Below are 72089 nucleotides of genomic sequence, written 5' to 3'. Positions count from 1 at the left end.
TCTGATTTTCACCCCAAGATATATCTCACCTCCCCTGTGTTCCTCTCCCCCCTCCCCACACACACACACATAGTCACCAGTGTTCTGTCATTTGAAACAGTATGAAAATACCAATATTTGTTATAGGGTTTTGTCTTATCAGAAATAACACAAAAACAAGCATTCATGTTGTTTTTAATGTGTGCTAAGGCATTAAAAAAAAAAAACCATCAGACCCCGTGTGAAATTACTTCTGGACCCTGTCACAGTACTGGCCAACACCCATGTTTCTCCAACAACTTGGAAAAATTGAAAATAGCTGGAGGAGGAGTGGCCTAGTGGTTAGAGCACCTGTCGACATCCAGAGGTGGTGGGTTCAAATCCCAATGCTGCTCCTTGTGAGCTTGGACAAGTTACTTAACCCTCTGTTGCCTCAGGTACAAACTGAGGTGACCCTTTTACAGACAGGAGGTAAACCGGTGTTTACCTCTTGCTTTTTTGGGACTACCCCTGGCCCAATGCGTGCGCCATTTCCAGGGGAAAAAGTAGAGGAGTTTGGTAGTCGTGTTAGTCCACTGTTAAGGTTATCAATAGAAATCAAACATGTTTTATTTTGTTTGATTTCTATTGATAACCAGGGGAAAAAGAAAACCCCAAGAAATGGCTTACGCGGCAGTAATTGGGCATCGCCGCACACTGCTGGGTTAGCTCAGGAGCCCTTATCACCACCTCAAATGGATGGCGGTAAGGGCTCCTTGAATGGCCATGCGGTAAGAGTTCTCTTAGCACATGGCCATGTGTGCTGGGGTCCTTTTTTACCCGCTGCGGTAAAAAGGGCCCTGGCGCTCGGAAAAACAGCCCCTGCCACCAGCGCAGGCCCTTTTTCCCGCAGCTTGGCAAAAGGGTCCCTTAGATTGTGAGCCCTCCTGGGACAGGGAAATACCCAGTGTACCTAAATGTAACTCACCTTGAGCTACTAGTGAAAAAGGTGTGAGCAAAATCTTAATCCACAACAACAAACCCCATCCCTTATTTAGGAGATAATTGTAGTAGCAGCACGTTAGGGGTAGGAATGGCAAAGGGCCTTCCTGGCACAATTTGAGTAATTTCCATTTTTGTGTGCTAATTTTCATTTAAGCATCGAACCCGGCATACATGTCAGACCTCATAGACGTACCATCCAGGAACACAAAAAGATCAGCACGCACATTCTTGAATCTCCACTATCCCAGTTGCAAAGGACTTAAATATAAATCAACATATGCATCCAGCTTCTTCTACATTAGCACGCAACTATGGAACGCACTACCAAATGTCATGAAAACAATGCACGACCTAACAATCTTCCAAAAACTACTAAAAACCAGCCTGTTGAAAAAGACATACCACAATGATCCATCCTAAATACCAGACTACTACTACTACTACTACTACTTAACATTTCTAAAGCGCTACTAGGGTTACGCAGTGCTGTACAGTTTAACAAAGAAGGACAGTCCCTGCTCAAAGGAGCTTACAATCTAATAGATAAGAGTGAGACAAATATAGGACAATCAAGCCATTGTGACATCACTGATGAGGTTGGCTCTTAGGCATTGGTGGAATGAGGCATTATGATATCACAATCTCAGCTCTGGTTAAATCACTGCTATATGTAATACTACTACTACTACTACTTGACATTTCTAGAGCGCTACTAGGGTTACGCAGCGCTGTACAATTTAACAAAGAGAGACAGTCCCTGCTCAAAGGAGCTTACAATCTAATGGACAACATGTGCAGACAGTCAAATTGGGGCAGTCTAGATTTCCTGAATAGAGGTATAATGGTTAGGTGCCGAAGGTGACATTGAAGAGATGGGGTTTGAGCAAGGGTTTAAAGATGGGCAGGGAGGGGGCTTGGTGTATGGGCTCAGGAAGTTTGTTCCAAGCATAGGGAGAGGGCAGGCAGAAAGGGCGGAGCCTGGAGTTGGCGATGGTGGAAAAGGGAACAGAGAGGAGGGATTTGTCCTGTGAGCGGAGGTTTCGGGGAGTGCATTTGTAGGTTAGTAGGAGAAGCTTGAACTGTATGCGGTACCTGATCGGAAGCCAGTGAAGTGACTTGAGCCACACTGAGCCCGCAAATAGGTGGGAAAATGTGGGATACAAATGCAATAAATAAATAAAAATAAATAAAATATCGGTCTAGGCGGAAGATAAGACGCGCAGCAGAGTTCTGAATGGATTGAAGGGGGGATAGATGGATAAGTGGGAGGCCAGACAACGAAACTCTTCCAGATCCAGCCAAAACTGAACTCTCTATACCAGACTGCTTCAGTCACTCCGTCACCAATGAACGTTAATGCACAGCCACCTTATTTCTCACGCCGGAAATGAACTGATTATCTAATTTTCTCTATCATTTACTCTGTCATTTATTAACTTAATGTAATACCACTTTGTATGTCTCATTCCGGAATGGCGATCGCCATTACGGCATTATGTAAGCCACATTGAGCCTGCAACAAGGTGGGAAAATGTGGGATACAAATGCAACAAATAAATAAAAATAAATAAGCCCAGGACATCAGGAAAACAAGTTAGCAAGCCATCGCCTTTGCTTATTTCATCCTGATGTTAGTTTTTAAGCACTTGACAGTCAATGGTGTTAAGCCACCTAGACTACTGTAACGCAATATACGCGGGTTGTAAAGAACAAGTCATTAAGAAGCTTCAAACAGCCCAAAATACGGCAGCAAGACTCATATTCGGGAAAGCAAAATACGAAAGCGCCAAACCGCTAAGAGAGAAACTACACTGGCTTCCACTAAAGGAATGAATTGCATTCAAAGTATGCACCATGGTCCACAAAATTATACATGGAGAAGCTCCGGCCTACATGACAGACCTCATAGACCTACCTGCTAGGAACGCTAAAAGATCAGCACGTACATTCCTCAACCTCCATTACCCCAACTGCAAAGGATTGAAATATAAGTCCATTTACGCAACCAGCTTCTCCTACATTTGCTCACAGCTATGGAACGCGCTCCCGAAGACCATAAAGACAACGCAAGATTTAACCATCTTTCGTAAACTACTGAAAACGGACCTATTCAAAAAAGCATACAACAAACAGTCATCCTAACTAAACAACAACAATGAAGAATAAGACTGAAACGACATAATCACTGCCCAACACTATTACTCTCACCATAATACCGTCACCTGAGCAACTACATAAAGCCGACACCTACACAAGACCACAATGTATTCTTCTACCATATATATACGCTCTTGATTGTAAAACCACGTGTTAACAAGTACACAAGTACACAATGCATTCTTCCACCATGTATGTACGTACTTGATTGCAAAATCATGTGCATATCTGAAGTCCGGAAATGGCAATCGCCATAACGGCAAATGTAAGCCACATTGAGCCTGCAAATAGGTGGGGAAATGTGGGATACAAATGCTACAAATAATAATTTATTAGTACTTGGTCTCAACAGATTGTGTTCCGCTAACAATCCTTTTAAAAACGAGTCCAAACACTTTTTCATTTAAATTAACCAGATCACCATGGACATAAAGCTTCTTGCTTATAAGAGACATCCAAACACTAGCAGGAGCTTTGGAATACAGAACGAGATGTAAAGGCCTGAGAACCAGCAAAAGGCTTCAAGTTAACTCGAAGACATTCATCTTCCCAGGAAGGAAGACTTGGCCCAGTAGGATTCATTTTAATAGCTGAAAAATATACAATACACTGTTAAGTTCTGAACTATTGATGAAAGGGACTTCAAAATAGCTTCCCTGTGCGTGTTGTTGGAAATTCATCTACAAACCTACTACCATCTAGCTTAATAACCATCAATCATCACAAAGCCTCTCTACTTCATGAGCTGTTTAAATAAGATGGCATCCTCTGAAGGGGGGTAGATGCTTTGCATGTCTTCCAGCTCACAAGTTCAGCTCTTGGCTCTCTGAACACGGCTTGAAGTTGGAATCCTTTGGTGGGAACTGAAAGCCGGACTAATCCAGGGGAAAATTTGCCATCAAAACTTCAGATATCCTGTGAGCACAGGCATGGAAGTCAATAGTAGCAGAGACTATCATTCCAAGACAGCCAACATCACAGAAAAGCCAACTTTGAAAAAATAAAAATAGACTATTTGGGTTATAACACCATGTTATGCTTGCAAGGTGAATCTGATATTCAAGAAGTACAAATATGAAAGAGCAACTCCACTGCTCGAAACGCTACACTGGCTGCCAATCAAGGCAAGAAGACTACTCTTTAAAGCGAGCACCCTCGTTTTCAAGATACTATTTGGAATGGCACCAGAGTATCATTGAAATACGAGAAACGCAAGCCCAGAAACCAGAGGTTGCCTACTTCTTCATCTACCCAACTGCAGAAACATGACTTATAAAACCATCTACACAACAGGATTTAGCTACCTGGGTTCCAAATGGTGGAACTCAATACCAAAAGCCACAAGAAGCATCACTATCTTCAATTCTATAACTAACACGTGGTCCTACCTCTTCAAATCTACCTCTTCAAAAATCTTCAAACTACCACAAAAACTACCATCCTACCTCTTCAAGAATTCTAGAGATAACTACCAAACTATCGATACCCTCTCTATGTTACAACTGTAAAATGCCATTGTAGTCTCGCCTAAAATGTGAATTGTAAGCTACTTTGAACCCCAAAACTTGTTTTTGGATAACAGTGGGATACAAGAATGCATACATAAATAAAATAAATACATCCGATAATGCTTCAACCCAGTCTCCCATGTAGGAGAGATCTATATACAAAACTTTCACATGAATTTTGGCATCACTGGCAGATTCTGTCAGACAAGACTATCAACTAGTGGAACTGGTAAACTGATACTGCTATGTTGGCAGAGACTGTGGAACATCCTACACCTTGACTCTTTGCTCCATTACGAATACGAGCTCATGCCAGTGGAGCCTCCCCTTCCTTATCCCTATCTTATTTACTTTCAAAATCCTATAATCTAAATTAGACACTGGTGTTTTATGACTACTGGTGGAGGAAAAGAAAACTCCTATTTTGCAACTTCCATGTCTTAACAAGGCTACTCCCAAGTTGCTTTCCAATAGACATCAACATATATTCTATGAAACACTTCTGATTTGGTGTAAGTAATTGAGCAGATGACTGTTGCATTATAGAGAAATGTAAAATACAGGGACTTCACATACCATTCTTAAAAAAAAAAAAAAAACCTCACAAATGTAGGATTTTAAAAAAAAAAATGATGATACCTTTTATGGGCTCAACAGCAGTCTTTGAGAACACGGCTGCTCCATCTTTCAATTTCATGTGTCTTTATAGAGTTAGGGATGGGGGAGCATTTGAGTTTGAACTCAGCCTACACTACACGTCTTCTTGGGTTAAACAGGATGTCTTCAACGCCTCTCAGGGAGTGGCCTAGTGGTGAGAGTGGTGGACTTAGGTCCTGAGGAACTGAGTTCGATTCCCACTTCAGGCACAGGCAGCTCCTTGTGACTCTGGGCAAGTCACTTAACCCTCCATTGCCCCATGTAAGCCGCATTGAGCCTGCCATGAGTGGGAAAGCGCAGGGTACAAATGTAACAAAAATAAAATAGATACTATTGGAGATTCTACATGGAATGTTGCTACTATTAGAGATTCTACATGGAATGTTGCTATTCCACTAGCAACATTCCATGTAGAAGGCTGCGCAGGCTTCTGTTTCTGTGAGTCTGACGTCCTGCACGTACAGACTCACAGAAGCAGAAGCCTGCACGGCCACATTGGTGATCTGCAAGGGCCGACTTCTACATGGAATGTTGCTAGTGGAATAGCAACATTCCATGTAGAATCTCAAATAGTAGCAACAGTGGAGGACTGGCCTAGTGGTTAGGATGGTGGACTTTGGTCCTGGGGAACTGAGCTCGATTCCCACTTCAGGCACAGGCAGCTCCTTGTGACTCTGGGCAAGTCACTTAACCCTCCATTGCCCCAGGTACAAATAAGTACCTGTATACAATATGTAAGCCGCATTGAGCCTGCCATGAGTGGGAAAGCACAGGGTACAAATGTAAAAAAAAAAGTTATCACATGTCATGTCAAGTTTTACAATACTTCTATTTCCTACAAAAATAAGTGTATGATAAAAATTAAGCAATGTATATTTACAGTTCCAGCCCAGAGAAAATGTATTTCTTTGAAGCTTGTAGTATTTTATTGAAGCAACATAATCATTTAAAGAGGATACTATGAATGAACTTCCGAGACACCCCCCCCCCCCCCGGAGTCTTTGTTTCAGATGGGACCATATTTCACCTTGAAGCTAGAAAGCTCATGTACACCTTAAGATGACTCTTCTGTTGATCCAATAAATAAATAAAAGGCATTACAGCGTACTAAAAATCAAATCAATTCTTGTATGCCACTAATATCCCCTTTCCAGGGTTCAGTGTGGTTTACATTCTAGGAGAGACAAAAGCAGATAATGTTAGTGTGAGGTATGAGAACAATGACAGACCACTGCACTGGTGTAATGCATGAGGTCAAAAATATAGGAAAAGATCATGCTTAGAACTCGAGGGCATCATTTGGAAGGCTAGGGTGTTAATAGCAGTTGCAATAACCAAACCCAGTGTATCTTTTCTAGCAAAAAAGGTGCCGGTACTCAAATGCTAGGCTACCCTTCAAGGGTGGGGTGATCATTGAGGGATCCACCCCACAATAGCCAGGCCCCCTGCAACCAGTCACAGAACCTATGACAAGGTAGAATTAGTGTGTAGAGCCTGAGCTCTTTTGTTAAAACTTGGGGTCCTTGGGTCAATTTTAGCAGACAATGGAAAAGGTGCCGGTACTCAGTACCCCCAAGTACCCCCACAAAAAAAAAGCCCTGACCAAACGACATACAGGTGGCTGACCACTGGCTATAACTCAACTCTGGATTACAAGATCGGCATATGACGTTTGATGTTGCTGTCGCATGCCTTGGCATTGAGACACACAAAGGGGCCCTTTCACTACGGAGCGTAAAGCTGTTACTGGAAATTAGCATGCGTTTACTGCTACAGCACAAGTGCACCTTTAGCGCAGTGTCTTGCACAAATTCATGTTAACTGCATGTTATAGGGGGTGGGAACGGGCAAGGACTGCCTATTGCAATTAGTGCGGCATTCTACGTGCCGCGCAGTGTCACTTTTCCTGTTGGCGTGGGTTTACTTAGTTTTCCGCTAAGTGTCTCCACGTTAATTGCAACTGTGTTTCCACACGCAACGTGGTGATCGCAGAGGACATGCTGGACTCCTCCTTTGTACTTAGCGCATTTTCACTTTTGCTGTTAAAGCATGCTAAATGCAAAAACAGTGCACATTAGTAAAAGACCCCCCCAAAATCATGAACAATAGTAGACAAAGCACTCAATAACATAAGGTGAATAGCAAAAAGGAGATCAACAGGGTTCCTTTGAAAAGGTAAAAGGTAAACTCTGGAATTTGTTGCCGGAGATTGTGGTGAAGGCGGTTAGCTTAGCAGAGTTTAAAAAGGGGTTAGACGGTTTCCTAAAGAACAAGTCCATAAACCACTACTAAATGGACTTGGGAAAAATCCACAATTCCAGGAATAACATGGATAGAATGTTTGTACGTTTGGGAAGCTCGCCAGGTGCCCTTGGCCTGGATTGGCCGCTGTTGTGGACAGGATGCTGGGCTCGATGGACCCTTGGTCTTTTCCCAGTGTGGCATTACTTATGTACTTATGTAAAGGAGAGCACATATAAACCTGGTTATTCTTAAATAAGGTGTCTATTCATGTTCAAGTGTACAGCGCTGCGTACGTCTAGTAGCGCTATAGAAATGATAAGTAGTAGTATTTAGGGGGAAATGATATTATTTTGTGCACGGTGTGCTCACTCCGTGGACTTTGTTGGATTTTTCAAGGCGACGAATCATCCAGAGTCAAGAAATGGCCATTACCCAAAGACTCCCTTGCCTCTCCATTACGTTACCTCTGTTCTCTTCGGAGTTGTAGTTCCTTTCTGTTTCTCTGAATTGTGTATTTTTGTACACTGCTCCGATTGTTTGTGAAGAGAGTTATATCAAGTGCTCAATAAACTAAACCCAACTCTTTAAGCTCTTCTGTGGAGAAAGTTGGAAAGAGCCAAATTTCACCTTTTTCATTAAGGATATGATGTTTTACAATGTGAGTGAGGACTTATTTCCGAAGCCTTTACTGCCTGTTCTTTTATTCTCAGTGTGCAGGAGTAGGCTAACGGCTGAGAGCCAGGGTTCTAATCCCACCACAGCTCCTTCTGATGTTCGGAAAGTTACAACCTTCCACTGCCTCTGGTACAGATAACTCACCTCGAGCTAACACTGAAAAGGCATGAAATAATTCTTAAAACAATATCTGCCTGGGGAAGTTAATACTGTGGGCTATTTTGCCTATTATAAAGCAGCAGCATCACTGGTTAATAAACACTTATACGCACACATCTCCTCATTTAATAAGTTAAATCATCCAGAACGGTTAGTAGATTTTTCTGTCATGTCAGCAAATGTGACTGTACTAACCTTTACTCATACTACCCCTCTCCTCAAGACCCTTCACTGGCTCCCTGTCCGTTTTCGCGTCCTGTTCAAACTTCTTCTACTAACCTATAAATGTACTCACTCTGCTGCTCCCCAGTATCTCTCCACACTCGTCCTTCCCTACACCCCTTCCCGTGCACTCTGCTCCATGGATAAATCCTTCTTAACTGTTCCCTTCTCCACTACTGCCAACTCCAGACTTCGCGCCTTCTGTCTCGCTGCACCCTACGCCTGGAATAAACTTCCTGAGCCCCTACGTCTTGCCCCATCCTTGGCCACCTTTAAATCTAGACTGAAAGCCCACCTCTTTAACATTGCTTTTGACTCATAACCACTTGTAACCACTCGCCTCCACCTACCCTCCTCTCTTCCTTCCCGTTCACATTAATTGATTTGATTGCTTACTTTTTTTTTTGTCTATTAGATTGTAAGCTCTTTGAGCAGGGACTGTCTTTCTTCTATGTTTGTGCAGCGCTGCGTACGCCTTGTAGCGCTATAGAAATGCTAAATAGTAGTAGTAGTAGTAACAAAATTGTAAGTTTTATGTTAAACAGTACCTACTGTACACCACCTTGGGTGAATCTCTTCATAAAGGCAGTTAATAAATCCTAAAAAATAAATATAAGCAAGACTTTTACCCTGGTGCATAAAATATTACACACAGGTATTCCACCCTATCCTTCTTCCATCACCCTTTAGGTTCCCTCTTAGAGGGCTTTGAATGACTGTTACTTCAATATTCCATCCTTGCATCACGCTAGGCTGGACTCCTCTAGAAATAAGACGTTTTGTTGCACTGCCCTTTCACTCTGGAATGCCCTGCCATCTGACCTTTGCCTTGAATTATCCTTTCAGAGGTTCAAGACAGCTTTAAAAAGCCACACACTGTTCCACGAAGCTGGCAATAGAGTCGGGAGCAGCTTGCCCTTTTCCCCGGGTTGCACCTAGCTGATTGTTATAAATAGAAATCAAACAAAATAAAACATGGAAAAGAAAATAAGATGATACCTTTTTTATTGGACATAACTTAATACATTTCTTGATTAGCTTTCGAAGGTTGCCCTTCTTCGTCAGATCGGAAATAAGCAAATATGCCAGCTGACAGTGTATATAAGTGAAAACATTCAAGCATTACTATGACAGTCTGACAGGGTGGGAGGATGGGGGTGGGTGGGAGGTATGCATGGGGACATCAAAGCATATCATTGATATTCTAACAGGATGGGTATGGATAGGTGAGGGGTGGGGGGATCAACAGAGACACAGAGACATACAGACATCCTCCCACCCTGTCAGACTATCATAGTAATGATTGAATGTTTTCACTTTATATATTATAAACCATAAAGCTGTATTTCTCTGTTGATCACCCCACCCCTCACCTATCCACACCCATCCTGTTAGAATATCAATGATATGCTTTGATGTCCCCATGCATACCTCCCACCCACCCCCATGCTCATTATTTAATTGCATGCGCAATCAGTGCCATAAACTGGCTTTTTAACAATTATTGGCACTAATTGGAATGAATTATGTTTATTTATTTTAGATTTTGCTGACACCTTTTTCAGTAGTAGATCAAGGTGAGTTACTGAGTTACATTCAGGTACTCTGGATATTTCTCTGTCCCAGGACAGCTCGCAATCTAAGATTGTACCTGAGGTAATGGAGGGTTAAGTGACTTGCCCAAGATCACAAGGAGCAGCAGTGGGATTTGAACCAGCCACCTCTGGATGTCAAGACTGTGGTGCTCTAACCACTAGGCCACTCCTCCACCCCAAAGAATCTTGTTACTCTTTGGGGTTCTACATGGAATGTTGCTACACTTTGAAATTCTGCACGAAATCTTGTTATTCTTTAGAATTCTAGAATCTTTATTTATTTAGATTTTGCCCACACCTTTTTCAGTAGTAGATCAAGGTGAGTTACTGAGTTACATTCAGGTACTCTGGATATTTCTCTGTCCCAGGACAGCTCGCAATCTAAGATTGTACCTGAGATAATGGAGGGTTAAGTGACTTGCCCAAGATCACAAGGAGCAGTAGTGGGGTTTGAACCGGCCACCCCTGGATTACAAGACTGGTGCTCTAACCACTAGGCCACTCCTCCACATTGTCAAGTGGTGTAAACTTTACAGGACTGTGGGGCAGTGAAAGACCTGCAGGGAGTGGGAAGAGATTGAACTGGAGGAGAGGGATGCTGGCCCAAGGGAGGGAGAGATGCCAAACTCACAGGGGATGGAGGGAGGGGGTGCCAGAAATGATGTGATGGGGTGATGGGGGGGGGGGGGGGGGGTACACTGCCTAAGCAAGTTGGCTGAGGGCACCACTAATCCTTGAGCCTGCTCTGGGTGCATTTATGCTGATTTTTTTGCCCAGGTATTTCTTTCATTCCCAGATTTACATAAGTCCTGTCAAATCCCAAAATCTGTAGAACAAGGATAAAAGAGATCTTGAGACACTCCACAGAAGTGGGACTCAAGCGTAGTGTCCCAGAACTTTATGGGGGGGGGGGGGGGGGGGGGGTCGGACAGGAAAAGAAATAACCTTTTACAATGAAAAATAAACACCAAAGATGCGTACGCAAATTAATTGAATGACAAGCTCAAAAATCAATAATTGGGTGCCAAGCAATCAGCAAAGTTAATTGGCGCAAATATCTGGCAACTCGCTATTTTATAAAGGTAGGGCGCCTAACTCCCAAAGCACCCATCTCATAAAGGTGTGGGGCCATGGGCATGTCTGGGGGGGGGGGGTATTCCAAAAAGTTAGGCGTGTACTGGCTCAGCGCACTCAGCTTGGGCAAACCAGCATTAACACCTGGTTTCAGCAGGCGCAAGTCTGGCGTTTAAGCAGGCTCTTTTACTAAGCAGTGGTAAGCACCAGGGGCGTAGCTATGTGGGGCCACGGGGGCATGGGCCCCCATAGATTTGGCCCTGAACCCCCCTCCTGTCGCCGTCGGGTGCCTTTGCTGGCGGGGGTCCCCAACCCCCGCCAGCTGAAGTCCTCTTCTCCAGCGCGGCCACTTTACTCATCTGCAAGAGCAGGCTTCTGTTGCTGTAAGTCTCACAGAAACAGAAGCCTGCATGGCCGCTTTGCCGAAGTCCTCTTCTCCGGCGCGGCCGCATTGTTTATCTTCTCCGGCGTGGCCGTGTTGCTGATCTGCAAGGGCAGGCTTCTGTTTCTGTGAGTCTCACAGAAACAGAAGCCTGCATGGCCGCATTGCCGAAGTCCTCTTCTCCGGCGCAGCCGCGTTGTTGATCTTCTCCGGCGTGGCCGTGTTGCTGATCTTCTCCGGCGTGGCCGTGTTGCTGATCTGTGAGTCTGATGTCCTGCACCTCGGGCTCTGGACCCCCCTCCCGCCGAAGTCTGGCTACGCCCCTGGTAAGCACACCATGGGCTTACCACGCGCCAATCCAGAACTACTGGTGCTAGTTCCCACCCCTAGCGTGCACTATTTTGTAGTGCCGGAACTTAACCGGCGGTAATTGAGTAGCGCTTACCGCCGGGTTAGCACAGAAGCCCTTACCACCATCTCAATGGGTAGCGCTAAGAGCTCCCCACCGAAAAGGCCAGACGGTCAGTGGTTCACTTACCGCGCAGCCATTTCTTTTCCCCAAAAACGGCCAGCGTTTCACCTGCTGCAGTAAAAAGGAGGCCTCAGTGCGAGTCAAAAACACATGCTGAGGCTAGCGCAGCTTAGTAAAAGGGCCATAAAGTTTGGACAAAGTAATCAGCGCTAAACACATAAGTACATAAGTATTGCCATACTGGGAAAGACCAAAGGTCCATTGAGCCCAGCATCCTGTTTCCAACAGTGGCCAATCTATATCACAAATATCCGGCAAGATCCCAAAAATGTACAAAATATTTTATACTACTTATCCCAGAAATAGTGGATTTTTCCCAAGTCCATTTAATAACAGTCTATGGACTTTTCCTTTAGGAAGCCGTCCAAACCTTTTTTTAAAACCCGCTAAGCTAACCGCCTTTACCACATTCTCTGGCAACGAATTCCACAGTTTTAATTACACGTTGAATGAAGAAAAAGTTTCTCAGATTCGTTTTAAATTTACTACATTGTAGCGTCATCGCTTGCCCCCTAGTCCTAGTATTTTTGGAAAAAGAGTGAACAGACGCTTCACATCTACCTGTTCAACTCCACTCATTATTTTATAGACCTCTATCATATCTCCCCTCAGCCACCTTTTCTCCAAGCCGAAGAGCCCTAGCCGCTTTAGCCTTTCCTCATAGGGAAGTCGTCCCATCCCCTTTATCATTTTCATCGCCCTTCTCTGCACCTTTTCTAATTCCACTATATCTTTTTTGAGATGCGGCGACCAGAATTGAACACAATATTCGAGGTGCGGTCGCACCATGGAATGATACAAAGGAATTATAAGATCCTCAGCCATTAAGACGCCCAGTCTCCCAGTCTCGTAAGGTCCGCTTGTAATGTTTCACAATCCTCCCACGAACTTATATAGGGTGTGTGCCCTTTATAGAATGTCACTTAGAGCTGATCTTTTCTGGTACCCATTGGCAAGCGTGATTAATAAAATCCGGCCCTTGTGGCACCTAGAGGCTCATTTTCAAAGTAGATGACAGCAGAGAAAGACCTGCACGGTCCATCCAGTCTGCCCAACAAGATAACTCATATGTGTTACTTTTTGTGTATACCTGACCTTGATTAGTATCTGCCATTTTCACGGCACAGACCGTAGAAGTCTGCCCAGCACTAGCCCCGCCTCCCAACCACCAGCCCTGCCCCCCCCCCCCCCCCATCACCAGCAAAGTTTATTTTTATTTATTTTATTTGTAGCATTTGTATCCCACATTTTCCCACCAATTTGCAGGCTCAACGTGGCTTACATTTGCCATAGTGGCGGTTGCCATTACCAGGCAGAGTTACAGATGGTATTGCATTAAGGTGTATACATACATCGAACATAACATATATGTGCATACACAAATGGTAAAGAAGAATAAATTGTGTGTAGGTTCCTGAGTAATAAATTGGATTGTAACATACATTAGGTCATCGACTATAGAGACCCTATTCAACATTGGGTTTAAATTGGTATTGCTCGATCATTAATATAGGTTACTATGAAACTTTGTAAGTCTAAGTGCTTTGAAAATTCCCCGTTACCCCATGCTTCTTATATTACTCCACCCGTCTGAAAGTTTCCCCCAAAACAGAGCAGACAACATATTAATTTGAAAAATATAAAATTTTAATAAAGGCTACATCTCTTAATTACAATAATTATTGTACCAAGTAATTTTCTTTAAATGAAACTCTTTATAATGTATAATTTACAGTATAAGTAGAACAAAATGCCATGGCAACAGTCATAATTACAAGACTTGTAACAAAAAGGCATAAAGAATATTTATACATAAACCCCTTAAAAAACCAAGGGAGAGCTGGAACCCTGAATATAGGGCAAGGCATGGTGGATCAGGACCATGCAGGCACAGGTACTGCACTTTAAAAAAAAATAAAAACTTAACACACTAGAGACAGTGTTTTCTTCGTCTTTCACCATATGCTTCTTACAATATATACAGACTTGCTGTACACTATAGCAAAAAGAATGCACAGAGAAACTTTAAACACAAATCCCAAATGCAGAAATTCAAGGTCTTCGGGAAGGAGGTAGGGAGAGGCAGGACACTTTTTGGAAGGAGATGCCAACACAGATGAAAAATAAAAGTGTGTAGTCTCGGCTAGCTATGCTTCAACCTGCCTTTCAGATTTCTCAGTTATATAAATATGGGAAACAGGGACTTGGTCTAGCTTATCTCACAACCTTTCTTCCTAATCTGGGATTACGCGTCGCAAATTGCACTGCACACAGCCTGGCCAGAGACAGGTATGGACACAAAACGGCAAAAAACGCTTTAAAAATAAAAAACATTAAAAAAAAAAAAGCCCCCACACACACATACATACACACTTCCCCTCTAAAAATACCCCATGTACACGACAAAAGCTCATGACAGAATGGATGCTTGCTTTACTGGTCTAAGTGGATGTTAATTTATGACAAAAAAAATCAATGACTGAATAAATACTGAACTGCTCTGGCTACGGTAACCTATTATCACGTCCCCAAAGTAAACCTCTGCCACTTCCCAATAGTTAACATCCTTTTTAGGAAGAATTATCACAAAGCCACCTCTCAAATTCTTAGGTTCAGTTCAACATACCAATAACCAATTCCACATACTGATAACCAAACAAAAGGTAACAAAGAAAAAGCGTCATTCGGGCCACAACAGTCCCCCTGATCACCTTCTATATCATTTTAAGAGAAAAGCAAAAAAAGTATTTTGCCTTCATTGTTGAGACATTTAACACAGTGGACCAGGGGCCTCTTTTACTAAGGCACGCTAGTTTTAGTGCATGCTAATTATTTAGGAAGCGCTAAATGTTGAGACATCCATATGGACGTCTGTAACGTTTAGCGCGCCCTAAATGTTAGCGTGCGCTAAAACCGCTAGCACGACTTAGTAACAGATCCCCTAAATGCAGTAAATGGTGCCCACATTTGGGCGTGTAAAAAAAAAATGAGCGCTATTCTATAAACGGTGCTCGGACTTGGCCACCATTCATAAGACTAGCACGTAGAGCTGGGATCTGCGGCCAACTCTGGGTGCGAGGATTTACACCAACAACCTCGTGTATAAAGTAGGTGTGGATTCCCTGAATTCTATCATAGTGAAAGCCCCGACCCGCCTAGGCCCCTCCAACAGACAGGCTCCCTTTCAAATAGCTTGCTAAACGATTTATACGCAACATCTTTACAGAAAAGCGCCTAGCGAGACGCACACGTAAATCCAAATGGTTACCGATTAGCCCCAATAATTGTTACCGCCCAATTATTGCCACCAATTGGCTTGTTACTCAATTACAAAATTGGGCATATGCGCAAATTCCCATGCGCAACTTTTGAGCGGCATATAATCCAGGGCCGTCCGTGCGTGACGTGGACCTGGATTCATTGACCAGTAAATAATGATATGCAAAATAAAAATACAGCAGCACAGATGGGGGGGGGGGGGGGGGGGGGAAAGCATTGGACGATTGTACAAGTAGACGGCAAAACATCTTAGAAAACAGGGCATATGGCACAAGCACCTGGCATATTCCATTATGAAACCCATTGCGACGAGGAATCGAAGAGCATAAGCTGCCCCTGCCCCACCCTCACCCTTGCACTCTTTCCTCTTAGTTGTAAAAAAGCAGCATGTCCATTAACTGGACTTTTTAGGGAACTAGATTGTTTAATAAATATAAATAAAATGATTACTGTTAGTAGGATATAGCTCTCATTTTGTTCATAGCACACACATTTCAGATTGCCAGGAAGTCCTGTCTCTCCAACATAGTCTGCTGCATCTTCAAGAGTTGACAGTGGTCACGGTTTTAATAAATTAGTTCAAGGACCTTCCTCATCTTTGTACAAAAGTTTATGAACAATGAGGAAAGGCCTTTTCCTCAAGGCTACAAGGATTCTTGGGGACTCTTCTCCGTCTTCTTCTTCATTGGTTCAGATTCCTTCAAGAGGCTTCTTGTCCTCAAATGTCTTTAGCTTCCATGTTGTCCATGTTATTATTACTTAAAAAAAAAAAATAAAATAAAATAAAACCTCTATGCTAATCTATCCTTTCCACTTTTCCCAGAATCCGTCCTTCGTACATGGGCAAGATAGCGTCATCAGCCCAGATCTCTTCAAAAACGGCACCACAGTCAAACTCATCACTGGCTTTTTTGAAGTAATACCTAGAAATGACAAAAAAAAAAACATTGAATTTGATCAGTGAAAGATATAATTCTGTCAAAAAAACAACAACAGAAAGGAAAAATTTCTTTTAGCCAACATGTTATTAACAAACGGGTAGAGAGCTGATTTCTGTGTAGGCTCTGGTAACTCACCAGGGGCGTAAGCCAGACTTCGGCGGGAGGGGGGTCTAGAGCCCGAGGTGAGGGAGCACATTTTAGCCCTCCCCCCCCCCCCCCGGCACCACCGACACCCCTCACCAACAACTTTGACCCCCCCCCAACCCTCCCCAGCTGTCGCCTACCTTTGATGGCGGGGGACCCCAACCCCCGCCAACCGAGGTCCTCTTCTTCCGGCGCAAGGCTTCATTCTGTTTCTGCGAGTCTGACGTCCTGCACGTTGTAAATACAGGACGTCAGACTCACAGAAACAGAAGGAAGCCTTTTGGAGAAGAAGAGGACCTCGGCTGGCGGAGGTTGGGGTCCCCTGCCAGCAAAGGTAGCGGATGGCGGCGGGAGGGGGGGGGGTCGAGAGGGTCGTCGGCAGGGGGGGTCCAGGGCCACATCTACGGGGACCCAGGCCCCCTGTGGCAACGCCACTGTAACTCACACATCTTATGTCAACATGGGTGTGCCAGAGAGCAAAATTTGAATTATGGCCACATATATATATATATTATATATGACTAATTCAGACTTTGCTCCCTGGCACACCCACCTCCAGTATAATAGACATAGGAGTTACAAGAGCCCAAAAAGAAACTTGTCATTGAGAAGGACCATTTTGTCCAACTCAACATGGCACGTCCTCTGTCATCTTAGGCCGCCTCAGATCTGTGCTGGGCCATTCAGAACTGCAGGATATTCTTAATGAATATGCATTAGATTAATTTGCATACACTGGAAGCCCAGCATATATTGCAATTTATGCCATCATTGCACGTGTTCAAGCGGCTACAAAAATTTTCAACGTAGTTTCAGTAGTTTTCAATCATTATACTGCACACCCCATACAATACTGCTGTTATTTTAGGGGTCCTTTTACTAAGGTGCGCCGAAAAGTGGCCTGCGCTGGTGTAGACATGTATTGGACGCATGCAGGTTCATTTTTCAGCGCACCTGCAAACAGGCCTCTTTTTTTTTTTTTTGGCCAAAAATGGACTTGCGGCAAAATGAAATTTGGTGCGCGTCCATTTTGGGCCCATCGACTTAGCGGTAAGGTCTCACACGTTACACAGGCAGTAAGCGTCAGCACACGTACAATGCCGATTACCACCTGGTTAGCGCCGCGCAGCAGAAATTTTCCAGCTGACGAATAAAATGAAATTACCGCCTGGGCCACGCAGTAGCCAAGCGGTAGCTCCGAATTGGCGCACACTGACCGCGTGTAGGCGCCTATGCGGCTTAGTAAAAGGGCCCCATAAGACCTTCAGAGGTGGGATGCCACCTACTAGGCTGCGATACTCAATGGTAGTTTTCCACCCTTTATCGTCATCGGTCCAAATTTTCTTTATTAATATCTTTCTATTTCAACCTTTGTATGGTTTCCTTTGTTTGTTTTCTTTTTAATCTTCTTAAATAATAAAAATTGTACTTATTTTTATTCACTTAACTTGAAGGTTTCAGGGGACTTGAGACCCTTTTATGGGATGGTTTCAGGGGACAATTCATGATTGGATAGTGAGGATCACATGACCGGACGTCTCTTAAAAGGAACACTGAGACACCGTGGCCACGTCGCTCGACGGGGTGAAGATTTGAGTAATTGGAAAGAGACCAAAAGGTACGTAACCATTGTGAGAACGGTGTAATCTGTATTTAACGATAGTAATTACAATTTTTGCTATAGGGGCTTGTCTTGAGACAGAAGTAAGGCGAAACACACGGGCACACAGTCCCCTGAAACCATCGCATAAAAGGGTTTAAAAGTCCCCTGAAACTTTCAAGTTAACTGAAAAGAGGTTAAGTACAATTTATTATTTAAGAAGATAAAAAGAATTGCCAGGACAGGGACTTAACGTTCTCTCTTTAATCTTTATTCATTATCAATTTGCATCGAAACAAGACTCTTGAATGGGGGGGGGAAAAAACCCAGAAATTACCATCAACCTGAGTGGAGGAGTGGCCTAGTGGTTAGAGTGGTGGACTTTGGTCCTGGGGAACTGAGTTCGATTCCCACCTCAGGCACAGGCAGCTCCTTGTGACTCTGGGCAAGTCACTTAACCCTCCATTACCCTATGCAAGCCGCATTGAGCCGAGCCTGCCATGAGTGGGAAAGCGTGGGTAACAAATGTAACAAAAATAAAATAGATACTACTGGAGATTCTATATGGAATGTTGCTGCTATTGGAGATTCTACATGGAATGTTGCTATTCCACTAGCAACATTCCATGTAGAAGGCTGCGCAGGCTTCTGTTTCTGTGAGTCTGACGTCCTGCACATACGTGCAGGACGTCAGACTCGCAGAAGCCTGCGCAGCCACATTGGTGATCTGCAAGGGCCGACTTCTACATGGAATGTTGCTAGTGGAATAGCAACATTCCATGTAGAATCTCAAATAGTAGCAACAGTGGAGGAGTGGCCTGGTGGTGGACTTTGGTCCTGAGGAACTGAGTTCGATTCCTGGCACTGGCAGCTCCTTGTGACTCTGGGCAAGTCACTTAACCCTCCATTGCCTGCCAAGAGTGGGCAAGCGCGGGGTACAAACGTAACAAAAATAAAAAATAAACCTTCAAAAGCAAATCCCAAATTTAGAATTTTGCTGCATCATTAATCCATGTTTTGTAGCAAGAGGCATCCTGTGTTTCCTGGGGTCAACGGCAACATTTTTTGATTGGTAAGTCATACTGCGTCTATAACTTCAGTTTTGATCAGTAAGACGGAAGAAGAAAAACGCATGGACCAGCTGTGACACAATTTCCTAAGCTGAAACGTTGCATGTCTCCACAATCCTAAAATCTAAATATGGAATTATATTTCTTAAGACAACCACAATGCAAAAACCTGGTAGCCCAAACTAAAAATGCAAGGTTTAATCCACAAAGATGTGGTTATATTTGCCCTTTTCATAAGGCCAGTAAGGAAGCAAGGAAAAAAAAAAAAAAAGCCAGTCTGTTTAGCATGCAACCATCCGACACTGAAAGGAATGCAAGATGCAACCACAGTCACCTCTCTTGGACTTCGGGGTCAGCAGATCAGAAGGAGACAGCACCAAGGCCCCAACCCCCACTGTGTCAAACAGCAAGGACCTCACCATTATCCTGAATTAGACCGTTCCGCTGCTTGATTAAAGGTTCCTTTCATCCCTCTCAAGCTTTCGGCCTTCTAAGGCTGCTTAATTGCATACGACCAGATGAAGGGCTTCCATTCAGAAGGTTAGCATTTAGGGTGCCTGTGCGTCTGCCTCTCCCCACACACCTCCTCCATTTCTGCTTAGGGACTTAAAAGCACTTCTACCATCCCCACTGCCAGCTCCTCAAATCCTCATCTACTAAGATTAAAAGCCCCCCTCCCCCCTCTGGTATATTTCCAGTCAAAGGGATTCCCAGGGTTAAAGATCACATAATTTGGGCAGGAAGAATTCAGATGGGGAGGGAGGACTCAGTACCCCTCCCCATCCCAAACCAAATTACCATGTGTCAAAAATGTTAGCGAATGTGGGGGTGGGGGAAGGGGGGTCTTATCAGCACATTCAGTCCTGAACAGTCAGTGACAATGACTGAACTGTCAGGGTGTGGTGAAGAAAACAGTTTACATTCTACCTTCCCTAGAAAGCAGAATAAGAATTCAGATACAAACCCAAAATTTGGTTCTTCTGTGCCTGAATTACCATTTTGAGATGGAGGGATAAGGGGGGGGGGGGGGGGGGGGGGGGAACTCTGTGTTATAGGTAATCCCCAAACATGACGTGTATAAAGAAGACCTTGGGTAGAAACTTGGGGGCAAAATTGTACATACAAGCTATAGGATTAATGCGTGGGAGGCGGGGCTAGTGCTGGGCAGACTTCTACAGTCTGTGCCCTGAAAATAACAGATGCAAATCAAGGTCAGGTATATATATATATATATAAAGTAGCGCACATGAGTTTATCTTGTTGGGCAGACTGGCTGGACCGTGCAGGTCTTTCTCTGTCATCGTGACAGGGGCGGGGCTGAATTATATTTTGTGTCCTCTTTTTTGTCACAGCAAATATGGTAACCCTAGGTGTGCCAAGCATATGCGCATGCAATTATTAAGCCCCACATTCTATAAAAGTCGCTAAAAGTTGTGCATGCAAATTTGGGCAAACGTCCCAATTTGCATGTGCAATTTAATTGGATAACAAGCTAATTCGCGCTAATTGGCTTGCTAACAAGCTATTAATGGCGCTAATTTCATCTAATTAAAATATGCACGCCTACATTTTACATGCAAGTTCAAAAAGGGGGTGCGGAAATGGGAGGGTCATGGGCGGAACTGGAGTTCCTAAAATTTACGCAGTAGTTATAGAATGAGGATGCGCACCTAATTTAGCTGTGAAGATTTGCACTACATGGAGTGAAGTGGAGGAGTGGCCTAGTGGTTAGAGCACGGGTCTTGCAATCCAGAGAGTGGCTGGTTCAAATCCCACTGCTGCTCCTTGTGATCTTGGGCAAGTCACTTAACCCTCCATTGCCTCTGTAATACCACTGTCTCAGGTACAAACTTAGATTGTGAGCCCTCCTGGGACAGAGAAATACCCAGTGTACCTGAATGTAATTCACCTTGAGCTACTACTGAAAAAGGTGTGAGCAAAATCTAAATAAATGAATATATGGAATGTTGCTACTATGGAAGATTCTACATGGAATGTTGCCACTTTTTGAGATTCTGGAATGTTGCTACTATTTGAGATTCTAGATGGACTGTTGCTAGTGGAGGAGTGGCCTAGTGGTTAGAGCACCGGTCTTGCAATCCAGAGGTGTGATCTTGGGCAAGTCACTTAACCCTCCATTGCCTCAGGTACAAACTTAGATTGTGAGCCCTCCTGGGACAGAGAAATATCCAGAGTACCTGAATATAACTCACCTTGAGCTACTACTGAAAAGGTATGAGCAAAATCTATCTAAATAAATAAATAATGTTTCAGATGCAATTCCCAGGCATGAGCACTGTTCTATAAACCACACTTAACTTTAAGTGTGGTTTATGGAATAGCACTTAGAATTCACTCCTAAGTGCATGACAGACAGGGTGGCGATAAGTGATCTGGCGAAATCTGCAGTGTTAACCGTTAAGGTGCAGTAAATTACCGTGTGTTAACTGCACGTTGCCGTGCGTTTCTCCTCTCCCCTGTTCTATTAGCGGGCTTCTGTACAGTCTTCTAAATTTGTTTGTAAACCGCTTAGATTTTCACCGATTTGAGGGATAATTTGAACCTTGACCCTACTCTCCGCTACGCAGTTAAATGCAGAAATTAACACATGCTAAAGTGGGAACCGCTTGATGCGTTTTAGAAAAAGGCCTCCTTAATTAAATATTAAAAATGAAAGATTAAACTAATAAAACCTGGAGACTTACTTAACTAGGGCAACACGAGTGTTTGGCTAATTTGTAGGCTCATATAATTACGCAGAGAGGAAAATGTTCTCCTCATTAAGGGGCTCTTAAGATGCGGAGTCTAGCGAGGTACTTTTCGCACACGCTAAGCCCAGATTTATTGCGACATTAAAGTTAGGCCTTTTCTTGTTTTGTTGTCTGCTAATGTTCCCGTTAAGTTCGCAGCACCTGTAAAAAAAATAATGCAGGGCTCTTACTGCCCGTGGCCCTGCGTTATCCAGTTAGAATGCGCTAACACGAACACGCTAGGTGGATAACGCAGAACACCCACTCTCCACGCCCCCACCTTAAAAATTATTTTTTAAAATAGTTCACGCGTGCACAGGTAAAATACGGCAAATGGCTTCAGTGCATCTCGCGGTAACCTGTTTTTCCCATGCTAAGCGTGTATTAAGGGTAGAGGGGGTCCCTAAATGAAGGAGGGGCAAAGGAAGGATAAGTTACTGAAACATAGCACTCGACACACTTCTGAAGTGGAGAGGAGGAAATTCAGGCTTGTTTCCCAGGGTAATACACCAGACATGCTAACATGAAGAGCCTTGGCTTGAACCTCAGAGAGTAATTTTGAAAAAGGTTATTTCCAACATTGTAATTCTCTGTAGTATATCCATAGGGAAATGCTTCACCTTCAGTGCTAATCTCACTTAAACAATGCTCTAAAACAGGGGTTCCCAAATTTTTCGGCTCACGGAACCCTTAGTGTCCGAGCAATTTTTCCCAGCACTCAACACCAGCCACATGGGTCTCCGCAGCCCGCCACCCCACCCCGGTCACATGGATCTCCCTTTCTCTGCAGCCCCCTCTTCCCAGAAAAATCCAGCACACCATTCCCTGCAGCCTCTCTTCTCCCATAAATCCAGCACACTTCTGCCTTCCCCAAATCCAGCATCACTAGTTACCTTCCTTCCTTCCTGTCCAGGATCACTGCCGCTTCCTTCTCCCGCTAGCAGCTTACGTTTTCGGGCCGTCCGCGATTCGCACAGGCAGGCACTCCGGGGCCTTCTCAGTCTGCCGTGTCTGGCTCTCTCTGATGCAACTTCCTGTTGCGAGGGCCGGACGCAGCAGAGGGAAGTCCCCGCGGGTGCCTGTGTGAATCGCAGACTGCCTGAAAATACACTGCAGCAGCGGCGGTGGGGGAAGAAGAAGGAAGTGGCAGATTCTGGACACGCGGGAGGGGAGGTGGGAAGTGATGCTGGATTGTGGGTGGCGGGACGGAGGTCAAGATGTGCCGCGGCACCCCCCCCCCCCCCCCCCCCCCCCCGAGAGTTCACACCGCGGCACAGTTTGGGAAATGCTGCTGTAAGCCAAGATTTAAAGTACTTTATTGATCTCACCACTCATGGTAGGAGATAAATAATCCGAAATAAATGTCTTATTAAAAAAGACATAGAGTCCTAATATCAAGCCCTCCTAATATCACTCGAACACTTCTGCATCACTCGCTCCAATACGGTTCTAACCCTTGCCATTCTGTTTTACAAAAGCTGAGGCCATCGGGCGATTTCAGTTCAGGCCTGGTTTTCCTCTGTCCCATCCTAATGTGTTCCGGGTTTACAGGCCAAGACCTACCACAACCACAGCACACTGGGATGCAAAAGAGAGACCCATAAGAGGGGAAAAACTCTCTGAACTGGTTGCAGATCCGACAGTCCCCACCCAATAGTTTACAGTCCTCCTTCACCAGCTACTTCCTTCCCGAGCGCTGTCCCTGTTGGCATCTAGAGGTTTTGTTTGAGCTTTCTACATCTTTATTTAGGGGAGAAAAAAAACCCACACACACACACAGTGACCTTTAATATAATTACCACTTTATTTTCCTCAGAAAGGAAAGAGAAGATCCTCCCCCCCCACAGCCTCTTCAATCAAACAGCTCTCTGCTTCTCTCACACAAATGGAGTTTTCCACTGAAACATGTTTTAAGTGGCAAGGAATCTTTTCAAGAGCATCTGGCACCAATATGCTTTGGCAGGCATGGTGTGTGCGTGCATGTGCCTGTGTGTATGTGTGTGTGTGTGTGTGTACGTGTGTAACCTCTACCATTTAAAAAAAAAAAAAAAAGGCAACTTACAATTTGAACAACAACTGAACGGTTGCAGGTAAGCACCCTCTAGCCTACGGGACATCTACAGATAAACTTGTCATGGCAAAAGCAACCGAAAGACGCTCAAAAGAAGCCAGGCCGTAGACTGATGCAATCAGTAAAGAATTCAAGAGTCTGCCATTTGTGCACTAAATGAAAGACAGAGGGCTTCAAAGGCCTGCTTATTGTGTGCCTTGAAAAGCAAATGAAGGCCAGATGTGACCCAAAAAACTGACTAGCTTCCTACTGCCTATGACTAGCAAGGACAGCCCCCCTCTGCCTCTGAAGATCACCTGAAGCTCTGCTCCAAAGCCCAGCTAGCAGCAGTGAAACCACAGTTGAGAAACAGAGCCCTGTGGGGGGGGGGGGGGGGGGGGGGTGGGGGGGGTGTAGCCACTTCAGTGACAAGACATTCATTTCATGCCCTTGCCCATTCAGGGTAAAGTGCAGTGTTACGTATGCTTTCTATGCAGGCATCAATGGGAAAAGGATAGACTGATTCACCGCCGGCCTTTCTCCATCACTTTAATGGATACCGACACCGAGAAAAATGTGAGGTGATCCCGGCGGACCAGTGTCCCTCATGTCTTTGACCACAGGAAATCTGCCTACGAAGATCCAGATCTTTTATGCACAGGTGAAACTAGAGTTAAGAGCACGGTCAAGGTGCATCCTCTACCCAAATCATTCATTCGAGGCAAAGTCAACAGGAAATCATGAGGTGTTCAGTTCCTGCCAGGCAATCAGTAGTCTGTTTCTATCCCCAAAATTTCATTTCAAATGTATTTGTCCTCCAAATATATACTGGCAGACCAAAGTGGGGGGGGGGGGGGGGGGGGGTAATATTCAGCCTACAGTTTTTAAACCACTGACCTCCATGTCCAGGCACAGAATTGAATATTGGGTCACATCGGCCACCTGGAAGCTAACTGTGTATCAGCTGATACTCAAGACTGGTGCACTCAGGGCTGGCTTTACCATTGGACCAGGTGAGGCTCTGGCCCAGGGTGCCGGGAATTAAGGGAACCAAAATACCCAGCTTCTGACATAACAATCTAGCTGTGCTTCTGACCTCACCTGGTCTACAGGTTAAGCACTTTCTTCCCCGCCCTCCCTGGTCCGGACTCTCCTCCTCTCTTCCGGCGGTTCCAGTGCTGCTCCCTCACCTCTTTCACTTCCCCGTGGTCCTGTATAGTTTATGTTGGTCTCCAGTGGCGGCAGCACCACCAGTACGACAGTCTGCCTTCAGCCGGCCCCTGGGTCTTCCCCCTCTGCTGTAATTTCCTGTGGGAGGGATGACCAGGCGCTGGCTGAAGGCAGCCCGCCATACTGCTGCCGTTGTCAAGTGGCGTAAACTTTACAGGACCGTGGGGCAGTGAAAGACCTGCAGGGAGGGGGAAAAGAGAGACTGAACCGGAGGAGAGAGATGCCAAACTCACAGGGGATGGAGGGAGGGGGTGCCAGAAACGATGTGATGGGGTGATTGGGGGGGGGGGGGGGGGGGACACTGCCTAAAGCAAGTTGGCTCAGGGCACCACTAATCCTTGAGCCTGCTCTGGGTGCACTTATGCTGATTTTTTTGCCCAGGTATTTCTTTCACTCCCAGATTTACATAATTCATAGGACTAATTTCTGAATATCTGGTTTAAATATGACCCGTCAGATTTGTCCAGTTTTACAGTAACACCTTTATAATGTCCTGCCAAATCCCAAAGTCTGTAGAACAAGGATAAAAGAGATCTTGGGACACTCCACAGAAGTGAGACTCCAGCGTAGTGTCCCAGAACTTTATGGGGGAGGGGGGGGGGGTCGGACAGGAAAAGAAATAACCTTTTACAATGAAAAAAAACGAGTAACCGGGTTGCTTTCTGGAGGTAGACACATTGCTAACTATGCCTTTAAGTAGCATGGCTGGTTTTAAAGCTTCTATGTGCAAAAAAATCATTTCCTTCCATCCACACGGCAAAAATATTAAACCAGGGCTGAGTCACTTCAAATGCATTTCATCAAAGCCTGCTAGAAAGTGAATGTTCCAGTAAAACTCTGCGAAGCAATTATGACCTTCTAGAAACAGCGTTGGTCAATAGGGTTACAGCACATTTCATATTTCCGCTGCTCCTAACTGATGCAACAGAAACTAAATTTCTGGCTCATTATTGAGGGAAAAGAACTAAAAATTATTAGCAAGGGATAACAAAATCTTACCTATAGTTCCCCTTTTTGCTCAGCTGCTCTTTGAAGTGTCCAAGCGTCAGACTCTGGGATTTGAGCATTCTCCTGTAGGGAATTTCTTCCCCGCAGAAAAAATAAGTGACCACTAGCTCGCCGGAGTGGGGAGTGTGAGCTGCTGCTGGCTTCTTTGGATCTTTGTGCCTAAAAAGAAGAAAATGTATTTATTTATTGGCATTTATGAACTGCCCTTATGAAGAGATTCACCCAATGTGGTGTACAGCAAGAAATAAATGTGTGAAATGAGTGGCCTAGTGGTTAGAGCACCAGTCTTGCAATCCAGGGAGTGGCTGGTTCAAATCCCACTGCTGCTCCTTGTGATCTTGGGCAAAATCCAAGTAAATTATTTGAGATTCTGTTGCTACTATTTGAGATTCTACACAGAATGTCGCTAGTGGAGGAGTGGCCTAGTGGTTAACACACCGGTCTTGCAATCCAGAGAGTGGCTGATTCAAATCCCACTGCTGCTCTTTGTGATCTTGGGTAAGTCACTTAACCCTCCATTGCCTCAGGTACAGACTTAGATTGTGAGCCCTCCTGGGACAGAGAAATATCCAGTGTACCTGAATGTAACTCACCTTGAGCCACTACTGAAAAAGGTGTGAGCAAAGCCTAAATAAATGAGATTCTACATGGAATGTTGGTACTATTTGAGATTCTGTTGCTACAGAATGTTGCTAGTGGAGGAGTGGCCTAGTGGTCAGAGAACCGGTCTTGCAATCCAGAGGTGGCCGGTTCAAATCCCACTGCTGCTCCTTGTGATCTTGGGCAAGTCACTTAACCCTCCATTGCCTCAGGTACAGACTTAGATTGTGAGCCCTCCTGGGACAGAGAAATATCCAGAGTACCTGAATGTAACTCACCTTGAGCTACTACTGAAAAGGTGTGAGCAAAATCTAAATAAATGAATATATGGAATGCTGCTACTATTGAAGATTCTACATGGAATGTTGCCACTTTTTGAGATTCTGGAATGTTGTTACTATTTGAGATTCTAGATGGAATGTTGCTAGTGGAGGAGTGGCCTAGTGGTTAGAGCACCGGTCTTGCAATCCAGAGGTGGCAGTTCAAATCCCACTGCGGCTCCTTGTGATCTTGGGCAAATCACTTAACCCTCCATTGCCTCAGGTACAAACTTAGATTGTGAGCCCTCCTGGGACAGAGAAATATCCAGAGTACCTGAATGTAACTCACCTTGAGCTACTCCTGAAAAAGGTGTGAGCAAAATCCAAATAAATATATTACTCACAACAATCCGAAAAAGGAGGATGGTAAAGAACTCCCCCCCCCCCCCCAAAGCTTATTAAACAACATTAAATGGAAGTGAAGGTTCAGGCAAGAGGGGCCACCTCCATGTTATTCACCACAACCAGATTTAACAGAGCCGTTTCATTAAAATAAGGTACTAGTAATATACTGAACAATGGCCAGTCACTTGTCTTTGAAATTCTGGTCACAGACTTTAACACAATCAAACATATAAACGGCAAGTGACCGACGCACCTGCAAATGCGCAGTAGAGTCAGAACACTGAGAGTGTAGAAGTCCAAGCCCCGCCTCCACCAGCAGTACAGCCCAATAGGGAGGAGGGCTTGGACATGGGCGTGGAAATCGGAGGGGGAAGGAGGGGGGGCGGAACTGAGGGAAACACATGCTGGGGGGAGGGCAGGGGAGAGAGCAGGCCATAGGAAAACAAAAAACTAGCCCGTTCTTATGGGCTTAACGGCTAGAATGTATACAAAGTGGTGCTGAATATTTATTTCCTATAATAATATGGCATGCAGCTTCCTAGAATTAGGGGGATGGTGCCTGGGTGGAGTTCAGGCAGTGTATGGTCAGGGATTTATATATATTCCATCCCCGCTCATGCACTGCCTTAAATCCACCCAGGCACCATCCCCCTAATTCTAGGAAGCTGCATGCGCCCAAACTGTTCACTAATGCACAAATAACTTGGACGCTAATCAGCCTTAATTTATTGACTATAATTGGTGTCAACTGGCAGTTCCAGAGCACACAACTTCAAGGAGGGGGCGTGGACATGGGGGGGGGGGGAGTGTTAGGCCGTTCGGTGCGCAGGTTATGGAACGCTAGAATTTGCGTTGCTAACTGCATGCATCAACCATTTGGCCAGCGGATGTGCTCGTGCCTACCGTTAGGCACATAAATCGAGACCTTAACGCAAGCATTCTGTAACAGCACTTGAACGCACAGCTGCCGTTACAGAATCGCGAGTCATCCTGGTGACCTTTTGAGAATTACCTACTAGAAAGAGATTCTGTAACCAGTGCTCAAAACTGGGCGCTCAGGATGAGTTGCCCATTGAGGAATAGCATCGAGTGCCAATTTCAACGCGCAAATCTGAGCGCTGAAACCACGTGCAATTTACAGCACCCAATTTGGGCGCACAGTCACGGTATCCTATAACGCTGTGCGCAAATTTTAGCAACGGCCCTGACCCCTTGATGAACCTATGGCCACACCCCCTTTTGGGTTGCTCGCTATGGGATTTGGGCGCACATTGCTATAGAACAGCGCATAGCAAGATAGAATCTCTAACAGTAGCAACATTCCATCTAGAATCTCAAATAGGACTTGATATACCACCTTTCTGTGGTTTTTGCAACTGCATTCAAAGCGGTTTACATGCTATATACAGGTACTTATTTGTACCCGGGGCAATAGAGGGTTAAGTGATTTGTCCAGAGTCTCAAGGAACTGATGTGGGAATCGAACCCAGTTCCTCACAATTAAAAGTTCACTGCACTAACCATTAGGCTACTTCTCCACTTAGCAACATTCCATGTAGATTCTCAAATAGGGAAAGGGAAATGGGACTTGATATACCGCCTTTCTGTGGTTTTTGCAACTACATTCAAAGCGGTTTGCATATAATAAACAGAATTTATTCTGTACCTGGGGCAATGGTGACTTGTTGCCCGGGGTCACAAGGAGCTAGAGTGGGAATTGAACCCAGTTCCCCCAGGATCAAAGTCCACTGCACTAACCACAAGGCTACTCCTCCACTACAAACCCAAACAGAATCTCCAATAGGCTACTCCTCCACAAGGGTTAATGGCCTAATTATTCATTTCTGTGCCCACCAATCTGCATAACCCAGATCAGACCGAGAGCACTCCACAAATGCTTACGGAAAAGTATAACTGGGGACAGGGAATTATCCACTGTAACCTAATATTTAAAAAAAAAAAAAATCTCTCTCCTACTACTGAAAGGCATGAGCTAAATTAAAATATATAGAAATACAGAAAAAACTCCTATTGAAGGGGATGGAAGAGAATAACAAATTGCAGCCAAGTGAAAAGCTACTTCTGAGGAAAGCATTATCTTCCTAGCAAGAGGTCACCCAGTGTTACTCTCCATAATTTGTTTTAAGTCTTTGTAGAATGCTTTAGCTTCCAAAGACAGCTGGTGGATATAAGGTCGACCAATTAAAATGGAAGTGTTCTATTCAGGTGGCTTCAAAAATAACCCACTGCTTAGGACGAAGAGGTTGGGCAAGAAAACATGAATCATTTAGGCCATTTTAGCTTTACTGTAGGAAAACTTCGTTTTAAACAAAGAACCATTCTGGAATTAGCATAAGCTAAAAATCTCTCTCTCTCTCCCTCTTCCAGGAACGTTAGTCAAAAGTAAGGCAGGCGGACAACAAAAATGTTTCTAATCGCGGCCAACCTCATGTTTAAAAAAGTTAATCGTGAGTTAAGTATCTCCAATGCCTCGCCGCCCCCCCCCCCCCCCCCCCGCATGGGTCTGGCAGTTCTCTCTCCCCGTTCTCTCCTCCCCCTCCTGTCATTTTTTGAACTTGCCTCTGTTGGGGGGGGGGGGAGGGCAGCGAAGGAAGCCTTCTAGCATTGCAGACCATGACACAGGCATGTTTTAAAAACAAAATATACAATAATAACCTAATCAATTCCCTCACACATCATAAGAAGTGAATATATTAATATTTCCATTATTAATATATTCACTTCATATGATGTTTGATGAAACTGACTAGGTTATTATTGTATATTTATTTACACATTACCTGAACTCCATATATTGTTATAGTGGATTCTAAGCTTTTAAAACAGCCAGAGGGGGAGGAGGGAAGGGAGAGAACATTGGACAGCTTGGGGGGGGGGGGGGGGGGGCGGGATTTGGAGTTACAGTGCCAGCCTGGGATGTTGATTAATCATGGTAAAAAAATTTTAACTGCTCAGAAAATTAAGGTGTTTAATCAACAGCCCTGGTTAAATGAGAGACAAGATGATAGAAATGTCTTACACTGCCCAAAAACATTAGACCTAGAAGGATCCTCAGTTATAAAAAAAAGACCGGTTTGAATTAAATTCCATCCGGAAAGTATACTCACTCTTCCGTTATCGGGCTGATAGTGGTGAAAGGCGTATTTGCTATCTGTGCACTGGTAAAGTGGTTTCTCTCTCGCTGTTGATTTGACGTTGAAGATCTGAAGGTTAAAAAAATCAAAACAAGCAACGTTCACGTCATCTTTCTTAAACCAAGCTCTCTCATGCAAGTGGCAATGTCGCTTTGGCATCCACATTCCATGTTAAGCCTCTCCAACCAATGGCCAAAATGAACAAAAATGGCTTCTCGCTCTTGGAAATTCTCAATTTTTCAGCTTGAACGTTCTACCCATAACTCTCTGAAGACCATTATCAAATGGACATATTTTTGCATTTTTACATTACAGAGCATACGAATTGGCACTAAAATCATGTAGCAGAAAAGGACAACCTCATCTGTCCCCCCCAAACCATACAATGTATGCATTCTTTTGTGAATCCCTGCTCATTTGGAACCAGGGGTTGGGATCTGACCCCCAAAACCTTCATTTACAACTATTTTGGAACTTTTCCTTATTTTACACCCATCCCTCCCAACAGGCTTAGTCTAAGACTGTCTGGGGCAAAGGGGGCTCATGAAGCAGTAGAGCTTCCTTCCTGAATTCTTGATTCCGAAAATGGCAAAAGATGGGTCAGGATTAAGTATCCATACGTTATATCATGTTTATATCATCTGTATGAGTGCGGGCGATAAGTTCTCCATCACCAAGATTGCCACCTGCCCTGGTTGTGATGTGAGTGCTCAGTCTTGAAGATGTAACTGGCACAGAATGGCGAGAGCGACTCTGGCCGCCTTGATGAACTATGCAGGCCTTTAATTAGGTCCTAATGCACAATGCTTAACGACCTGTAAACATTTGTTTTAGACTGGTTGTATCCGGTCTAAAGCATAAGCTTTTTTTTTAGCAAGTAATGAACAAATGGGTTTCCCGTGGCTCTAACAAGTGCCATTAGCAGCTACCGAAAACGCTATGCAAACGCACTGCAAGGAGCTTATTATAAATTAAAATAAGCATTCTGAGTAATGCACAGACCCAGGCGCCTACCTTTACCGTACAAAATTTTACGGCAGGTCTGGACCTGTCGTCACGGGGAGCAGCCTGCTTGCATTTTATAGTGCAAGCAGACTGTGCCTCATGGTAGGCGCTCAGGACCCCCAACCCACTCCCCCCCAGACCTAAAAACTTCGCAGGTGGTCTGGTGGTCGCTGATCCCCCCCCCCCCCCCCAAACCCAACCACTAATCCCTGGTGGCCGGGTGGACCTCGACACCCCTGCACCCCCCTCCTGGTGCTCCCTACACCCCCCAAGCACAAATCCCTGGTGGTCCAGTGATCCCCTCTCCCCTCCATGTACCTTGAAACATAGGAAGCAGGAGCAACACCTCCTGCCTCTGGGCCCACCTTCTCAAAATGGCAGCGCTCAGCCCCTGCCTGGTGCATACCCAGGATGCACTGGGAGTGCCTAAGCACCATATAGGGGAAAGGGAAAGGGGACTTGATATACCGCCTTTCTGAGGTTTTTGCAACTACATTCAGGTATTTATTTTGTACCAGGGGCAACGGAAGGTTAAGTGACTTGCCCAGAGTCACAAGGAGCTGCAGTGGGAATTGAACCCAGTTCCCCAGGATCAAAGTCCACTGCACTAACCACTAGGCTACTCCTCCACTCATTCCACCAATAAGAGCCAACCTCATCAGTGATATCACAATGGCTTGATTGCCCGGATACTTGGCTCACTTCTGATATTGTGATGTCATAAGGGAAAGGGGAAATGGGACTTGATATACCGCCTTTCTGAGGTTTTTGCAACTATATTCAGGTATTTATTTTGTACCAGGGGCAACGGAGGGTTAAGTGACTTGCCCAGAGTCACAAGGAGCTGCAGTGGGAATTGAACCCAGTTCCCCAGAATCAAAGTCTGCTGCACTAACCACTAGGCTACTCCTCCACCATATAAGGAGTTTTCTTCCTTATATGGTGCTTAGCCTCGCCATCGCTCTCATCTACCGACTCTTGTCATCAAGACCCCAGATAAAACAAACAGAGTTGGTTCTGCTAATGCGCCAACAGCCGTTAACATGCAGGAGAACACAGCTGTAAGATAACATTTAGGTGCTCTATGACACCAGTAACTTCCTCATCTAACAGACTTCTGCTGGAGAGAGTGTGGTACGAGCGAGATTCACGTTCACATTATGTGGCGAATCTCTTCATAAAGGCAGCGAATACATCCCAATAAATAAACACGGTGGTTATGCCAGATATAAGGGTTTATTGAAAAGTGATTTAGTTTACAATCAATCAGACTATTAATCAGGACAGAAAAACTCTGGGACTTAGGAATTTTTTTTTATTCAAACTTGGCTATTCCCTCTCAGGTGGTTAGAGATTGTTTAAAATGCTGCCAAACTGAACTGGGCCTCCTCTTTGGAAGCAGGTGGGGTCCCCTCCCTCGTTTACCTGGCTGGTGAAAATGTGGGGAGACCTACAACATGGAGAAACCACGAGCCCAGCTTAAAAGGAAAGCTGGAATTTTTTTGGGGGGGGGAGAGGAGGGGGGGTTCAAAGATACCTGGTTTCTACTTGTGGCCACATCTGCTATGACACCAAGATAACAAAGTCATGGGACAGTACCAGATATTGGGGCTGAGGAGTAGGTTGGTGACCACTGCACCGACTGAGCTACTGCAATCCGACCCGCAAGTACTAGTTAACCTCTGCATAAGAACTGGGTCGGACTGATGGTCCATCTAGCCCAGTATTCTGCTTCCAACAGTGGCCAATCCAAGTCGCAAGCACCCGGCATGAGAAGCTGGGGTGAGCAAGGAGGTGGCGTCTGGAGTTCTCAATTCTTTCTTTGCTAAAACTCATCAAGAAGAGGCCTTTCCAAGTTCGGGGGGGGGGGGGGGTTAAGAAGTCTTTGCCTGTTAACCGCATAGTCGCTTTCACAGACAAACTGTAGTATAGAAAATACTTAGAACAGATATATTTATTTATTACATTTGTACCCCGCGCTTTCCCGCTCATCGCAGGCTCAATGCGGCTTACATAGTAACAAGAGAATACAATCTGTAGTATCAGAATCAACAAAGGAGGTGTGTGATAGGACAAATGAACAAGGCGTAAATGGGATAGAAGACGTATGGGAGCAAGGATAGGGATGGGTAAGGAGGTAGAGCGATAAAGGAGAAGTTGGGAAGAGCATGGAGGGTAAGAAGGTTGGTAGGAGATATTATCCGAGTCGTTGTTAATGATTAGATCAACCGGTAAAAAAATATATATATATTATATATGACAGCTGGACATAAATAACATGCATATGTGAATGTAACTTGATGGGTTTTCTTTTTGCAAATGTTGTTAACAATAAATAAAACCTCAAAGACCTTAGCTAAAGCTTTGATAAATGGTTTCTACTCCTCCGAGACAGTGAATTTAAGGACAGGAGGTCCACAGTGCCCTGGAGCAGCTCCTTCCCGCCTCAACAGCCAAAATACCAACCCCAAGAAGGGGAGATTAAAAAAGACACCGCAATTAACGCCTAAAGAAAACTTATGGTGTGGATTAGCGTTTGTCTATGAGGAGTCCAATTTACATACACATCCCCCCTCCCCCAACCCCATCGATACCACATTATTTTGGTAATGCGAATTTTTAAACCGTACCGTTGCTTCTGGGGCTTGGAGACTTCCGATAGCCTCCGGCAGGCCTCCTCCAACTGAGCAAGAGTATTCGGTGGTGTTAGGGGTGGCATGGCAGGGTCCTGAACGAAGGGGTGAGCCGGCTGTATGCTTCGAGGGAGCCCGTTACCGCCACAATGGTGATGGCGTCCTGTACGCTCTGTGGCTGGCCCTCTCGTGCACTCCGACGTACAGGCCTTCTTTCCGCTTTGGACACTGCAGACACAAGAGGTGACAGAAAGGAAAAGGTTTGAGTTACCACTCGGAAGCGGGAACTGCCATTTAACCCTGGCTAGGCCCCGCCCCAATAAACCAGCCTCCGAGCCCCTTTAGATCCTGATCAGTGCACAACAGATGCTGGTCTAGGGGAAGACAGGCAAAAACGACCCTAAGTTCATGGGCCCAATGTTGTTCAAATAAAGAGTCCCAAAATTCAGTAACCTATGAGTGCACTCAGGATCAGTTGGTCACTCCAGTCTCTTCAGGGCAGGCACCCACTTTATCTGCATGCCCCAATGCGACTCAGTCAAGCCCCTGTATTGCTCTATTTCAGGTGCAGAATTAGTGCAGACTTTTCCCCAACTCCAACAAGAAATGTCATTTGCCAAAAAGAAGGGGAAAAGGCCTGTGATCACAAGGGGAACCAGCTTTGGGAAGGACCAAACCCTTTGCATGCATTAACCCCTGGGCTCAGCCCACAGGAAGCTCGACGTTACTCGCCTTTTGCCGAGCGTAACGGAAGCGCTAGGCTAATGTACCAATATTCACCGGAACGAGTTTTCCTGGAGGTAGCAGCTCCCTTTACCTGTGGGGCTTGTGTTTGTTTTGACGTTCACTCTCCATTATCCACTGCCAGACATTCTGCGAGCGGTCCGTTTCGTCGCCCGGGAGCTGGGACGTGCTCCCTTCGCTACCTGAAAGCGCTGGGCTTTCCGATACACTCCTGCCAGTCCTCCTGCTTAATGTGCCGCTCCTGCTACTACAAAAAAAGAAAAAAAAGCCACACACAAAGCTGAGTACTCCTGCCACCAGAATGACTGTAGCTGATACAGCCTGGAAGGCGACAGCCATGGGCTTAAACACCTTCTTTTAAAATCCCATCTCCAGCTCTGCTTGCACAAACTCAAGACAAGACACATCAATTGCAGAGAGACAACTACACAGTTCTTCTGAAGAAGATGCCTTCTGAAAAATGCTAACATTTGTATCTTGCCACACAAATAAGCTTGTCGCAAAATGGATTTATTTACTAACTGTGGGGCCCTTTTACTAAGGCGCGCTGAAAAATGGTCTGCGGTAGTGTAGACGCGTGTTTTGGGTGTGTGCAGAATCATTTTTCAGTGCACCTGTAAAAAAATGCTTTAAAAAAAAAAATTGCTAAAAATGGATGTGCGGCAAAATGAAAATTGCCGCGCGTGCATTTTGGGTCTGAGACGTTATCGCCAGCCACTGACCTAGCGGTAAGGTCTCACGCGGTAACTGGGCTGTAATGGTCTATGCACATAAAATGCCAATTACCGTCCACGCACCAGAAAATAAAAATATTTTTTCCAGAACGCATATATTGGGGGGGGGGGGGGGGGGGGCCGTAAAAAATGAAATTACTGCACGGGCCACCCAGTAACTCGGAATCACCACGCGTTGGGCGCGCAAAGGCACTTACGTAGCTTAGTAAAAGGGGCCTCTATGTCATTCTTAGTGACCCAAAATACAGGAAACCCATATACAACAGAAGCCATGCAGGTCTGAAATCCATTTATCTACTGCGACTTTTATAATACCCCCTCTATTCATATCCAAAGCCATTTCACCAGCCAGAAACGGCCGCTGACCGGTTAAATATTGTATCGGTGCCCAACTACAAATATTCAGCAGGAGATAACCAGTTACCTCCCACTAAATATCTAAGGTTAGCTGCTAACCAATTATATTGCACGACACAGCCGGTCAGGCGCAGATATTGAGCGCTTAACCAGCTATGTTCGGTGGTTAAAATAAGCTGCATAAATAGCAGGTTTATGTTTAACCATTACAAAGTTAACCAGTTAGCACTGAATATTGGCTTAACCGGTTAACTCTGTAGCGGTAAAAAAAAACCTCTGAATCGATTTGAACTGTATGGTCTGTATTAAGGTTTGAGCAGCAGAGGTGGTGGGTGGAGTAAAAATTGAAAAATAACCACAATGTATTGTGCTGTGAAGGGTTTTTGGTGTTATTGTGGTTGCAATAAAGTTTATTAAAAAAAGAAAAACCCAGATAAAAAGTTAACCAGTTAAGCTGATTTTCAACACTAACCGGTTAATTTTGTAACGGTTTAAAAAAAAAACCCTGGATCAATTTAAACTGTTTGGTCTGTATCATTCCTTAAGGTTTGGAAGGGGGGGAGGGGTGGGGGGGGTAAAAATTGAAAATAACCATGATGTATTGTGTTGTGAAGAGTTTTTTTGTTATTGTGGTTGCAATAAAGTTTATGAAAAAAAAAATATATATATAGCAGATATTCAATGGTAGTGTGCGAGAAAAAAAAAACCAAAACAAACAAACAAAAAAAACAACAACAACGGATAAATAACTTGCAACAGCTTACCCAAATAATGAGTCCATCGGGCTGACGGGCAAGTCCGAGGCTTTGCAAGAAAACCTGTTCTTTACAAAATAGCAGCAATCGGTACCGCTGGTACAGTAACACTGCACTCTCTGAGCCGCTTCCGCTTCAATCTGCTCTTTCGTCTTGGGAGTACTGTGGTGATGGATGTAGTGATGGTGAACGTGCTTGGTGGTCTGTTTTGTTATTAACCCGTTGCTGAGCTGCATACAAGAGGATGGGGGCGCCAGCAGTGGAAGCGTCTTTCCCATACGGAACTGGTCAGGGGATCGGGCGCGCGGGCTATGCCTCCCTATGCCAGGGGACTGGCAGCCGGGGGTCTTTAGTACTCGGGACAAATGCTCATCCAGGATCGCTTGAGGGTCGTCTTCAAAGGTGCCTGACGGCAGGAGAGTCAGTGGATGCTGGAGAGCCGCCGCCTCCTGATTGGACGGTGGACCAACAGACAATTCCAATTCCTCTTTCTCTTCATCCTTTACAAAACAGAACGAAAAAGACACTGAGAAGCAACATCAGAGCTTGAAACAGGACCAAGCAAGGAAAAAAAAAAAAAAAAAAAAAAGAGAGAAATCAGTTCTGCTCATGCCATAAGAAAATTATATGATCATCTCAAACCCCCCCGGCCCTCCCTCCCAGACAGGGCAGCTGCAAATTAACACACAGGTGAAAAAGAACAGCATCCCCAGGCAGTATCAGCTACTCAAATCCTCCCAGCAGCGCACGAGTTAAAACCCGCCCTCTACCTCTTTGATCTGCTGCAGCCTCTCCTCCAGGTTGTTCATGGTTTCTTGCTCCTGCTTCAGTTTTTCCAGCCTGGAAATGAGCTCAGCGGCAAAGGCAGCTGGTTCCACTGGGGTCATCTCCTTAGGAAGACAATGTGTTCTCTAGAAAGGACAGAGAAAGAGAGGCGTGAACGGCCATGACTTAGCTCGGATGGCGTGCATACAGAGGGTCTAAACATGAGCGCTGCAATGCTCGTTGCATCCCCACGTCGGGATGAAAGAAGAACAGTGAACAGGTAGGGTCGGGCTTAGGATTTTTATGAGTCGGCGCTGCGGCCTCATGGAGCGACATCCTTCCCCGTCAGCGTTTGCCTACGGCTGGACCAGTTGGTCGCACTCCGAGGAGGTCCCTGCTTGGTCTCTCTGTAGTACAACCAGCCCATCAGCAGCTACTCTGAAGTAGAAAAAACTTCAAAGACTGTTGTCAAACATCAAAAAAAAAAACAGCCACTCAGGGGGTGGGAGGGAGAAAGACTTTTACTCGAGGAAAGGAAAGCAGCAGCGTAGAAACAGAAAGGAGTTGAAAACTGAAAAAAAAAAAAAAGGACAAAAAAAAGAAGTGAAACGGCTTCAGATCAGAGATGTGATAATTTATTTCTTGGCTACACACTGGGCATCTTTGAGGTAGTGTTGTCTCAACAGTGTCCTAGATCTTTTCCCCCTACCTCCCCCCCGTCTCCCCAACTCTCTTTGTACAGAGCTTGAAAAAAAAGCTGCTGCGGGCTACCGGTGCGATATTGCTGCGATTTCACTGCCTGAAGCAGATCCATCAAGGGAAAAAAAGGACCGTCTCCAACAGGAGCACAGAACATTAAAAAAAAAGACAAAAAAAAATCAGGAGCCATCTGCCAATGCGAGAAGCCATACTAAACCCCCACCGGCATCTTCCCTCTCTCATCTGCCATTAACCTCTCTCCCCCCCTCCCCCACTACAAAATCTGTTTTTATTTATTTTGGCTTGGGGTTTTGTTTTTTTTTTTCCCAAAAGCGAAGAGTGGAATCAGCGCCCTTCCTAGCATCCTGCCCACAAAATGAGGCAGGGCCTTCGCCACGGCAACCGCTTAGCTCCAGAAATGATGTGGGGGAAGAAAAAGGCCACACTGCTGGAAGTTGTCACTTTTACACAAGCTGGACTCTATTCAGAGCCTGATCAAAGCGCTGTCTGGTGGAGAAAGTCGATTTGCACGCCCCAGGCCAACATAATCTAATTTACAAGCTCGCGCTTTAGAATTTTCTTTTACAAAAGAGAAGAAACAAACGCAATATACAAAATATCATCCGAGGTTTCTGCTTAAAATTAGGAATAAAAAGCAAATTTTAAAACGTTAAGAGCAGGTAAGTGTCAGAGTGACAGTATGTGAGGTTTTCCCCTCACACCACTGATTCTACCAGGCCTCAGTGAGAGCCTGAACTACAATCAGAAAGTCTGTCTAGGCTGGACATATCGACAGTCAGTGTAGCTTAAAGAACAAAGATGATTCAAGATTTAAATTTTTGTTCAATCTACAGAACAGGCCTTAGGCCGGTGGGTTCCCAAACTGTGCGCTGTTTCACCCTGGCGCACCGCAGCAAATTCTCAGGGGTGTTGCGGCACATCGCTCAGTACTTTTCCCTCCCGCAGGACCGGCATCTGCTGCTTTCTTCCCTCGCCGCCGCTACAGTGCTTTTACGTTTTTGGGCCGTCCGCGATTCACACAAGCACTGGCGGGGGACTTCCCTATGGTGCGTCCTGCCCTTGCAACAGGAAGTTGCATCAGAGAGGGCCAGACGCGGCAGACTGGGAAGGCCCCCAGTGTGAATTGCGGATGGCCTGAAAATGTAAGCTGCGAGCACTGAAGTGGTAGCGGAGGAAGAAGGAAGTGGCAGCGATCCTGGACCTGAAGAAGGAAGGTAGTGAGCGATGCTGGATTTAGGGAAGGCAGAGGTGTGCTGGTGTGAGAGGACAGGGCTGCAGGGAAAGGGAGACCCATGTGACTGAGCTGGGGGGGGGGGGGGGTGCCACAAACCGAAAAGGTTTGGGAGCCCCTGCCTTAGACCTTATTCAAAGGGGATTTTTCCACCATTCTTAAGAGCCCTTGAAGACCATGTAACCAATGGGAAGGCAATTCTATGACTTGGCATCTCGATTTAGGCACTGAAATGTGGGGCACTTAGTGCCAGTACTATGAAGGCACTTAGGCACACCTAAAGGGTTATAGAACACTAGCACAAGCCTGCACTAGCACGCCAAAACTTAGGCATGGCGCTTTATGCCGTGTCAATGGCAGCTGTAAATAGTCACACCTAAATGCGCCAAGGAGATAGAATAACCAACTAGGTATTCTATAAGTTAGGTGCGTTATTTGACACCATGCCCATGGTCCGCCCATGTTTACACCCACCTTGGACTTACATGTTAGGCGTTACTTTACAGAATAGCGCCCAGGGCTCTACTGCATGAAAACGCCAATTAAAGGCACCTTTGCAGCGCCTAGGCGCAAGCTGAGCGAATTGCCTCAATGGGTTTTGAGACTACAGCCCCATACACCTCAGTCAAACTCAATTTTGTGGTGTTCTGGTGTAACAAATGAGTTTGGGGTAAGAAGAAAATACAGCCAAGGCTACCATAACCCTACTACCCAAAGGAGTGAGATCAAGGTTAAGCCTCAGAAAAAAAAACCTCCATCCCTCTGGCCGTCCCTCTTCTAGAGCTGGGGACATTCCCTCTTATTGAGATATTTTAACCAATAAAGCTTTTCCCACTTCACCTTTTACACTTACTGGAAAATGAGGTAGAGAAACTTGCCCGTTGGCTTTCACGCTACGATGCATCTCTCTCTGTAGCTGCTTCTTGCTCCCAAGTCGATAAGGAGGAACCCCATCTCTGCAAACATTGAAAGAAGACATCTGCAATCAACCAAAACCTCTCCTTCCAAATTCTTCTACAACACACCCAAGATACCCCTCCAAAACTGTCATCGCACTACATCAGCCCACAATAAAGTTGGCCCTGCATTCCAATCATTCTTTTCACCTCATGTTTCATTATGCCAAATCATTGCCCTGGCCAAAAACCTGTTCTCGGTGAAATAGCTGTAAACAGATAGGGAACCAGGCAAACAACAACAAACATTTCACAGTTCCAAACTGGGCTAAAAAAGTCTCCATACAAGCAAAAAGATTTGTTGGCCCATGGTTCCACATTACTGTGGTCCGTCTGGCATGACACTTCACATGGAGTGGTTACATGACTGGGGTTCCTTTCCTGAGACTTCAGAAGGAATGGTGCAGCGAGGCAGGATGATGACTTGACGGCACATTCCTGGCAGAGTAACTAAACGGAACTTTCTTAGCCAATAATGCCCAATTCAAAAGCAGCTGCCAAAAACACAGTGTCTTCAAAACGGCACCCTGGCAACTGAGGCAAGTACTAACAGAAAGAGGCAAGCCAAATTATTTTTCGCAGTCACTATTTTTCACCAATAGTAGATGCCGATTACGTGGAAAAGCTTTGCTGAAACAATGTAACAATATGGTTTCCTACTTCGAAAACCAAATGGTCAAATCACCACAGACAATAAAATAGGAAATAGGAAAGAAGCTACTGCTTAAAAGGAATATGGCACCTCTCCTGCTCCCGGACACATAAAAGTTGACGAACTCAGCAAGTCCTCTGACTTAGCACTGAACGGTTAAGAACAGCTAAGCTAACAAATCAAACTTTTTGCAGTTTAAAGCTAAGGGATGGTTACCGTAGACAGAGATGTATACATGGACAGGGTCATGACTATTGACCCATAAACAAGGCAGATTATCAAAATTCAACAATATTTATTTATTTTCAGCACTGGATATAGCGCCAAGTGATCCCCAAGGCGACTATAACTTGCTTATATCTGTTATTCTTAAGCTCACCCTTCAAGGGCCAATATGCTGCCTGTACATATTGAGTCAATAAATTCTAGAAGAAAGCTCTCAGACAAGACACAAGCACTAAGCTCCAGAAGTAAATCTAGATACAGAGATCATACCCAATACACCTTGCCTCTAGAGCAAGGTTCATTAGGGTCATGGTGGGGGTGGGGGTGGGACCTAGATATTAGCTATATAAGCCCAAGCACATAAATCCCACAACCAGAAGTAGCCCATGCTGGAAAAGGTATCGTGCCTGGGCTTGTGAGACACAAAGCAAAGCCTAAAATGAACACCCAAGAAGAATTAATTAACTATAATTTAGTCTGTAATTTAGACTGAAATATATTATCTAACTAGATGCTGACTGGTAGCATGCAATGTTCTCTGTAAGAATCTATCATTCCAGATAATCTGATTGAAGAGAGGCCTTCCCTTCTCTGTTCTGTATGTCACAGCTGGGTTGTGGTGACCTTTAGGCAATTGACATAATGAAATAATTGAGGGTGGGCTAACAGTTGAGCTTAAGTTGTCAGAGCTATAAACTTGGGAATGGCAAGGACAAATCAAGGTCAGGTATACACATATGAAGTATCGCATAACATGTGTAAAGAGTTTATCTTGTTGGGCAGACTGGATGGACCGTGCAAGGCTTCATCTGCCGTCATCTACTATGTTACTATGTTAAGCCAGTGCCTGTTGTCCTTTTCTGCCATTCAACCAGCTGCCGGGTAATGAATGTTGCAGCCTGGTACTGTTCAGCTTCTGAGCATCTCTTATTCAGTACCAGGTGCAACCTGTCTGATGCTCCTCTGGTCATCATTTCATGCATGCTATATTCATGCTCTGGAGTAGCCTAGTGGTTAGTGCAGTGGACTTTAATCCTGGGGAACTGGGTTCAATTCCCCACAGCAGCTCTTTGTGACTCTGGGCAAGTTACTTAACCCTCCATTGCCCCAGGTACAAAATAAGTACCTGTATCTACGTAAACCTCTTTGAATGTAGTTGCAAAAACCTCAGAAAGGTGGTATGTCAAGTCCCATTTCCCTTTCTCTATTTGAGCTTCTACATGGAATGTTGCTCATGGAGGAGCAGGCTAGTGGTTAGTACAGTAGACTTTGATCCTGGGGAGCTGGGTTCGCATCCTACTACAGCTCCTTGTGACTCTGGGCAAGTCACTTAACCCTCCATTGCCCCAGGTACAAAATAAGTACCTGAACATATGTAAACCGCTTTGAATGTAGTTGCAAAAACCTCAGAAAGGCGGTATATCAAGTCCCATTTCCCTTTCCCTATTTGAACTACTACATGGAATGTTGCTACTATTGAGATTCTGTTGCTACTATTTGAGATTCTACATGGAATGTTGCTACTATTTGAGATTCTAGATGGAATGTTGTGACTATTGGAGATTCTGTTGCTACTATTTGAGATTCTACATGGAATGTTGCTCATGGAGGAGCAGGCTAGTGGTTAGTACAGTAGACTTTGATCCTGGGGAGCTGGGTTTGAATCCTACTACAGCTCCTTGTGACTCTGGGCAAGTCACTTAACCCTCCATTGCCCCTAGTACAAAATAAGTACCTGTATCTATGTAAACCGCTTTGAATGTAGTTGCAAAATACCACAGAAAGGCGGTACATCCTTTCCCTTACGTGTGTGGTTTTTGTGTTTTTTAGTCTGATTTGGTTGAATGTGAGCTTATAATTTGAATACTGTTTCATAAAAACATATTACCATTAGAAAGTTCAGTTTTTGCAGAATCATTGTCTCCCTGTTCTGCTGCTGGATTTAATTAAAATTTTTAAAAATCTTTGTCCTCTTAGGCTTTCGCAGCTGGCGAGACCCAACAATCAAATAAAAACTCAGATCGAGGTGAAATTGGGAGTATGAATGCAGATAAACATAACATAGTAGATGACGGCAGAAAAAGACCTGCACGGTCCATCTAGTCTGCCCAACAAGATAAACTCATATGTGCTACTTCTTGTGTATACCTTACCTTGATTTGTATCTGCCATTTTCAGGGCACAGACCGTAGAAGTCTTGCCCAGCACTAGCACCGCCTCCCAAACAAGAATTTTTAGTAGCATGCTAATTCTGTTCTGAATGCTATGGTTTGTCTGTCACAGTAACTTGTATCTTTCTATTACTAGACCAGTTGTTCTGTAGCTCTGAAACCTTTTTGGAGTGACATCAAAATTCCCACAAGTGCAACATTTAATGCTACCTGGAAAATGTATAGTTTGCAAAGATAGAAACCATTAGCAAGAATAATTATAATAGTGTCCAGAAATAAGTCTGCTTGACTTGATATGTACTGCTTTATCTAGGGTGTGCTTGTTCCCTTCTGTGTCTTTCGGCATTTCCAGAAATACTTTTACTTCTATTTACAACTTATTGTGGTTTTCCAAGTGGCAAAATGCGGAGTGGTAAAACGCAAAAGGTCTGCTACTGAGCTCGGGGTCTTCAGAGTGGGATTGCTAGGAGCGCCCCCTAGTGGCCTTTAATCACATTTGAAAGTTAACAGCATAAGACTTTTGCACCCTCCCTGACGTGAGCATTAGTCCTGCAGGAAGGTGCACCAGGGAAGTGGGAGACAGGTGTGCACTTGGGTTGCAAGCAGAGCCAAGGATCTGTTGCACTTTAAGACCTGGAAGCTCCAAATGAAAACAAATATGCCTCAAAGTTTAGGGTCCTGTTCGAAAAAGGCTAAATGAAGACCAATTGTCAACAAGGAATACATGTTTAATAAAATCTATAACCCACCCAGCAACATCATATACCATCCACTCTCCTTTTTAAGGCTTTTCCACTTGTTTTTTTTTTTTTTTTTTAATGTAAATTCATCATCAAATCAAAGTTAAACAATCTGAAAGGATAAAGAGATGTGAATACAAACTCCCAAGTTTAAAATATTGAGAGGATCACTTGGACAAATTCTGCTGGACTATACTTAAAAGGAACGGGAATAATCCGTCTTGGGTCACTGGTAAAAGTTCTCTCTGAGTGGCAAATGCAATGCAAATCCCTCTTATGCAAATTCATTGTGGATATCCTGAAAACCTGCCTGGCTGGCTGAGAGCCCCTGCCCTAGAGGAAAATAAAATACCGAGGGGGTTTGAGGGAATAGTTCCTGAATCTAGGAATGAAATAGCCTAGATTTTAAATTATGAAGCGTTTAGCTAAAATCAGTTTAGTAGGAAGCCAAGCCCTTTCTAGGGGAACACCAATCTGAAAGCCTGCTCTGCTCCGGTCACCTTGCCATTTTAAAAGGGACCCCCCCCCCCCCCGTGGTTCAGATATGCCCAGCCTAACCTGAATGTAACTGTGTTACAGCTTTTCGGAAGATCTGATGCATGCACACATGGGTTTACTCCCAACTTTATTTTGGCAAAAGCTGAGAAACTAGACTCTAATCTTGCAAACATCAAAAGCCTGGTTTGTAAGATAAGGCAACGTTTGAAGTTCGCTCAGCAGCATTCCCCTGTGTCCAAAGTAAATCCATAAATAAGGACTAAAAGAAATCCTTTCCCCTTTGTCTAGAAATGGAAATTAAAACTTCCAACATGCATTATTATGGCACTTGGCAAAGGATGCACAAATCAAAAGAGCTGCGGAAAAAAAAAGAAAAGAAAAAAATAGCATCGTGCAACATCACCAGTGATGTCAAAAGAAATTAATTCCAGAAGGATTTAGGGATACCTGGGATGGGTGCTGAAAGCAGCGACAACCCCTCAGTTGTTCATTTGTGGCATTCTGCTGATTTTAATCCTGGTCCTATACAAATTTCATAGGACCATTTTGTTTACATCATTTCTGACATACGAAAGGCAAGCTTCAAGACCGCATACTCTCCAAGTATAATTATAGCAGGCCACAAACCAGTCTAGTTTGCAGGACATCCACATGAGCAACACATTTCCGGAAGGCTATTCCAGAGTTTGGCGGCGGGTGGTTCAGCCGCTCGCTGGGGTACTCTGTTACAATGTGGTTTTTTACACACACACAAAAAAAAAACCCTTTAGGTAAGTTTTTGTAATATGTTCTATTACAAATATGGGGGGGGAGGGTTAGTTTGAGGGTTTAAGACATTGTGCTCAAGTTAGTTTGTACTCTGTATCTCTCTTTTAGTTCCAGCTCTAGAGAACGCCTTGGGGCGAAACATGATGTCATGTCGAGCTTGGATATATGATCATTAATCTGATGGTGTGATAAGAGTTTTCCATGCTGGTGAACCCCAGAAGTGACTGTCTCCAGAGTGTTCAAAAGGATTTGGACATCTTGTACAAAGCAGTTAGCTTAGCGGGGTTTAAAAAAAAAAAGGTTTGGATGGCTTTCTAAAGGAAAACTCTATAGACCATTATTAAAATGGACTTGGGGAAAATCCACTGCTTATTTCTAGGATAAGCAGCATAAACTATATTGTACTGTTTTGGGATCGTGCCAGGTACTTGTGACCTGGATTAGCCACTGTTAGAAACAGGATGCTGGTCTTGATGGACCTTTAGTCTGTTCCAACATGGCAGTGCTTATGTTCTTATGTATACCAGCTTGAGTCTCTCTGCCAATGGCTAGCTGAGTTGAGTTTGTTACCATCTGCATGAGCTGTTTTTTTTGTTTTGTTTTTTTTTTAATGCCTATTTGCAAGCTCGACTTCTGCTATCAACACTTGGGACTTACCAACTGAGCCACTGGGAATATAATCTCACTTGCCAATTTTTGTTATTTGAGCATTTTGGGGCATGCGCAATGTAAGCTGAAAATTATATCTGTTATGAACATTGGACAGGGTGATGAGGTGGCATTTGGTCTGGAGGAAGTTCAGACTGTTTTTATTCTTTAAATATATTTAAAATAGTTTTGTGGAATAATGATTTAAATATTAAGTGGTAATAATGTATGCTGTATTGAGATATACTATCACTTTATTTTGATTTATTTGTTACACTTGTATCCCACATTTTCCCACCTATTTGTAGGCTCAATGTGGCTTACATAGTACCGGAGAGGCCTTTGCAGGCTCCGGTGTGAACAAATACAGGGTGATGTTGTGGTAAGATCAAGTTCATGTGGCACAGCCGCATTAGGGAATCGGAGAACGGAACAGTTGTGTTATGTCCATTACGTGCTTTTATAGATTGTGAACCCAGTTTTTTTTTATCACATTAACAAATATCTATGAGAAATATTTGCTTGTAATGCCTCCACTGTATGCAAATCTCTCTCATGGAGGGATATCCTGAAAACCAGACTGGTTTGTGGCTCTCCAGCATTGCAATTTTGATACCCCTGACCTGCCCCCAATGTCCTTTCCACGGTCCCCATTGAGTGATTTTGTCACGAAGGAGTGTGGTATTTCTACTCAGAGGTTCATACAGCAAAGGCCTAAAACTCACTGCATGTATTCCATTTCAGGGGAAATTTGGAGGTGGGGGAGGGGCTGGTACACAGTCAGTAGGCAACAGAACTGACAGCCCGCCTCTCATGAATGTTATTAAAGAGGGAAGAAACGCAGTTCAAGGACATTTCAGAAGTTAAGCCTTAACAATAGTTTTTAAATAAAAGTCATGCAAAAAATACACAGTTCAGAATGTTATACTATAAAACCACCACTAGGGGGGAACTCAGCTGGGAACACAGGAGCAAAAATGCACCCTTACATCAGTCCACCTTGCTTTGCAGTTGTTGCATCAGTACATTTAAGGAGTTTTGTTTGCAGCAGAAACTGAAGAATCCTGTCCTGCAAACACCCTTTTTGCTATCCATTCAAAGAAGACCCACATGCTTCCCCCCCCCTTCCCCCACCTCCTCAGACTTGAAGCTCCCTGGAGTTTAATCAGCCAAGCTTCCCCAGCAACTCATAGCCTGCCTGCCTATTCTTATGGCAGGAAAAACAGTCCCCGTCCTTTCATGAGCTGCTTTATGAAGCATCTCCCATTCACTTGTTCAAGTAAATTTCAAAGTAGCCTGGTACGTTCTTATCCCCTCTAAGCTCCCCTAGACTAACAATAGGCTGAAAGCGATTCAGTTAAGCCCTTCATCCACCAAAGGCCCTTTATTTCTCAATCAGCGCTCTCGTCTGTACTGGCACTGCTGTGAAGAGAACCTGATAATCCCAACCCTGCAAATCCCTGGTGACCCCGACTCTGGTCCAAAAATGACTAACCCAATGAATGCTCCACCGACTCATGATCCATGTATACAAGCAGGGCCAGTAAGGGGGAAAAAAAGGCCCCTATGCAAGAACTGGTTCTCTGTAAATTAAAAACCAGTATTATTACCCCAAACAGCCACAGACTCCATCACACACACACACGCACACAACATCTCCACAGACGTCATGTTAAATATATTTACATCTGGAGTTCAGAGGGTTAACCGTGCAACGAATGTTGACACTCACATGCATAGGACTTCTGAAGAACAGATAAAATACACACGGCCTCATTCCTTGCTCTGCTGATGACAGATGCAGTTACAATGTGGGCTGGGAAATTCATGGGTGTATTTACCACACATTTTAATCCCCAAGCAAAAAAAAAAAAAAAAAACAACCTCAGTTTGAGCAGGGGTAGAAGACTCGTTTCCCAAATACAGTTTTTGGCCTCTTCAATGAGTGCCTGTGGCCCAAGTTATGCGCAATTTGTTAAATTAGATTTAATTGAGGCTAAAATACAGATTATTGAACAGAGAGAATTACAGCTGTTCTACCTTGCTGCCTTAATTCCAGTTGGGTACTCCAGTTCAGATCAGTGGCACACTAAAAGAGCAATTTTGATTTCACGGCCTCATTTGATGAAGGCGGGCGACAGCCTCAGGGGAAAGAGCGTGGAGGCATTAGTGTTTGCAGTCTCCACTTACAAGCTGTTCCAGCCCCCCCTCTCAAACAGTTTTGTTCTGCTAAAAGGACAAATCAGAAAGCTCTCAACAAAATTACCAAAGAATCGCCCTCACTGCTCATTAAACTTTTCAGATGTGATAGGGTTCAGCAGACCCTCTGTGGAACTGAAACTTCAGTCTAGAAAAAGGATAAAGATAAAAGGATGGATGAGCAGCCCCTAGGCTTGTACAGGAGACCTAGCCCTTCAAGAACCAAAAAGTTGAGATTTCAGGCCATCCAACATATGGTGAGCTCTTAAGACCAGAAAAACAGTGTCTGGTTTTTGAGAACCAGTCATGATGAAAGGTTGACTGTGAAACTTCAGTCTAGAAAAAGGATAAAGATAAAAGGATGGATGAGCAGCCCTAGGCTCGTACAGGAGACCTAGCCCTTCAAGAACCAAAAAGTTGAGATTTCAGGCCATCCAACATATGGTGAGCTCTTAAGACCAGAAAAACAGTGTCTGGTTTTCGAGAACCAGTCGTGATGAAAGGTTGACTGTAGCCCCAAATGTCATCCCCCCACTCCACCCCCGTTTGCTCACTTTTGTGGGCTTTTGGTAAGGTCACTCAGCCTCCCTGGCTCGAACTGGTTGCAGGTTCTTCAGAGAGGGGGCCTATGCACAAACTTTATCCTGCAGATAGACAGGAGAGCAGGCCATTTACACCATGGAAAACTGGATCTCCAAATTTAACCCCAATACTTACACGCTACTGTCAGTCATGGATTGCGAATCATCTGTCAGAGCATCACTAGATATTTCGCTGTCATTGGCGCTGGTTGCAGGTACAAAGCCATAGCCCGAATTCACATGGTATGGATTAACCGCATCGTTTCTTTTGTAGCACCTGACAAGAAAGCAAAAGCATGTGAGTAATTTCATCACAGCCCAGGGGAGCTAAAACCATACAAGTGTGTGAATCCCTCTGCAAATACCGTGCTAGAAACACATCCACCAAGTGGAGGCCTTACTGCTCATAAAACTAAATGCACCACTTCATTCCAGCAAAATTCAGCCAGATGCAAATCACAACTCAATGGGAGATGTTTAAGAAGGTTTAATTTTCATTTTTGCAACATATTTTTCTCTATATTTTTGGTTTCATTGGTGACAGGGTGAACCTGACCATTGATCACAAGCCCCTGGATTCTTCATAGGAGGCCCATATTTGGGTGCATGCAAATTAATTGGTTAATGAGCTCTTTAATTGGGTGCCAACAACCAATTACTATGTTAATTGGCACTCACCAAAATTTGCGTGCGCATCTCCCATAGCACTTATCCCAGAAGGGTGTGTGGCCATGGGAGGGGCATAGGCATGTCAGGTGTGTTGCAAAAAGTTGCACATGTAGTTATAGAATACTAGGTTAGTGCGTTTAACTTGGCCGACAGCATTTACACCAGGTTTCAGCAGGCGTAATTTTGGAGTGCCATTTATAAATCCCCCCCCCTGCCCCCCCACAAAGTAGTATAATGACTTAGTACCCAACTGAATACCCCCTCTGAATGTGTTCCATTTATCAGCTGACCCAAAAACCCTACCTTATGAGTGTCACATAGATTTACTGTAGCTTTTCCCAGCGTGGTCAAATTTAGTTTCCAAAATAAAAAGGTAAAAACCTCTCATTCTTCAGCCTGGCTCTACTTACTGATTTTGATCACCAAGCTCATTTACAGGGAAAACTTGCTTCCCCCTCCTCCCCCCCCCACCCCCCCCACCCAGCAATGTGACAGCAGGCTCAGTGGGTTTCTTGTGGCCTTTCAAGTTCCCCTCCCCCACCATCAAAACACTGGGCAGGTCTTGGAGGTGACTGAAGTTTGATTTAAGTGAGCAGCACAGCTGTCTTAATGGAAAGCAGCACTCCCCCTGCCTCTGGTATCTCCAAGTCCCTTTGTTTTCCCCGGGGCCCCTGGTTATCCACTTTCGACCTCTTGAGCAGTCTTTACTCCCTGCTCTCACAAACACTTCCCCGCTCCCCTGCTGTGTTGCATTCCACTGTTCTTCAAGCAAGAAGAAAACCTGAGCTTTTAGCACAGGAGAGGAAGGGGGGGGGGGGGGGAGGGGAAGTTGGGCCTCTTCAATACCAGAGGCCTGCTACCACAAAGGCAGGCATGACTAAAAGTTTTAGGCCTCAAGTTCTCACTTGGCCTATGCAGGAGGCCCTGCTGCAGAGTCAGGTACTTAACACAGCCAGGGAATTACTTTTACGCTTAGCTACTTTCAGTGAGAAGATCAAAACCAAAAATTAAATAAATAAAAATATAAGATAGCAAGGAATGGCATAGGTTGCACCATAAATTAGTTCCACATGCTTTTGATGAAAGCGGATTACATCACAAAGGAACTGGGAGGGGAAGTTGAGGAGGAAAAAAAAAATAAGAGATGTGAATCATCTTCCTGGAGGTCCTAGTGACATCCCTTCCATCACTGTGTGCTATAAGCCTTCTGAAGTCCCAACTCCTTCCCTTTTTAATCACCCGTGCTAGGGAGCTGCCACATGCCTGACTTTACAAAACCCAGACCCAGCCTTCTTTCTCACTAGGGCTATTTGGTTTCCTCACTGCCTGCATACAACCAGCCCTGCTTTTAAGTACATAAGTAATGCCATACTGGGAAAAGACCAAGGGTCCATCGAGCCCAGCATCCTGTCCACGACAGCGGCCAATCCAGGCCAAGGGCACCTGGCAAGCTTCCCAAACGTACAAACATTCTATACATGTTATTCCTGGAATTTTGGATTTTTCCAAGTCCGTTTAGTAGCGGTTTATGGACTTGTCCTTTAGGAAACCGTCCAACCCCTTTTTAAACTCTGCCAAGCTAACCGCCTCCACCACTTTCTCCGGCAAAGTGCTTAAGTATCTTTTGCTTGCTTTTACACTCAAGTGATGCCAGGTACAGAAGCCAGTACGAAATGTTTTCAAAATTCAGCATTTTTAACAATGAAGGGTTTTGTTTTTGCAGCCAAGAATTCTTATCTATAACTCAACCTATCCTAAATTCCTGAGCACCACACCACACCAAAAAATAAATTGACAACATGCGTCTTGGTGGTTCACACACTTTTTCAGTGGCCAGTTACATTCTGTTACCCTAGGAGGTAGTTATTTCCCTTGTCCCTAGAGGGCTCAGGTTTGCACCAAAAACGATCACCAGTTAAACCATTAAGTAGTGAAGTGATCAAAGACGTTTATCTAAAATTACTTAAAAACAAAAAGCAGGGCCAGGTTACAGTAGTTGCCCCAGGTGTGCTTCATTTTTCTAAATATTGCTTTTGCACGAAGGTGTCTGCAAGAATGTATAATTCCTATGGCATCTGGTGGCCTCTAATCAGTTCTACAACCCCTCCCCCCCCCCCCCCAAAAAAAAAAAAAGATCCACACGTTCAGCCGCCAGGTAGCACCCGAGCAGTGGCTGAAGTTTTTCAGCCTAGTTTCGGTTCTGTGGACACTGACTGTCCCCAATAAGCCGTCTAAGACGTAACATCGGACTGTCTGGTCCTTTCCCTTCTCCAGTTGCCCAAATTAAGCGTTTGCCGAGCTTTCCCATAAAATCATTACCCTACACAGAACTTTTTTTTTTTTTTAAGGCAAACGCATATCTTTGTTTTCAAATGAAAACGATATTGTGGGGAAACTGGATGCTAAAGAATTATTGTTATTATTGCTAAGAATGTTAAGCACAACTTAAACGGATCTGTGGAGGAGAACTCCAAGCTTTTTGCGCCAGAACGCTGTGCAATTTACTTTGCTAATTGAAGCCAAACTCTCGGTTCCAATAACTTCCCAGCAAATGAGATCCATCAGCGAGTTCTTTCAAAGGACAGGAAGCTCTTTCAGCCAACAGAGGGCCATCTGTTAGCCCCCAACCTACTTAAAGCGAGAGGCCGCTCTCACTGATGTTGAAACAAGAGGATTTAATGGAAGGCAGATGAGCCCGGCTCAGGGCGAACAACGTTATTACAACACTTGCACAGGGAGCCAACATTTCAAGCAGGCTTGGGGATGCCCATCACAATACAAAAATTGCCCCTCCCTAGGCACCGACCTGGTCAATACTGGGGGGGAGGGTGCTCAGCTGCCACAGAGCTGGCCCCTGCGCAAGAGAGCACAAGCTAAAGGCAACAGAAAGAAGCCTACCTGAGATCTACAGAGTGACAGGTGCCAAACGATGGGGGGTACAGGGTCAGACTGGGCTGAGAAGGGGTCCCGACTGCACTGAAACCATTATGAACACACACGGACACGTAAACACGTGGTGCTTGGGAAGCCCGTAAGACACACACACACCCCTTATCCATCAGAGCAACTATTTCGTTATACGTCTATCTTAAGCTACAACTTAAAGCTACAAAGCAGATCTTTAAAGGGATCAATACCCAGCTGAGAGGATTAAAAACCAACCGGACTTTTCTTTGCAGCTGTCAATAATCTGCACCGGCATCAAACCTGTGCATCTTTTGCTTTTTTTTTTTTTTTTAAGCGCAGTCTAAAGCCCAACATCAGGTTTCCAGCCAGGAGGACTTACCTGTATCCAGTCTCCACCGCTTCGGTCGCCCTCCGAGCCTTGCCGGAGAGTCCCAGCCCCGAAGCCAAGGCTTTGTTCTGCAGGTCGGCGCTGCTCAGCTCCTCCTCCTCGTTCAAAGTTGGGAGATAGCCACAGACCAGTTTTAGGCTCCCGAGCCCACCATTGCCGTTGTTAACATAGGCAGGGTTTTCTCCCCCACTCCTTAGGTACTCGAGGTATACCTCCGAAGTCAAAAACATCTGGTAAGCGTTCCCCTCCATCACCCTCTGGATCTCGGTCTGGGCTTGATCAAACATCACCGAATCGATCTGCTGTTTCTTGATGCCGTCCCTGATGTAGGTCTTGGTGGCAGGCTTCAGCTGCTTGGAGACGATGCTGTGGTTTTCCACGTACCTCTTGTAGATGGCTTTGGCCACTCTCAGAGTTTTGGTATCCTTAAGGTCCATCTGCCTGAAGCCGTTGCAGGCGAACCAGAAGTCCAAGGTATCCACACATTTCTCCCTTTCCAGGAATGTCCTGAACAGATAAGCGCCGTCCTGATCGCCCAGCAAGGAATGCAGGGATTTGGTCCATCGTGCCAGGGGGGAATCCGGAGTGGCGCTGCCTTCCGGCTCCCCCAGGCCATCCTCATTCCTCCGGGGGGTGGCCGAAAGCGCCATGGCCTTGGAGCTTTGCGGTTTGGGAGGGAGTGGGGGGCCCGGAGGCTGGCATGGTGGTGCTTCCCCCTCTTCCCCTGGCACGGGGGGGCGCGGGGCGTCCTCTCTGAAGCTGCCGCTAGGATCCGGGAGGGGAGGCACCAAGACGGCCCTGCTCATGGCTCCAAACTGCTCGGCTATCTGGGGGTGGGTGGGAGGGGGGTGGGGGGTTAAGCTCCACAGCAATCAGCTCTCTCTTTCTGCAGTCAGCAGGGGATCCTCTGAGCCGTCTTCCCTCTGAAAAGCAAAGAGGAGAGGAAAGAAGAAAAAAAAAGTCATTGATCTAATCAAAACCAGATCCGCCCAACATCAAAGACTAAAAAGTAAACAGGCGTTTCAGCTCTTCTCATTCAAATAAGGCTGCCCAACTATCTTCAGTGCAATCAAAAGTTGTAGATCTGCTTTTGTTGTTTTTTTTTTTAAGGTGCACTCTGAACTCCCGAGCTAACTGGGAGAAGACAGGACAAGAAAATACATCCTCAATATTTACACCCTCAATATAACCTGTATGGTTAAAATAACGTAAACACCAACCATTTTTAAATAATAATAATAAAAATATCATGCACCCGTAAGTCAAGCACAGCTGCCAAACATCCTCCCCACCCCTAAACTTGAATGTAACTACAAAACATGCCCCCCTCCAACATCTGCTTCCCCCCCCCCCCCCATCTCAAGCCATCAGAAATGTTACATATTAATATGAACAGAAAACCCTTTCGGCGCAATACATGCTACAGCTGCACGGCATTAGAATACAAAAATATTAATATTTACTGATCATACGATGCAAAGGACCCCCTCCCCCCTCCCCAAAATCTCCCCTGTCTTCCGCGACTGTTTAGTCACAGACACGCAAGTATGGACTGTTTGAAATGGTTGCGGGGAGGTATCGGTGGTCCCCGCGGCTTGATTATTATTCCCGGGGCAGATTTTAGACAAGACAAGTGTTTAACCCCTCAGGAAGTGACACAAAAGAAAATAGGAATAAGCCAAGTATTCAAGACGGACACGGGAACCGGACCGAGACACAGAGCACCACCAGCCCAACGCAAGCCCGGCCCGGGGAACCACACTTTGCAAGATTTTTTAAACAGCAAAATAAAAAAATTAAAAAAAGCACTGCCCTACCTTAATGCACCGCATACCGGGGCAAGTTCTCTCATCTCGGATTTCAAAGTAGTTTGGAGGAGTGAGCCACAAAAAAAATCATGCATGCGTGTATACACACACGAATAAAAGAGGAGGAGGGTGATCATAATAGGGGGACCCCCTCCCCCAGCAACAACCAGGCACATACACCCCCCCTTTCCTAAAAACGAAGCACCAACAACAGCATAGCAATCCACCGGGCGCCAAGCACCGAACGATAATCCTTCAAACGCCGCAGCAATGGCGACAGGCTGGGAAAATCTCGGGTTTCAGTGAGGTTTTGGCGATGCCTGGAAAAAAAAAATTAAAAAAAAAAGTCCTGAGCCACTTGCTTTCCTCTCAGAGTCTCATGCAACAACTGACCCCTAACTAAGCATGCAGAGCCTCTTTTGAGTTCACGGGGCGTGCTGATAGGGGGGGGGAGGAAGAGGGGGGGTGATCGGGGGGAGGAGGAGGAGGAGGCAGTGTGGAGGGGAGAAAGCAGGATAGGGGGCGTCTCACTACACACATCTCACCTTCCAGTACCCCCCCCCCCCAATAAAGACTCCCCCCCCCCCCCACACACACAAAAACCTAGGATTCAGCCCCCGACCCCCAAAGCAGCGCATTCTGCTGCCCGGAGAAACTGCTTTTCTTTTAAAAGAAAAAAAAAAAAAAAACCAACCCAAACTTCAAAGCCAGCCAAGAGCACATCAAAGCGAGCCAGAGAGAGGGGCCATCAGCGGAATCAGTCATGCTAGTAACTTACCATTCATCCAGGAGGGGGTTCCGGCTCCCACCCCTCCCCCCTCCCTCACACGGGACGGCGATCGGCTGCCCGCTCCTCCTCCGGCTTCGGCGGCAGCACCAGCAGCGGATCCATTTGGTGGAGGTTCGGGAACGGAGGAGCTTTTGGAGGAGTAAGAGACACGATCAAAGAGAACTGAACGTGATTCTCCCTTCTTCCCCCCCCCCCCCCTCTCTCCTCCTCCTCCCCTGCTTATACAAAAGATCCGATTCCCCCCCACCACCACCCCCCTCCCCTTTCCACCCAGGTCTTGTTTCAAGCAGTCATTCCATGCACCAAATGTCCTCCAGGCTATTCCAACAAAAACTGAGCTGTGGGTTTAACTGCGAACATCAAAGGCAGGAGCCGACACACGAGGGTCCTGCAAGGGAGTTAAGTGCACGGTATATCCACAACTTCCAAAAAAAAAAGCTGCCCCCTTACCCTGTCCCCCGGGCCAAAAGCTTGCGATGTGACTTGGCTGGCTGCATTGACTTTTTTTTTTTTTTTGAGGTTATTGATCGGGACCCCCTTTCCCCTGGGCTGGTTGCAGGGTGCGCTGGGGGTTCCTTAGCAGGGAGCTTTGCTACTAAGTTGCCAGGACCTTATCAAAGGGAAGCAATCTGCAGCCAACTCCCCGAGGCTTTGGAGCGTCAGATGTAAGTGATCCTGCCGCCCCAATCGCATTATCCCTGCGAGGCTTTCCGAGCCTTAAAGAGACAGTAGCCGGCGCCTGCGTCCTCTCTCTCTCTCTCTGCAATGTTTCGCTCCTTAACCCCTTCGCAGCACAGAAACTCTGACTAGCCTTTTCTGTACTAGTTCAAGACGAGTTATAAGGGTTATTTTTCCTGGATCCAGAGGGACAACGGAAAGTTAAATGACTTGCCTCCAATTACAAGGAGTTGCAGCGGGTTTGGAACCCTAGTTATATAAGCCTCTGCTCGCAATTATTAGAGCACTGTTCCACTGAACTAAAGGCCTTCGGTTTTTTTTATTGCCTACTGCTTTCGATAGCTTCTCGGTGGCATATCAAGTTTTTTTTTTAACATGAAAATTAATAAGTACAATACTCATACGTTCCTTTGTTCACATGATTAACTTGTTACGTACCCTTCTGGTCCAGTTTGTGCATATTAGGTACTGCTGAGGAATGGCGCCCACTATAGGCCAGGGCGATAGGAGCCAACTTTTCAGAATGATTGGGGGTGCTAAGCCCAGTGGAAATAACCCTTCCCTGGCCACATACAAGGAATTTTCTCAATATTGGGGGTGATCGAGCACCCACAGAGTCGGCTCTCCTATGTTGGGCACAAATGCAAGTTATGGTGTACCTGGGTGAGAAAACCTCAGGCAAGGAGGTCACAAAGGAGGGATAAATGTGGTGACCACCTGAGCACCAAGCCCTAGTGTGCTGTGGTGCCCTTTTGAGCCCTATGAGCACAGAAGTCCGAAATGGGAGAGGTTACAGAAAGCAATCCTCGCCCAGGGGCATCCTTTTGTCCAGTGACTGTTTTGACTACAGTTAATTTAGGGACCATTTTTAAAGCTGGAAGCTAAGCAACCCAAGTAGTAGACCTCATAGGATACAGTAATTATGAACAATTTCCAACAACCTACCTTGAATTTTTCCCTTCCTATTTGATTTCCAGTGGCCTCACAGTCATTAAAAATTATTATTAATGTTGCATAAAAGCGTTGCATATTTAATTTTCTGTGCCCATGCTGTTCTCCAGAAGTTTGAGGTTCGAATTCATTCTCACTGTAGCTCTTTGTGGCCGACCTTGTACAAGTCACTTAACCCCTCCATTGCCTTGGGTACAACTACTACTACTACTACTTATCATTTCTGTAGCGCTACTAGACGTACAAACTTAGGAGCATGTTTACTAAAGGGCGTTAAGCCCTTAACATGCAGTTAGCATGAAGTAACAGGATACTGCACAAATGCATTAATGCGTTTTGCAGTAGTTCCCTGTTTCCGCGCATTAAACAGTGCTCTGCTGAATTTTCCTCCGAGAAGCCCTGGCACGGGCACAGAATTTGCATGGAAGTGTTAGCCAGCTAGCGTGTTATAATTCCACATGCCGACTGGCTAATCTTTAGTGTACGCTACCCGCTTAGCGCTCTCAAATGAACTCTCAGCGGGCAGCATGCACTAACTCATTACCTGCAATATAAAATAGAGGGCACAGCCCCAAAAGAAGCTGGGCTAAGCACATGGTGAAATCCTGGCTATAAACACATTAAGCCCAGATACTAGCACACTTTAGTGAAAGGGGCTCTTAAATTGTGAACCTGCTAGGACAGAGAAAATACCTACAGTACCTGAGTGTAACTCACCTTGGAAAAAAGCACGAGTGAAACGCTTAAATAGAGAGTCACAAACCTCACGTGCCCTGTGTGCATTGGTCCATGCTATCTATGATGTCATAAATGACATTGCATGAGCCAATCAGAAACAAGTATAGGCATCAACTGCAACATTTTCAAAGCTGTATTTTTAACTGGTAGAGACTAGAGAGGGGGCATTGATACTTGCCATGTACATTTTAAAAGTAGCAGAGCAGACATATTCTTTTCAAAGAATGATTGAATATTTTGACACCCAACAGACAGGACTTAACAAAGATCTGGGTTTTCTAGCCCCATTATAAACCATAAAGTTGTATTTCTCTGTTTATCTCCCTCTTCCCTCACCTACCCACACCCATCCTGTTAGACTATCAATGAAATGCTTTGATGTTCCCATGCATACCTCCTACCCACCCCCACCCTGCTAGACTGTCAATGAAATGCTTGGATGTTTCACTTATATGTACTGTCATCTTCCACATTTGCTTATTTCCGATCTGAGGAAGAAGGGCAACCTTCGAAAGCTAATCAAGAAATGTATTAAGTTATGTCCAATAAAAAAGGTATCATCTTATTTTCTTTTCCATGTTTTACTTTGTTTGATTTCTATTGATAACCAAAGAAATACAGAATCTGATGGCAGGTTGGGTTCCTCTATTTATTTATTCATTATCTGTCTTTAATCTGCTCAGTTTCATTCTTCCTGCAGTGCCAGAGACTTCAGGTGATCTGTGACTTTTCCTGTGTAGCTAAGGATCTTCGGTGCTTTTCCTGGTGTTTCTTGAATTGTGTCACTGTTCTTGTCACCACCATCTCCACTGGGATGTCATTCCCTATATCTACTACTCTTTCCTTTGAGAAATGTTTTTTTTTTTTGTTACATTTGTACCCCGCGCTTTCCCACTCATGGCAGGCTCAATGCGGCTTACATGGGGCAATGGAGGGTTAAGTGACTTGCCCAGAGTCACAAGGAGCTGCCTGTGCCTGAAGTGGGAATCAAACTCAGTTCCTCAGTTCCCCAGGACCAAAGTCCACCACTCTAACCACTAGGCCACTCCTCCACTGTTGCTACTATTTGACATTCTACATGGAATGTTGCTATTCCACTAGCAACATTCCATGTAGAAGTCAGCCCTTGTGGCCGCGCAGGCTTCTGCTTCTGTGAGTCTGACGTCCTGCACATATGTGCAGGATGTCAGACTCACAGAAACAGAAGCCTGCGCAGCCTTCTACATGGAATGTTGGCTAGTGGAATAGCAACATTCCATGTAGAATCTCCAATAGTAGCAACATTCCATGTAGAATCTCCAATAGTATCTATTTTATTTTTGTTACATTTGTACCCTGCGCTTTCCCACTCATGGCAGGCTCAATGCGGCTTACATGGGGCAATGGAGGGTTAAGTGACTTGCCCAGAGTCACAAGGAGCTGCCTGTGCCTGAAGTGGGAATCGAACTCAGTTCCTCAGTTCTCCAGGACCAAAGTCCACCACCCTAACCACTAGAACACTCCTCAATTTACCTCCTTGGATCTTCATACTGTGACCTCTTGTCCTAATCTAGTGCAATCCTTTGCTAAAAAAAAGTTTTCTTCTCGTGCAGGATCTATGCCTTTAAAGTATCTAAAGGGCCTCTTTCATATCACCCCAGCAAATATGGCCCAGTTCTTGTGTCCACATCCATTCTGATAGCAAACTTTTCTATTGGGTTGGGAGAAAACTCTTAGGGGCTGATACAGAAAGCCTGAGAGTAGATCAATGAGCATACAAATTACTGTCACTTTAAAATCATGGCAGCAATCCACAGCTCATTGTAAAATCTTACCCTTTGTGTCAATTTCTGAGGGTGATTGGCTCAGGCACTGACAGGAAGGGTAAAACTTAAAACCCTTTCTGCATTGCTAACCTGCAGTAAAAGTGTTAAAATCCACATCTAAGTGTGCAGGAAGCTTTTTTTCAAGGTCAGTGTGTCACACATTCTGCTGCTGTTTCATCATAACCCTGTGCAGCTCTTAGGAATTTAAGAGATACACAGTATGCGTACTGCTATGTTGTCGAGAGAGCACTGGGAGGCGCTGAAGTGCAGGCATCATGTGGCTTGAAATAAATGCGAGCTGTGTAGGGTTGTGAGTTGGCCAGAGGATTATGAGAGATTGAGTAATTCGATAAGGATAGGGGACACTATCTGAGGCAGGGCTGGAGTTAGGGGGGGGTGCAAACGGGGCAATTGTGTCAGGCTGTCATGCCATTGGGTATCTCAAACCTGTCTAAAGTAAAATAAAATACACCCTACCAATGAGGCTATGGAGCCCCCCCTTCTCATATTTCTGCTCTGGACCCCACATGTCTAATAACATCAATAACCCCTCTCCTCAAGTCACTTCATTGGCTTCCGATCAGGTACCGCATTCAATTCAAGCTTCTGCTACTAACCTACAAATGTACTCGGATCTGCAGCCCCTCCTTACCTCTCAACCCTCATCTCCCCTTACGTTCCTACCCGTAACCTCCGCTCTCAAGACAAATCCCTCCTTTCAGTACCCTTCTCCACCTCCGCCAACTCCAGGCTCCGCCCTTTCTGCCTCGCCTCACCCCACGCGTGGAACAAACTCCCCGAGCCCATACGTCAGGCCCCCTCCCTCCCCATCTTCAAATCTCTGCTTAAAGCCCACCTCTTCAATGTCGCCTTCGGCACCTAACCTCTACACCTCTACCCAGGAAATCTAGACTGCACAACTTGACATTTCGTTCTTTAGATTGTAAGCTCATTTGAGCGCTGCGTAACCCTAGTAGCGCTCTAGAAATGTTAAGTAGTAGTAGTAGTAGTATTTCAGAAACAAACCACCCCTCCCTGGGCATAATTTTTTTTTTGTTACATTTGTACCCCGCGCGTTCCCACTCATGGCAGGCTCAATGCGGCTTACATGGGGCAATGGAGGGTTAAGTGACTTGCCCAGAGTCACAAGGAGCTGCCTGTGCCTGAAGGGGCTTGCTCAAAATTTGAGTATCCACTGAGCTGGATTCTATGGGCACAATTTCTATCTGTAAGAGCAATGGAACATGGGGGAAGGTGCATCTGGATGGGTGAAAGTGTGAGTGGTGGTGCTGAGAGGATGAACAGTAGGGGTTGCTAATGAACCCTGTGAAGAGGATACAGAAGAACAGACACTATCCATGTGCCAGCACTTTTATCTTTTTGTCCAAATTGCAAGGTTACTAGGATAGGGGGAGGGGGTGACAAACAACTATCACATTAACCCCTCCCCCCTAATTCCATATATGGTGGAGTGGTGGAGTGGCTTAGTGGCTAGAGCACCAGCCTTGACAGCCAGAGGGTTCAAATCCCACTGCTGCTCCTTGTGATCTTGAGCAAGTCACTTAAACCTCTATTGTCTCAGGTACAAAATTAGATTGTGAGTCCTCCAGCAACAGGGAAATACCCAGCGTACCTGAATGGAACTCACCTTGAGCTACTGCTAAAAAAGGTAAATATGGTGCTAAAACGTTTGCACACAAATTCGTGCGTGGGCCCAATTTGTGCGTGCAATTAGCACCAAGAATTTGGCACTATCAATTATCAGCATTAATTGGCAATAATTAGAATTTATGCATATCTTTTAGTCACTATTCTATAAAGATGTTTCTATATTTTTACATGTGAGGTAAAAGGGGTGTGGCCATGGAAGGGGCATGGGCAGGTCAGGGGCATTCCTGGAATTTATGCACAGTGTTTCAGAATTAGGCAGATCTGCACCTAATTTAGGTGCATAAGAACATAAGAGTAGCCATACTGGGTCAGACCAATGGTCCATCTAACCCAGTATCCTGTTTTCCAAACAGTGGCCAAGCCAGGTCACAAGTACCTGGCAGAAACCCAAATCGTGGCAACATTCCATGTGGAACCACAAACAATAGCAAGATTCTGGAATCCTAAAGAGTGACAAGATTCCATGTAGAACCCCACAGAATAGCAAGATTCTGGAATCCTAAAGAGTGGCAACATTCCAGGCAGAATCTCAGAGTAGCAATATTCCATACTACAAATCCCAGGACAAACAGGTGCAAGGATTTACACCTGGTTTCAGTTGAAACCCTCTGCTCAGTGTGCAGCGGCAGTGTGCTAAGAAAGCAAATATGATGTTAGGAATTATGAGGAAAGGAATGGAAAACAAAAATGGGATTGTTTGTATCGCTCCATGGTGCGACCGCACCTCGAATACAGTGTACAATTCTGGTCACCGCATCTCAAAACAGATATAACGGAATTAGAAAAGGTACATAGAAGGGCGACAAAAATGATAAAGGGGATGGGACAACTTCCCTATGAGGGGAGGCTAAAGCAGCTAGGGCGCTTCAGCTTGGAGAAGAGACTGCTGACAGGAGATACGATAGAGGTCTATAAAATACTGAGTGGAGTGGAATGAGTAGACATGAATTGCTTGTTTACTCTTTCCAAAAATACTAGGACCAGGGGGCACCCAATAAAGCTACAACGTAGTAAATTTAAAACAAACCAGAGTAGAGAGGTGTGGTAGCCGTGTTAGTCCACTCTTAAAGGTTATCAATAGAAATCAAACAAAATAAAACATGGAAAAGAAAATAAGATGATACCTTTTTTATTGGACATAACTTAATACATTTCACCCCCCTGTCGATGGATGGGAGGGTGGGAGAGCCTTTGGCCGGAGGCGGCCAATGAACGATTTCTGGGGGTTTGGGGGGCTGGAGACCCACCGGACCTCCAGCCCCCCCCCCCCCCCCGTCGCTGGGTGGGAGGGTGGGACAGCGTTTGGCCGGAGGCGGCCACTTCACGATTTCTGGGGGGTTTGGGGGGGGCTGGAGACACACCGGAGCTTCAGCCCTCGTTGTTCGGGCCTCGGCAGGCTGTTTGACAGGTTTGGGCTTTTGACAGCCCAGACCTGTCAAACAAGTGCGGGAGGATTGTGCTGAGCGCATGCTCAGGCGCAATTCTCCCGCACTTCTACATGATAATCAAAGATAATAGCGCTGCTTAGATTTGTATGCATTATCTTTGATCATCAATGCAGAAAAGCCCTGCACTGTTCCAGCGCTATTTTTAGAGCGCTGTTGGGAACAGCGCGGGGCTTTGGATCATCTGGGCCTAAGTTAGCAAGGGCCAAGACTTCCCTGCTCCCTTACGTGCTATGAATGCTGGCTATGCAGTATTTTCAGCCCAGCTGACCCAGAAAGCACAGGGCCCAAGTTGGAAGTGGAACTGGAGAACCTTCCACATGGAGGCACTGCCGCCGAACCCAGCAAAAGCAAGAGGCCACACTCCGCAGACAGCAAGTAACAAATGAAACCACAAGGGAGTGGATGAAAAAGGCTGGAGATTTTATTACAGCTCTTCAATATGACTCGACACGGACCGTGTATCGGCGGCAGGGCCCTGAGTTAGGAGTCTGCAGAAGGAGCGCAAAAAGTAGGTCTAGATGTATCTCATTTGTCAGCAGCAAAAGCGTCTAACAGGAGAATCATTAAATACTTTTACTGCTGACAAATCAGATACGTCGTCGCCCTTATACGGTGCCGATTTTTTCATAAAAGGTTGTTGATTGATTTTGTATAGGTCTAGCTTGCATCTAGACACATTGTCCAGCCTTTTTCGTCCACTCCGCTGTGGTTTCGTTTGTTATATTTGGCACTGCCACCAAACCACCAGGCCTCCCCAGTTTTTCTACTTTCTAATTCAGGAAGGGCTTCAAAACCTACTAGCTTACGACCTGATTGCATCTCAACACCAAATCCCTGTGCACAGGTTACTCCAAGGCTGGCTCAAGGGGTAGTGGCACGCTGAACCAACTTACTTCAGTAGCGCTCCCTCACCATTGCATCGCTTCTGGTGCCCCCACCCCACCCGTGGGCTCAGCATCTCCCCTCCCTCCCTCCTCCTGGTCCAGTCTCTCTTTCCCCTGGATCCGGCACTGCTCCCTCACCTCTTTCACTCCCCTGCATTTCGGTAAAGTCCACGTTGGTTGCCAACTTCCGCAAAGTGAGGCAGTTGCCTCAGGTGGCAAATGTTTGGGCAGTAGCAAAACATCCCAGTGGCAACTGCCTCACTTTGTTGTCTGCTAACGGCCCAATTGCTAAAAAGTATCAAGTGGCAGCATTTCCCCTGTGGCCTACATTTCCATCCCCCCTACTCCCTCCTCAGCTTCACAGACCAGTGGCAACAAAAGAAATATAATTAACACAATATAAACAAAAGGACTAGGAAGATGTAGGTAAGATACTGGACATAGGAGGGGTATATGGGAATATGGAGGGGAGATGCTGGACACAGGGGGCAAAGGAGATGAGGGGAGGTTTTGGACATGGGGCACAGGGATGTCGAGGGGAGATGCTGAAATACTAGAGTTACAGGGAGATAAAGGGGGAGACACTGGATACAGAGGAGGACTTTGGAGACTGAGGGGAGATGCAGGGCATGGGGGCATGGGAGCATAGGGACCTAGGGAGAGATGAAGGCAAGATTTATTTATTTATTTATTTATTTATTTATTTATTTATTTGTTTGTTTGTTGCATTTGTATCCCACATTTTCCCACCTATTTGCAGGCTCAATGTTGCTTACATTATGCCGTAATGGCAATCGCCATTTCCGGAATGAGAAATACAAAGTGGTATTGCGTTAAAGTTCATAGAAGATAGAGTAAAGTGTAAAGTGAGTTCATCAAATATTGAAAGTTCATTTCCGGCATGGGAAATGGAGTGGTAGTGCGTAACGCGTGTTCGAGTAAATGAGGTAGTCAGGTGTAGGGAGTTCAGCTTTCTTTAGTTTTATTAGAGTTTCGTTGTTTAGCATTTAGGATGGATCATTGTGGTATGCCTTTTCGAACAAGTTGGTTTTCAGTAATTTTCGGAAGGTTGTTCGGTCATGTATTGTTTTTATGACCCTTGGTGGTGCGTTCCATAGTTGCGTGCTTATGTAGGAGAAGCTGGACGCATAAGTTGATTTATATTTGAGTCCTTTGCAACTGGGGTAACGGAGATTCAAGAATGTGCGTGCTGACCTTTTTGTGTTCCTGGTTGGTAGATCTAGGAGGTCTAACATGTAGGTCGGGGCTTCACCGTGAACGATTTTGTGGACCAGGGTGCAGACTGCGAACGCAATACGTTCTTTTAGTGGGAGCCAGTGTAGTTTTGGGAAGACTGCAATGTGGTTCTCCATTTTTCTTTTTGATCTTTTGTGTACGAGTGCCTTGCATCTACTTTGTTTTTTTTTTGCAGAATAGATATTTACATTAACACTGTACTAGTCCAGTGTGAAGTGTTTTACATTAGATTCCCAAGATACATAATTAAACTGCTACATTTTTTTGCTGCATAGTAAAGGTTTTTTGCTTTAATTATACAGCCTAGGAATACGTTGCTTTCTTTTTTCTTGAGGCAGAAGACCTTCTGATCCCTGACTGGAGCTTTGAGGAGACCTTCCAATTTTTGGGTGCCTTTGGGGAAGAGGAGGCACCAGTATATTCCTCACCTCAGGCAGCAGGTTGCCTTGAGTCTGCTCTGCTGCCCCCCCTACCCCCATGTCACATTATTAGGCCAGCCCCTCTCTTTCATGTGATCTAGTGCTGCTCCATCGGGTAGCCCACGCATCATAGAGAACAGCTGCTCTCAACCCTAGAAAGCTGCCAAGATATCCAGTTAGTAGAGAGAAATTATAGGCAAGTCCCGGCTTTCAGATGTTACAATGCATTGTGTGACCTGTACAGTGGGTAGAGTCAGGGACTACAAATCTGACGTAACTTGGCAGTTTTGCCCCACTGTTGACGAGGTGGTGACAGGCATCTCCTTCTGTGGCCCATTCAGTCCTTCATTATATAATGGGTCACCTAAAAGTAGGCACCAATTGCACACCTAAGTAATAAAATACTGGTACTTATGAGCAAGACTGTTATTGAAATAGACATGGGGAAGCCACTGCTTGCCCTGGGATTGGCAGCATGGAATCTTGCTACTCTGAGAGAACCTGGAATCTTGCTACTCTTTGGGATTCCGGAATCTTGCTACTCTTTGAGATTCCGGAATCTTGTTCCTCTTTGGGATTCTGGAATCTTGCTACTCTTTGGGATTCTGGAATCTTACTACTCTTTGGGATTCCAGAATCTTGTTACTCTTTGGGATTCTGGAATGTTGCTACTCTTTGGGATTCTGGAATCTGGGATTCTGGAATGTTGCTACTCTTTGGGATTCTGGAATCTTGGTACTCTTTGGGATTCTGGAATCTTGCTACTCTTTGGGATTCCAGAATCTTGTTAATCTTGGGGTTTCCAGAATGTTGATACTCTTTGGGATTCTGGAATCTTGCTGCTCTTTGGGATTCTGTCAGGTACTTGTCACCTGGATTGGTCATTGTTGGAAATTGGATACTGAGCTAGATGGACCATTGGTCTGACCCACTACGGCTATTCTTATGTTATGTAGTTACATGTGTAAGTGTTAGGCACTATTCTATCATTTTAGCACGCAACTCACTTACCCCTGGATTCTATATATGGTGCCCAAAATTGAGCGCTGATTGAAGATCTGCACCCAACTAAATTGGCTAATGAGCCAGTTAGCAAATAGAATGCTAGGAATTATTAGGAGAGGGATGCAAAATAAGACCGAGAATACTATAATGCCTCTGTATCGCTCCATGGTGCGACCTCACCCCGAGTACTGCATTCAGTTCTGGTCGCCGTATCTCAAAAAAGATGTAGCAGAATTAGAAAAGGTTCATAGAATAGCAACCAAAATAATAAAGGGGATGGAACTCCTCTCGTATGAGGAAAAGCTAACGAGGTTAGGGCTCTTCAGCTTAGAAAAGAGACGGATGAGGGGAAATATGATTGAGATCCACAAAATCCTGAGCGGTGTTGAACGAGTATAAGTAAATCAATTTTTTACTTATTCCAAAAGTACAAAGACTAGGGGACACTCAAGGAAGTTACATGGAAATACTTTTAAAACAAATAGGAGGAACTATTTTTTCACTCAACGAATAGTTAGGCTCTGGAACTCTTTGCCGGAGGATGTAGTAACAGCGGTTAGTGTGTCTGGGTTTAAAGAAGGTTTGGGCAAGTTCTTGGAGGATAAGTCCATAGTCTACTATTGAGACAGACATGGGGAAGCAGCGGCTTGCCCCGGAATTGGTAGCATGTAATGTTCCTGCTGATTGGGTTTCTGCCAGGTACTTGTGACCTGGCTTGGCCACTGTTTGAAAAACAGGATACTGGGCTAGATTGGCCATTGGTCTACCCAGTATGGCTAATCTTATGTTCTTATAGAGTGGGTGGAAGGGGGGGGGGAATTGTTGAACCCTTTGGGCCATTCTATTGGTTGTGTATAATTTTCAGTGTGGTGGGGGGGGGGGGCATACCCTGGGGTATCTCATATGCACCCTAGAGCTGATGGGCACTATCTCCACAGTTAGTTCTACACTCATGATGCTGGTATCAATGGTCTTATTGGGGGCGGGACGGAAGATGGGGAAATGGAATGATTGATGGGAGGGGGAGGGGATGGGTGCACCTGTCTAGGTGTGTGTGGTTTGAGCATGCAGAGCACTTTGTTGATTGAAATGCTTATACTACATGAGGTCTCTAAGAGACAGTCTCATATCTGTTAAGGTATTAATTGGCACCATCAATGTTAAAGGTCTTAATTTTCCCATGAAACGAAACCTTTTATTTAAAGAGTGTAAGCGCCTGGCCTTAGGGGTAGTGTTTGTCCAGAAAACACACTTCACTCGCAGTGGGGAGCACGTGCTGAATCACAGGGACTGCCCACACATCTTTTTGAGTTCTTCCAAAGATGGGAAGAAAAACAGGAGTGTTGCCATACTGGGTCCGAGTGTTACACCTGCAGTGTTATACCAAGGGCAGGGCAGTGGGGGGTGTCCACCCCGGATGCAAATAAGAAGGGGGTGCTCCGCTCCCGCTGCTCCAGTCCCTCTATTCAGGCTGTCGCTGTTGCCTGTCCTCCACAGTCCCCAGTCTCCAGCTGCCCATCCTCAGCTCCCTCGAAAGCCCCCTTCTCCACTTTCTGCTGCCCGGCGCCCTGCATTTTTAAAATCTAATCTTTGAATCGGCAGCGCCGCACCAGTGTGCAGGCGTCTGTGAAAGAAGCAGGTCACCTCGGGCCTTCCCTCATTGTGTCCCGCCCTCGTGGAAATAGGAAGTTACATATGTTAAATAGCAGCGATCCCAGCATACATCCCTAGGGAACCCCACTATTTACCCTTTGCCATTGAGAATATTGACCATTAAACCCTACTCTCTTTTTAAATCTTATAACCACAATAGAACACTGCCTCTTCTCCCACGACTTTTTAATGCCCTCAGGAGTCATTCATGCCTTCTGAAAATCCAGATACATAATATCAACTGGCTCACCTTTATCCACATGTTTATTTATCCCTTCAAAAAATGTAGCAGATTGGTGAGGTGAGATTTCTCTTGGCTGAATCCATGCCTAAGTATATGTTCAGTAACTTTGTCCTTTATAATAGTTTCTACCATTCTGCCTGACACTGACATCAGGCTCACTGGTCTATAATTTTCTAGGTCACCTCTGTAACCCTGGTTAAAAATTGCCATTATGTTGGCCACCCACCCTCCAATCTTCAGGTACTAGTACTCTGGGATGTTTACCATCCAGACCAGGTGATTTGCTACTCTTTAGTTTGTCAGTTTGCCCTATTACATCTTCCAGGTTTACAAAGATTTGTTTCCGTTCCTCTGGCTAATCACCATTAAATGCCATTTCTGACATGAGTATCTCCCCTGCATCATCCTCAATGAAGCAAATAATTCATTTAGTCTCTATGCAATGGCCTTGCCCTCCCTGAGTGTCCCTTTTACCCCTCAATCATCTACTGGTCCAACTAAGTCTCTTACCACCAGCTTCTTGTTTTGAGTGTATCTAAGAAACTTTTTAATATGTGTTTTTCGTCTCTGAGGCAAGCTTCTTTTCAAAGTCTCTGCCTTTCTTATCAGCACCTTACATTTGATTTGCCATTCCTTATGCTGTTTCCTATTATCTGCATTTGGTTCCTTCTTCCACTTTCTGAAGGATGTACTTTTAGCTCTGATAGCCTGTTTCACCTCACTTTTTAATCACGTTAATTAACATTTTCTCTGAGCTGTCACATGCAAAATCTCATGTTCACCCACAGACATCTTGGAAACCATACCTCTACGTAGCAGCACTCCAGGGCAAAAGAATTTGCTCATACCAGTACTACAGGACAAGAATCTCTGGAGAATGGATCCTGGAACACTGCCGGCCTCATTTCTCCTACATCTCTTTTGGATCCAGCTAGAGTGTGTCAAGCTTTTGTGGTAGGTGAGACTGACCGTTCCTGCTAATTCATAAACCTAACACAATGGAAACAACAGCATTCTGGCCCTCAACCGATGCGGCTCAGCCCCGACCCACATTTTCAGTTCCTGGATATTTTCTAAATTGAGGAGACTTAAAATTGCCTCACCATGGTTTTGCAGTAGTTGTGACATTCTAGAAGGGTGGGGGGGTGCCTGGGGCAAAAGCTGCCTATTTCGTTTGCTAATAAAGGCCAAAAATGTACTGTAGTTCTCCCCAATCCCCAACCAAGCTGTAAAAACAAATTAGCATTTACAAGCATTTTCCTGATGGTTTTTATCATTGTCTTAAGGCACTTTATGGATGTAGATAAATTCACCAAAGATGAATGATGAAAAAGCTGAAAACAAAAGACTGATTTGCAAATAACACCAAAGTCATCCACAAAGGAAAGATATTCAGCATAAAAAGATCTTTCACTTGCTCATCTTCCAATGTGGTATATATCATTCAGTGCAAAAAATGTAACCAAGGATGCTATATTGGAGAAACAGGCCAGAAGCTTAAGACAAGATTCAATTTACATAGACATCATATGAAAAATACTGGTGCCAGCAGGGTTCCCACGCCTGTTGGTCAACATTTTACAGGACCAGGACACTGTACCAGTGACTTCACAGTGAGAATCCTCAAAGGTAACTTTAAAACCATACAAGAACCTAAGACCTTTGAAGTCAGAATGATTGAATATTTTAACACCCAACAGAAAGGACTTAACAAGGATCTGGGGTTCCTAGCCCATTATAAACCATAAAGCTGTATGTCTCTGTTGATCACCCTCCCCTCACCTATCCACACCCACCCTGTTAGAATATCAATGATATGCTTTGATGTCCCCATGCATACCTCCTACCCACCCCCATCCTCCCACCCTGTCAGAATGTCATAGTAATGCTTGAATGTTTTCACTTATATACACTGTCAGCTAGCACATTTGCTTATTTCCGATCTGAGGAAGAAGGGCAACCTTCGAAAGCTAATCAAGAAATGTATTAAGTTATGTCCAATAAAAGAGGTATCATCTTATTTTCTTTTCCATGATTTATTTTGTTTGATTTCTATAGATTCTACATGGAATGTTGCTATTCCACTAGCAACATTCCATGTAGAAGTCGGCCCTTGTAGATCACCAATGTGGCCGCGCAGGCTTCTGCTTCTGTGAGTCTGACGTCCTGCACATACGTGCAGGACGTCAGACTCACAGAAACAGAAGCCTGCGCAGCCTTCTACATGGAATGTTGCTAGTGGAATAGCAACATTCCATGTAGAATCTCCAATGGTATCTATTTTACTGTCATAGTAATGCTTGAATGTTTTCACTTATATACACTGTCAGCTAGCACATTTGCTTATTTCCGATCTGAGGAAGAAGGGCAACCTTCGAAAGCTAATCAAGAAATGTATTAAGTTATGTCCAATAAAAAAGGTATCATCTTATTTTCTTTTCCATGTTTTATTTTGTTTGATTTCTATTGATAACCAAAAAAAACACCCAAATGCTGTTCCAGTAATGAAATGCCACATTTTGCAGCAACAAGGCTCATCACTCTGATTTTAGTTACAAGTTATTAACTCCAGAGCTCTCAAACCTCTACAGGGAAATATATATATTTTTTTCACCTCTTTTTCTTATTCTTTCTGTAATAATTTGTATGGAGCCATTACTGTATACATAAGAGCTGTATTATAGCAGAAGGTCCTGAGTACAAGGTGTGTGAAGGGGCAGGTTATTTGGAAGAATCTGGGTTTTACGAAAGTGTTTTTAATGGTTCAAAGGAAAAGTATCGGATGTATGTGATGTTGCCGTTGTGACTTTCAAAAGAACATCATGATGTATTGAATTTGTACTTTTACTAAGCCGCGTAGGCGCCTACGCGCATCCTACGCTTGTCAATTTTGAAGTACCGCCCGGCCACCGCGTGGCCTGGGCAGTAATTTCTTTTTTTTTTACGCGTGTCCACTAAGCGCGCCAGAAATTTTCCGGCACGCAGCGGTAACCGGGCGGTAATCGGCATTGTATGCGCGTAGACCTTTACCGCCCGGTTAATGCTTGAGATCTTACTGCTAGGTCAATGGGTAGCAGTAAGGTCTCAGGCCCAAAATGGTCGCGCCAATTTTTATTTTGCCGCACATCCATTTCCGGCACTAAAAAAAAGCCTTTTTTTTGCAGGTGCGCTGAAAAATGGACCTGCGCGCATCCAATACATGCGTTTACACCAGCGCAGGCCATTTTGTTTTGGCGTGCCTTAGTGAAAGGACCCCTTTGTCTTTATTGACCAATATCAACTGCATCAATTCTATAGGAGCAGATGATCAAGAGATTCAGCACGGATTCATGTCTCGGCACCGCCTGACAGAGGCACGGTGGCAATGAAACTGGGTCCATGTCCATTTCCTTGATCGTCTGCTGATACAGTTGGTATTTGCCAATAAAGACATTTTTTAAAATGTATATTTCAGTGTCTCCCTTGTATACTACTGGAAGAGTATCTGTCCATCTCTACTTTTTTCTGTCTGAATTTTTGGAGCCAAAACTTGAGCGCTATTCAATAAGGGGAGTGCGCCCTTTATAGAATAGCATTTGGTAAAGATCTGGTGGCTAACTTTTGGGTACTGTACTTACACCTGCTAAAGCAATGGGCAAAAAAGTGAAGACATCAGGATGTCAACAGCTAAAAAAAAACGACCCGACACGGCCGTGTTTCGGCACCAAGGCCTGCATCAGGGGTCTAATGAAT

General features: G+C 44.9%; 1 protein-coding gene across 2 annotated transcripts; it reads right to left on the bottom strand.

The window, feature by feature from the left end:
• Positions 1 to 13939: 13939 nt before the first annotated feature.
• AXIN2 (axin 2) lies at positions 13940 to 55776 on the bottom strand. 2 transcript variants are annotated; one of them, XM_030208461.1, is made up of 12 exons: positions 55593 to 55776; positions 54824 to 55134; positions 52998 to 53929; positions 49179 to 49319; positions 40458 to 40560; positions 37659 to 37799; positions 36898 to 37388; positions 35116 to 35289; positions 34296 to 34526; positions 30634 to 30729; positions 26232 to 26399; positions 13940 to 16370 (listed from the first exon to the last, which is right to left on the bottom strand). In XM_030208461.1, the coding sequence occupies exons 3-12, from the start codon at positions 53810 to 53812 to the stop codon at positions 16244 to 16246; spliced, it is 2487 nt and encodes an 828-aa protein (XP_030064321.1). In that variant the 5' UTR covers positions 53813 to 53929; positions 54824 to 55134; positions 55593 to 55776; the 3' UTR covers positions 13940 to 16243. The 2 variants fall into 2 exon arrangements, with proteins under 2 accessions (XP_030064321.1, XP_030064322.1); XM_030208462.1 differs by lacking the exon at positions 54824 to 55134.
• Positions 55777 to 72089: the final 16313 nt, after the last annotated feature.

Source organism: Microcaecilia unicolor, chromosome 6 (assembly GCF_901765095.1).
Source record: "Microcaecilia unicolor chromosome 6, aMicUni1.1, whole genome shotgun sequence".
NCBI lineage: Eukaryota > Metazoa > Chordata > Amphibia > Gymnophiona > Siphonopidae > Microcaecilia > Microcaecilia unicolor.
This window is presented reverse-complemented; position numbering and strand designations above follow the sequence as displayed.

Excerpts from the sequence above, each read along its gene's own strand:
- AXIN2 (XM_030208461.1), bottom strand. The coding sequence starts at position 53,812 with ATGAGCAGGGCCGTCTTGGTGCCTCCCCTCCCGGATCCTAGCGGCAGC. Across the intron at positions 35,290-36,897 it reads CCGATGGACTCATTATTTGG|TAGCAGGAGCGGCACATTAA; the intron begins GTAAGCTGTTGC and ends CTTTTTTTGTAG. Across the intron at positions 16,371-26,231 it reads AGCAAAAAGGGGAACTATAG|GTATTACTTCAAAAAAGCCA; the intron begins GTAAGATTTTGT and ends TGTCATTTCTAG.